Raw genomic sequence first — 72,089 nt, 5'->3', positions numbered from 1 at the left:
AAATATTCTAATATCGCGACTCGTGTGAAGCAAGGCCCTCGTTTTGCTCTGGAAAACTTCACCCTGGACTGCAAGTATTACACTTGTCTCTGACATGTCATAAATTTAACTCCAAAAAGTCGAAAAAAAATCATTTGAAAATTAAGCGCTCGAGAGAAAATGAATATTTTCATGGACGCACCTAATCATAAATGAAATTTTTTTCGACTTTCCGTATAAATTAACGCCCCGTTCTTAATATTACAATGAATTCAGATAGATATATTCACACGAAAGTCATAAATTTAACTCCAAAAAGTCGAAAAAAAATTCATTTGAAAATTAAGCGCACGAGAGAAAATGAATATTTTCATGGACGCACCTAATCATAAATGAAATTTTTTTCGACTTTCCGTATAAATTAACGTCCCGTTCTTAATATTACAATGAATTCAGATAGATATATTCACACGAAAGTCATAAATTTAACTCCAAAAAGTCGAAAAAAAATCATTTGAAAATTAAGTGCTCGAAAGAAAATGAATATTTTCATGGATGCACCTAATCATAAATGAAATTTTTTTCGACTTTCCGTATAAATTAACGTCCCGTTCTTAATATTACAATGAATTCAGATAGATATATTCACACGAAAGTCGAAAAAAAAAATCATTTGAAAATTAAGCGCTCGAGAGAAAATGGATATTTTCATGGACGCACCTAATCATAAATGAAATTTTTTTTCGACTTTCCGTATAAAATAACGTCCCGTTCTTAATATTACAATGAATTCAGATAGATATATTCACACGAAAGTCATAAATTTAACTCCAAAAAGTCGAAAAAAAAAATCATTTGAAAATTAAGCGCACGAGAGAAAATGAATATTTTCATGGACGCACCTAATCATAAATGAAATTTTTTTCGACTTTCCGTATAAATTAACGTCCCGTTCTTAATATTACAATGAATTCAGATAGATATATTCACACGAAAGTCATAAATTTAACTCCAAAAAGTCGAAAAAAAAAATCATTTGAAAATTAAGTGCTCGAAAGAAAATGAATATTTTCATGGATGCACCTAATCATAAATGAAATTTTTTTCGACTTTCCGTATAAATTAACGTCCCGTTCTTAATATTACAATGAATTCAGATAGATATATTCACACGAAAGTCATAAATTTAACTCCAAAAAGTCGAAAAAAAAAATCATTTGAAAATTAAGCGCACGAGAGAAAATGAATATTTTCATGGACGCACCTAATCATAAATGAAATTTTTTTCGACTTTCCGTATAAATTAACGTCCCGTTCTTAATATTACAATGAATTCAGATAGATATATTCACACGAAAGTCATAAATTTAACTCCAAAAAGTCGAAAAAAAAATCATTTGAAAATTAAGTGCTCGAAAGAAAATGAATATTTTCATGGATGCACCTAATCATAAATGAAATTTTTTTCGACTTTCCGTGTAAATTAACGTCCCGTTCTTAATATTACAATGAATTCAGATAGATATATTCACACGAAAGTCATAAATTTAACTCCAAAAAGTCGAAAAAAAAATCATTTGAAAATTAAGCGCTCGAGAGAAAATGAATATTTTCATGGACGCACCTAATCATAAATGAAATTTTGTTCGACTTTCCGTATAAATTAACGTCCCGTTCTTAATATTACAATCAATTCAGATAGATATATTCACACGAAAGTCATAAATTTAACTCCAAAAAGTCGAAAAAAAAATCATTTGAAAATTAAGCGCTCGAGAGAAAATGAATATTTTCATGGACGCACCTAATCATAAATGAAATTTTTTTCGACTTTCCGTATAAATTAACGTCCCGTTCTTAATATTACAATGAATTCAGATAGATATATTCACACGAAAGTCATAAATTTAACTCCAAAAAGTCGAAAAAAATTCATTTGAAAATTAAGCGCTCGAGAGAAAATGAATATTTTCATGGACGCACCTAATCATAAATGAATTTTTTTTCGACTTTCCGTATAAATTAACGTCCCTTTCTTAATATTACAATGAATTCAGATAGATATATTCACACGAAAGTCATAAATTTAACTCAAAAAAGTCGAAAAAAAATTCATTTGAAAATTAAGCGCTCGAGAGAAAACGAATATTTTCATGGACGCACCTAATCATAAATGAAAATTTTTTCGACTTTCCGTATAAATCAACGTTCCATTCTCAATATTACAATGAATTCAGAGAGATATATTCACACGAAAATCATAAATTTGAACACAAAAAGTCGAAAAAAATTCATTTGAAAATTAAGCGGTCGAGAGAAAATGAATATTTTCATGGACGCACCTAATCATAAATGAAATTTTTTTCGACTTTCCGTATAAATTAACGTCCCGTTCTTAATATTACAATGAATTCAGATAGATATATTCACACGAAAGTCATAAATTTAACTCCAAAAAGTCGAAAAAAATTCATTTGAAAATTAAGCGCTCGAGAGAAAACGAATATTTTCATGGACGCACCTAATCATAAATGAAAATTTTTTCGACTTTCCGTATAAATCAACGTTCCATTCTCAATATTACAATGAATTCAGAGAGATATATTCACACGAAAATCATAAATTTGAACACAAAAAGTCGAAAAAAATTCATTTGAAAATTAAGCGGTCGAGAGAAAATGAATATTTTCATGGACGCACCTAATGATAAATGAAATTTTTTTCGACTTTCCGTATAAATTAACGTCCCGTTCTTAATATTACAATGAATTCAGATAGATATATTCACACGAAAGTCATAAATTTAACTCCAAAAAGTCGAAAAAAAATTCATTTGAAAATTAAGCGCTCGAGAGAAAACGAATATTTTCATGGATGCACCTAATCATAAATGAAATTTTTTTCGACTTTTCGTATAAATTAAAGTCCCGTTCTTAATATTACAATGAATTCAGATAGATATATTCACACGAAAGTCATAAATTTAACTCAAAAAAGTCGAAAAAAAAATCATTTGAAAATTAAGCGCTCGAGAGAAAATGAATATTTTCATGGACGCACCTAATCATAAATGAAATTTTTTTCGACTTTTCGTATAAATTAAAGTCCCGTTCTTAATATTACAATGAATTCAGATAGATATATTCACACGAAAGTCATAAATTTAACTCCAAAAAGTCGAAAAAAAATTCATTTGAAAATTAAGCGCTCGAGAGAAAACGAATATTTTCATGGATGCACCTAATCATAAATGAAATTTTTTTCGACTTTTCGTATAAATTAAAGTCCCGTTCTTAATATTACAATGAATTCAGATAGATATATTCACACGAAAGTCATAAATTTAACTCAAAAAAGTCGAAAAAAAAATCATTTGAAAATTAAGCGCTCGAGAGAAAATGAATATTTTCATGGACGCACCTAATCATAAATGAAATTTTTTTCGACTTTTCGTATAAATTAAAGTCCCGTTCTTAATATTACAATGAATTCAGATAGATATATTCACACGAAAGTCATAAATTTAACTCAAAAAAGTCGAAAAAAAAATCATTTGAAAATTAAGCGCTCGAGAGAAAATGAATATTTTCATGGACGCACCTAATCATAAATGAAATTTTGTTCGACTTTCCGTATAAATTAACGTCCCGTTCTTAATATTACAATCAATTCAGATAGATATATTCACACGAAAGTCATAAATTTAACTCCAAAAAGTCGAAAAAAAATTCATTTGAAAATTAAGCGCACGAGAGAAAATGAATATTTTCATGGACGCACCTAATCATAAATGAAATTTTTTTCGACTTTCCGTATAAATTAACGTCCCGTTCTTAATATTACAATCAATTCAGATAGATATATTCACACGAAAGTCATAAATTTAACTCCAAAAAGTCGAAAAAAAATTCATTTGAAAATTAAGCGCACGAGAGAAAATGAATATTTTCATGGACGCACCTAATCATAAATGAAATTTTTTTCGACTTTCCGTATAAATTAACGTCCCGTTCTTAATATTACAATGAATTCAGATAGATATATTCACACGAAAGTCATAAATTTAACTCCAAAAAGTCGAAAAAAAATTCATTTGAAAATTAAGCGCACGAGAGAAAATGAATATTTTCATGGACGCACCTAATCATAAATGAAATTTTTTTCGACTTTCCGTATAAATTAACGTCCCGTTCTTAATATTACAATCAATTCAGATAGATATATTCACACGAAAGTCATAAATTTAACTCCAAAAAGTCGAAAAAAAATTCATTTGAAAATTAAGCGCACGAGAGAAAATGAATATTTTCATGGACGCACCTAATCATAAATGAAATTTTGTTCGACTTTCCGTATAAATTAACGTCCCGTTCTTAATATTACAATCAATTCAGATAGATATATTCACACGAAAGTCATAAATTTAACTCCAAAAAGTCGAAAAAAAATTCATTTGAAAATTAAGCGCACGAGAGAAAATGAATATTTTCATGGACGCACCTAATCATAAATGAAATTTTTTTCGACTTTCCGTATAAATTAACGTCCCGTTCTTAATATTACAATGAATTCAGATAGATATATTCACACGAAAGTCATAAATTTAACTCCAAAAAGTCGAAAAAAGATTCATTTGAAAATTAAGCGCACGAGAGAAAATGAATATTTTCATGGACGCACCTAATCATAAATGAAATTTTTTTCGACTTTCCGTATAAATTAACGTCCCGTTCTTAATATTACAATGAATTCAGATAGATATATTCACACGAAAGTCGAAAAAAAAAATCATTTGAAAATTAAGCGCTCGAGAGAAAATGGATATTTTCATGGACGCACCTAATCATAAATGAAATTTTTTTCGACTTTCCGTATAAATTAACGTCCCGTTCTTAATATTACAATGAATTCAGATAGATATATTCACACGAAAGGACGAAAGTCGTAAATTTGAACACAAAAAGTCGAAAAAAATTCATTTGAAAATTGGGCTTCTATTTAAACAGTTTCTTTGATTTTCATGTGAATATATCTCGTTATGTTCAAGCAAACATTCAGAACGTAGCGGTAATTTATGACGCAGGAAATAATATTTTCGCTTTTGTGTGCGAGCATTCAGTTCTTGCTACCATTTTCGAAGTAGTGTAAACTGATTATTTAATTACGATGAAAGTCGACACATAATACGTCAACAATAAATAATTGGACTGTAGTGAATTTTGATATTTAGTTTGCTTCATGACATATAGAGGCGCTAACAAATATTAGAAAAAAAATTTCTGGGATTTTGGTCAGTTTCTCATATTGAACTGATACTTGGTTGAAGTTTTTTTTTGAGTGCACATTTAATAAAAAAATTGCATTTAGAGTAGTTAAGGGTGGATATATAGTTGGCTCATTTAAAAAAAGACACATTTGACAGATTTTTAAGATTTTCAAAAGTCATCGATGTTCCCAGTCAAATAAGTGTTACCAGTCAATGTTATTTTGGCGTAAAATTTGACTAAGCCTTAGCGAACGAAATATTTGGTGAATCATTAATAAAGTTGAGCAATTCCGATAAAATTGAATTCTATATAATTTCTTTCATTCGAAGTCTGTTTTGCCGTTTGTGCATAGTTGCAGAAATAAACAATCGAGCTTTACGAAAATAAATAAAATACCGGAATCTTGCAAAATATTTCACTTAAGTAGGGTTGCATGTGGTTTAATCTGTTGATATCAAATGTTGTACTTCAATTTTTTTAACATGCATTTTACGTATTTTCCGTATAAAGTACCACATTACCCAGACATTTTCATTATTTTGGTCGTCGTTATCGATAACAAATGAATAGCCGTATGTGACTTGCATTGGAATCATTGGATATACGTTAGATTGGCACATACGAAGAACGAAAATTCGGAAATATATCACACACCCAACGGCGAAAGGGACAACAAGATTTAACATATTTTCAAATATTTGTTTGGCTTTATTCCGCACTTTCTTAAAACATAACCCATCTACCCTATATTATATCGATGATTGAAACAGGGTATGGAAAACCCTGTTTTAAAACAGTTGATAGAGTGAGAGAGAGGTTTTTACATTTAGGTAAAGAAGCGAAGCCAAGTAGCTCTAATTTGTAAAATATGTAATGACAAAACAGAAATCTTCTAGTATCACGTTTTATGTTTTCCAACAATAAACTTAAAAAAAAAAAATCTGCTGACGCTGTAGCAGTGACTAATGCCCTCGATTTACGGGGAATATAGCTCACAGAAACTCTACTTCTTTGTACTGCTCAAATGTGAAAGTTTTTGGTCATTTCCGTTACGTTTCTAGTACAATTCGTCATTAAACTACAAATGTCAGCACACTTTAATTTTATAGACCAACTTAACTGCTATGACATTTCATGGATATTTTACCAGAGTGAAGTTATTTCCCAAGAAAATAGAGCGCAAAGAATGACGTACTGAAAAAAAATTGTGGCACCTCTACAGGTGGACCTATTTCAAAAGTAATCTCGCGAATCTTGCGAATCTTGCGAATCTCTGGCAAACGTCTCTACCACCTTATTGTTAATACATTAGAACGAACATAAGAAAATACAATAGAGGGCTCGAATGACAGTAATGGCTCTTTATAGTGAAAATTCATAATTGAGGTCCATTTTTTTCAGAGAATTTCACAAAATTTCACAATTTTGGTTCGTGCTATTAACCTGTCATATACGGATATTCATCTATTATCGATAACGATGACCAAAATAATTACAAGCTCTGGGTAACATGTCCCTCTGTATAGTAATATGCGTGTAAAAAAATGAAGTACAAGATTTGAAACTATAAAAATACTTTGATCGATGGAACTAATAGACCCGATAATAACTTTGGTCATATGCTTGTCGTTTGTAACAGATTAAGTCTCTATATTTTTCAAAAGGTGTAGAGGATTCCGAACTATTCTGTGATCTGTGTATCCTCTTATTTAGCAAAATATATGCATAAACAAATGAAGTAAAAGATTCGACATCAAACACTAAGCAAGATTTTAATCAAAAGAAGTAGCAGAATGGTCATACAGCGATACGTAATTACTAAAAGTTTTTTAATCTGGTGATGATTCTGTGTAAAATTCCGCAAAATCTTTTACTTCATGTATTTTAACAAACGTTTTTGTACACTTCGTTCTCCGTTCGTATTTACACAGTTAAGAGTTAAGAGTATGGTAACAGTTAAGTTACCAGTTAATAGTGATATCGCCAAAACATCGAACAAAATCAGACATTTTGGGACAAATACTGAATAACAACAGAAAAAACCTCAAAAAAACGAAGAAAAGCGATACAATTTCGTCGATTTGGGGTGGACTTCCGCGAAAGTCGCTACAACCCTTTGCAGTGAAACTAATCCAAGGATGCTTTTCCATAGTATGGTACTACTGAGACTAGGCTATCTTACCATGTATATTATGGCATGGACTTGTGTCACTGCAGGCGGGCAGGGACTCGGGAAAATCACCTATTTTTTCACCTAAAATCATTGATATCACCAACAGGTCAACGTAGACTTGGTGGTGTGTATACTCAAAATGTACGTCTGTTCAATGCCTACAAGGCCAGCTAAGAAAGTTTTTTCTCAAAATTGTTTCACTCGTCTAATCGCAATAAAATGATTTTGGGGCTCTTTTGGCAGACCCTTACTTCATGACCTCGATCGTCGACAACAAAATAAATTTCACCAAACGTAGTACTACGTTTTACTCGCAACAGTTCAACGAATCGAATGAGCTATAACTCAATAATATCCGTGACCCCTTGTCCCAAAGCTGTTCGAAGATTTGGCGATATCACTCTTAAATGCAAATGAAGAGTTAAACGGGACAAGTCACATTGGCGACTTATAGGAAAAATTAAATTTGATTAGTTTTCAATAGACATTTCGTCATAAAATTACTAATGTCATTTTACATTTTATCGATATTCACCAGAGTGAAGTTATTTCACAAGCAAATAGAGAGTAAAGAATCGAGAAATGAAAATTTCGTGGAGTCTCTAAAGGCCAAAGGCAGTTGCCCATAAAAGAATACCAGATAGAGCGCAATGAGTAAAAGATAAAAGCAAAAAATTAGCGAAAATGCTAAAACTTTTCATCAAACTGTTGCAATTCAATAAGGACCGGTTTGACAGAAATGATTTGAATTTATTGCTCAGTCCAAAGTTTATGTATGTGCTGTACTTCACATACGACATTAATTTATGGCCGTAAAAATTTATCACCTGTTGCACGGCTGTATACACGGTCGTACGTATCTTGGAAATAGTCAAGTCGATTTTTTTTCCGAACTCACATTGCCATTTAACAAAATCCGCCCGATATAAGAAGAGTGTATCCTCTTATCACATCACTGTCGAATTGTTTAGCGAAAATTATGTATTCGCACGACTTATTCTTTATCTAAGGTATGTAGACACACCACTTCATGACAGGTAAAATATTTTAATTTTTGTCACGACTGAACTTTGATCAAATGCACTCTGTGTCTTCTCGGTTATAGCATAAATTATTGGAACGGTTTGTGTTTTAGATGAATCATTTAGCATGGGGACGTTAAAATTGTTTAATGTTTCAATTATAGAGCGAAAAACATGGTTCACGACTGCATGAATTATTTTGTGTATCGGCAATCGGCATATAAAAAGGATAAAACCGAGAATATGTGGAAATTTTCACCAGCTATCAATTGTGATAAAGAAACAGTTGTTATACCCATGGTGATTAGAATTATCTTAACAGAGATTAGTCGAACGACAGTTTCTATTCTAAGTACAAAATTGTTGAGCACATCTTTCCTATTTACTCTATATATACCTCACCTTTCTACGCGTTTGTAAGACCAGCTGTATACTTGGGTTCACATTGATCATCATTTTATTAGTTGCACGTGGGCATACCACCGGTGTCGCTGCTAGAGTGTCTGTTCATACTGCTCCGATTCATTAACGAATCATAAAATTTTTAAAGTAACTATTAGTACTCGCGTGCAAATTGCCTAAGGTGCACTAGTGCACTCCGAGTGTAAATAGTCTAAAATCTACTATTTGTACTTGGACTTGGGTGTAAATAGCACAAGATGCAAATAGCCTAAAATACACTAGCTGCCCCCATACAGTAACAGTGTCCATAACACAATCTTCACTAACAATTGGGTTTTTCGTCAGAAGAAAATTGAAGCCTCATTGTACAAACTGGCCTAACAATTGCGAGTTTCGTCAGAAGCAACTTGAAGCCTTGTACGAACTGGCCTAACAATTAAGTGATTCGTTAGAAGCAACTTGAAGCCTCATAGCACAAACTGGCCTAACAATTGGGCGATTCGTTAGAAGTAACTGGTTGCCTCCTTGTAGAAACTGTCCTAACAATTAAGTGATTCGTCAGAAGCAACCGGAAGTCTCCTTGTACAGCTGGCCTAAAAATTGCGAGTTTCGTCAGATGGAACTTGAAGTCTCTTTGTACAAACTGACCTAACAATTGAGTGTTTCGTCAGAAGCAACTTGAAGCCTCCTTGCACAAACTGGCCTAAAAATTGCGAGTTTCGTCAGAAGGAACTTGAAGCCTCCTTGAACAAACTGGCCTAACAATTAAGTGATTCGTCAGTAGCCCTAATAATTGCGAATTTCGTCAAAATCTTTTTCAAACTTTTACAAATGGCAAACATATCACCAAGGATAACTACTGATCGAGTCTATTACTTCAGATGTCAGTTAAAGACGGAGTTGAAAAAACATTCTACTTCAATTGTTTCACCACACACTTTGCTATAAAATGCAATATTACCGGAGGCCCATTGTTCATTTCTGCGGATAACAGACGAGGTAGCCAATTCGTCGAATGGAAAGATGCTGTAAGCAATTTTCAAAGAATAGCATACATTGTAAGAGGACAAGAAAATAAATTCTAAAAAAAAGAGTCAACTGTAATGATGGAACAGACGGAGACATGTTGCTGACGGATGGTAATAACACCGTCCACATTTAAATATCTTTTTGCACAGAGCGAAAAACAATCAAGTCAATTCAGACGAATGCAACATGACATTATTACATTATATGGCATGCAAACGGCTAAGGCAATAATAAATTGGTAATCTCTGAAAGAGCTGGAGAGAAGAACCTCTAATATAATTGAGTTCGTGCAAATAAACCCCTTTTGTGAATGCCACAAAATCGTTTTTTTTTGTTTTTATTATTTTCTGCCAAAAAATATCATCTTACATTATGCACGACATATAATGCTTACTTCCCTTCAAAGTTGAATAAAAAAAAATCAAACAACAGCAACAACGAAACGATCATTAATACCCAATCCGCCCGGGGCGAACTAAATAAATTCTGGTCGTGCATACATAAGATGCTTATGATTCGTTTTGTAGCGTACATAATATTGTAATTAAGGTGTGCTCGGAAGGTTTTCTAACAAAATGTAAAACAAAACGAGAGAGCAGGCAGGCAAGCAAAAAAAAGTGCCTCAAAATTGAAAATAAAAAGAAAATAATTTGTTTTTGAGCAGAAATCTCATTACGAACGAATATATCAAGCACTCTAAGCACCCGAGTGGCACATGTTGCAGTAGCACAAAAATTTTATATCTACACCGCGCCGTTGTTACATCTTTTTATGTATAAAGTATAACAACCCAAACCTTGCAATTACTTTGAACGTGTGTCTGTCAGTCGCTCTACGGTTTCTACATCTTTTTAACATTTTACTCTTTCAAACTCTTAAAACATGCACTCTGTGCAACATAATATTATAATACACATTCGTATCAACTGTAATAGTTCTATACTGGCGTTTATGATGTGCCATAGCCACTGCTGCATCGAAATGCATAGTAAAAATTTCTTTTTTCCAGTAAAAGATATATAAAATACAATTTTACGTTCTAAATTACTTCTTCCATCAAAACCGAACGCTCTGCACGAATGAAAAATTCCTTTTTAAAAATTGTAATTAAATTTAAGACTTGCCAACAACATGCACCACCACCATACACACAGCATAATATGAGTAGATTGTAAAAAAGAATATTTCGCTGATTTTCTGATTTTCTTGCGTTTATTTCTTCATTTTTTTTAAACTTTTTATTTTTTCCTTATTCAGGCATTAGGAACGTAAATTACTCGCTTGATTCGACTTCAAGTAATCATGACTAAACATTTCCGTTTTCTTCGTACGTACAGGTATAATTTGTATGCACAAGGTGTAAGAAATTACATTATAGCTGTGGATGAGAGCGAAAAAAAAAGAATGCGGAGATGTTGTGACTGTAGGTCAGGGTCGACATTAATTGCTCTTTTAAATGCAATTTCAATGAAAATATTGATGAGCAAAGTAAATTAATTAATAAGCCAATTCGATGTGTGGAACTATTGTGACATGAAGAAAAAATTGCTGGCCTGACTTTAGCTAGAGTGTAAGAAAAAACAATGTTGCTTGTCAAAATCTATAATGTGTACACTTGGCTGTTATCAAACAAAGTACGTGTACTAGGTGTGGAAGAAAAAATGAAGTACTAGATCTTCAAGTAGAGTTGAGGTGTTTGTTCATCGAAAAGGCGAGAGTGACAAAGAAACGACAAATCTCTAGGTCTTTAGTCAATCCTTTTTACAGATACACCTCTGGCGAATCATAAACAAAATGCAAGTTACTGCACCGTTTCATCACCAAACAAGGTTACGCATGTGGAACGTGATAAAGCTACAACGAAGCTGGTTTTATCCACGAAGATACAAGTACTAGTTGTGCAAGAACAAATGAAGTACCTTCATATGCTCACTCCTTACACAAGTAAAGTTGAGGTGTTTGGTTCTTGGTTCCAAGAAATCATGACTCTTGTCATGAGAGGCTACCAGGTACTGGAATTTGTTTCTAGATATCTACGGACAAAGCTGGGTAATTCATTGAATCGATATCTAAAAAGCGATGAGTCTTTTTTCCGCTGGTGAAAGGACATCCTATTCTCAAATAGGTGGTAAGTCGTATGAATTTTGAATATTTGATTAATTTCTTGTACAAAATGAAGCAATCCTTGCCTGTGTAAAATTCATAAAATGAGGAGAAATTTTCCTTTTAAGTTGAATCCGATAGTGTAGAGGGCATATTTTTGGGAATTTGAATTTTTGGGAAATTTCCAAATAATTCTGACACAACTCCGAAAAAATTCTGAACTTTTTTCGGAGTATTTCCGAATTTTCAGAACTAAAATTCCCAATAACAAGCGTTCATACTGGTAGACAGAGTGAACATAACAACACTAGTATAATTGATGAATGTACTACTTCGTTTGCTACAAAATCATCTATTACTTCGTTTGTTATAGCGTACATTTTGCTTTATAAATCCCAATTGTTTAGAGCTTATTTCTTATTTTTATCGTCATTGTCGGTAACAGATGACACAGGAATTCAAATAATAATGTCATCACTGCTTGGGACGTGGACATAATATTTGTAAACAGTTTTGTGAAGATTAGTGAAACATTGTGAAATTTGTGAAACTTTGACAAATTTTGTGAAAATTCAACAACTTTTTAAATATTTGACAAATATTAGGCCCTGCTTGGGAGCATTGATAGTATTACAAATCATTTTTCTAGTCAGATCTTACTTACTTACTTTACCGGCACTACAACCCATTATGGGTCTTGGCCTTCTCCAACATGCTTCTCCAACCGGACCTATTCGCGGCTAACGATTCCCAACGAGTGACACCGATTGTTTGAAGATTTGAGAGGACTGCATCGAACCATCTGACCTTTGGTCGACCTGCATTCCTCTTCCCTTCAGGTTTGGTTTTCAATATTTTCTTCGGAATACGATTTTCCTCCATCCGTTCCACATGACCGAGCCACCGAAGTCTATTCAGTTTGATGATCCTGACTATGTCTGGCTCTCCATAAAGCTGTTTTAGCTCAAAGTTGAATCGTCTGCGCCATCTGTTTTGATTCGGATCCAGAATCGGTCCGAATATTGTACGCAGGACTTTCCTTTCAAACGTGAGTAACGTCTGTTCTTCTCTTTGTGTCATGCACCACGACTCCGAGCCGTATGTTACAACCGGTCTTATTACCGATCTGTAGAATGTGCACTTAGAAACTCTGCTAACTGACTTGGACCTGAGGATGTTCAACAGACTATAATAGCTTCTGTTTCCTAAAGTTATTCGCCGTTTGATTTCGTCCATGATGCTGTTGTCGGTATTTAGCTGAGATCCCAGGTACACGAATTCGTTCACCACCTTGAAAGTGTGAGCGTTGATTTGTACATTCTGCTCGCGCGGTCGGTTCGAATGGGTGATGATCATGTATTCCGTTTTTGTGTCATTCACCTTTAACCCGAGGTCGGAACCTTTCCTCTCCAAGGCCACAAAGTTTTCTTTAACAACTTCCATATTTCTGCCGATTATATCCAGGTCATCTGCGAAACCAAGTATTCGACTGGATTTGGTGAAAATGGTGCTGCTGGAGTCTGTCTGGGTGGCCCTCACTGCTGCTTCAAGAATCAGATTGAAAAGCAGCGTTGCGAGAGGATCTCCTTGGCGTAGCCCTTCCTCAATGTCAAACGATTCTGACAGTTTGTTTCGAATCCTTACACGGCTGTTAGCTCCTTCTAACGTCATTTTCGTCAGGGCGACCAGTTTTTCGGGGATGCCAAACTCGGCCATCACTCTACACAGTTTTTTTCTGATCACACTGTCGTATGCTGCTTTGAAGTCAACGAAAAGTTGGTGCAGTTCGACGTTGTATTCCTTGCACTTCTCCAATATTTGTCTGATTACAAACATTTGATCTGTTGTTGAACGACCTTCTCGGAATCCACCTTGGTATTCACCAACTGAACATTCCATGTACGGGAGCATTCGACGGTATAAAATTAACGCGAATATCTTGTAGCCAATGTTCAGTAAGGCTATTCCTCGAAAATTACTGCAATCCAACTTATCACCCTTCTAGTATATCGGACAGAGTATGCTGGTCTTCCATTCATCGGGCAGTTCCTCTTCATTCCAGATACGCACCACGAGGTCGTGAAGTTCCACACATAACGCATTACCTCCGTTTTTAAAAAGTTCGCCAGGGAGATTGTCTATACCCGCGGCTTTGAAGTTCTTCAGCCCTGATATCTCCCTTTCGACTTCCTGAAGCGTTGGTTGTGCAATGAGCGGCTGTGCGGTTTGAAATGGTGGATCGTTATCTTCGGTCTGACCAGGTGGTGAGTCCGGGTTTAGCAGTTCTTTGAAATATTCAGTCCATCTTTTGATGCACCTTTCCTCATCAGCTAAAACCGTCCCACTCTTATCTTTGCACAATAGGGGTTGTTGACTGTAACCTTTCTTAGCTTCGTTCACCTTCCGATAAAAGTTTCGAGTCTCCTTTTGATTTCCAAACCTTTCAATTTCGATGAGAACTTTCCTTTCTTGCTGTCGCTTTTTCCTTCGGAACAGTTTTCGCTCGAAATTTCTCTTTAAACGGTACTCTGTTTCGCCTGCTCGAGTAAATCTAGCCAGATTTTTAAGTCGAGCTGCATTTTTGTCGTTTAGTGCTTCCTGACATTCCTCATCGAACCAGTCATTTCGTTTTCGTACCGTTCGCTTTCCTACAGTCTCTGTTGCAGCAGCCTCTACGTTACGTTTTAATTGATTCCATACATCGTTAATACTTTGCTGTTCGCCTCCCATTCCGTTGATGATTTTTGCTTCCAGATTTTCCACATATCGCTGTTTAATAGCTGCATTCTGTAGTTTTTCGACGTCCCACTTTTCCATTGCCGGTTGCCGATTGTGCAGAATGGACATTTTTGCTCTGACGACTACCTTTACCAGATAGTGATCAGAATCGACATTCGGACCTCTGCAGCTTCTGACATCCAATATGTTCGTACAGTGACGTCCATCAATCAAGACATGGTCAATCTGGTTTTTTGTGCGTCCATCCGGTGAAGCCGTATTCTAGTCAGATCACCAAAACTTAAAAATGAAATAAAAAAATTCTGTTTTCTCATGTGCTCTAGGTGAGATAGTTGTCACAAAACATACCGTTTCGCCACTTCAATGTGTGCGTTGCATGATAAATATATATTTGTACGGAAGAAAAGCGGTAGTTTGAATGGAAATAATTCTTATTCTGAGACAGCTTCCTCTGTTGAGTTTACTATTCAATTTTAACATAACATACACTAGCCATGTTGCATTTTACCATTTTACCTCCAATCTCAAAATGTTCTCCGGTAAAGATAGATTGATATACGGTACGTATTATACATATATTTGTTGTGGTATTGATCGAAGCAGTTTTACACGTACACGTATGGTATTAAAGAAGGAATTAAAAATGTTAATTCGAAAGTCATAAGTCTTTTCGTGCAGAAAGTATTTTTATTAAATCTTTTATATGCCATATGCTACGACAGCCAAACTATTTTATTAAAGGAATCAGATTGTGTGGTAAAGTGGTTATGAAATGATTCTCACACTTTTAGAGTATTAAATTCCAATTCTTTTTTTTTCGTATAGTCGTTTCGACTTTGTAAAGGCTTTAGAGTTGATCTATGTTGCAATAGGATTAATCGACAACAACAACAAAAAATGTTACAGTCGGTGTGTCACTCAAATATCAGCGCACTATGGACACATTTGTGGTAAAAACCATATTGTGACTGTGAGATTAGACTTTGTTCATAAAGCACGCCATGTACTGAGGAGGAGGGAGTTACAGAATTCAGTGATAGTGCAGCACTGAAGGGAGATGGTCGATTATTGTCGAGTTAAAACAAACCGGTACAAATGGAGAAGAAATGGTGACGTTCTGAAGAAACGGTGTCTTCCCGAAGAAAGAGCGACTTCCTGAAGAAACGGCGACTTCCTGAAGAAACGGCGACTTCTTGAAGAAACGGCGACTTCTTGAAGATACGGTGTCTTCCCGAAGAAAGAGCGACTTTTTGAAGACACAGCGACTTCCTGACGACACGCCTCGTTCCTTACGAAACGCCGACCACTCGCAGTTCCTTCAGGAAGTCGCCGATATTCATGTCGTCGAAATTTCAGGATAATATGGAAAAACCCCAGACTATGCACATTAAGTCATACGGCTATTCATCTGTTATCGATAACGACAACAAAAATAATGACAAGCTCAGCGTATTATTGTCATTTATATAGTAAAATTCATGTTAAAAAAATTGAAGTACAAGATTTGAAATCAACAGATGAAGAATACTTTGATCGATGAAAGTAATTGACCAGATAATAATACTGGTCATATGCTTGACGTCTGTAAAAGGTTAAAAGTTGTAACGTGTTGTCGAAAATAACCCAAATCCATCAAAAAAGTTGATGGTAATTAAGAAAAGCCAGAGAAATCCCAAAATCGAGGAACCACCATGGGAGCAGGTTGCTATTTCGGAAATAACCCGAATTCATCAAAAAACTTGAGAAATGCTAGAGAAATCCCCTGGAATCCTAAAATCTAAAAACCACCGTGGGGCCTTTCGCTCATTGCCGAAAATAACCGAAATCCATCAAAAAACCTGATAGAAGTTGAGAAGTGTCAGAGAAATTGAGTGGCGACCAAAAATCTAAGAACCATCATAAGAGGTGCAAGGTTGAAGGTCAAGACCAGGTCGGTTTTCTCATGAAAATTGTCTGACCTGACCTGCAATTTCGGGTCACATTGCCTTTTCCTTTCGAACCTATCGTTGTTCAACATTAAAACTTTAGGATGTGGCATCAGTGTTCAGTGGTACGAAAAACAAACTTAACATTACAGACGTCAAAGTTGCAAAGTTGCAGAGTTCAGGGCAAGATGGCGCTAAAGACATAAAACTGAATCAATTTCTACAATTTTGTGGCCTGCACTTGCCTCTTACACTAACACTACATCTCACAGTACCATGAGTACCATTCACAAAGTAAAACTTACTTCCACGAACAACAAACGTTACCTCTTGTCTCTGAGCAAGGTCTTTCACACGACCGGCTCAAGCGCTATTCACTATGGCCTGACTAATTCACTAAATGTCATAGAAAACGACACAGAAATTATGTCTATATCTCGCTACATCTCTCGACATCTAAGCGGCACTATTTGTTCAGACACAACACAAAGATGCGCACACCTAAATGGCATCGATAACTTATATCCGATTGATCGTACAAATTATTATTTGTTCATGTGATTTATGGCTAGCAGGTATAACATACCGTCCAATGTCAGTGTGTGTACCGTACCGTAGAGAAGTTAATTGTTCAACAACGGCCACAATTTGTCTTTGTATGGCTGCAGCATTAGGTATCTTCGTGTATCTGTTCGGTTGATTAATATTTTTCCATTTATTTTGTGCAAAATGATTCTAATCTTTATGATGCGCGCACAGCTTTATTTATTTTCCTCTCTCCGGTTTGCTTTTTTGTGTACTTTTTGTGTTCGTTACTTTGTTCCCCAGTTTATGTGACTTATATGAACTGAAATCTCTATATAAGATGCATTTTATGGCGTACGGAAATTAATTTGCTACAAGAGACCGGTGATCATGAAAATCACTTAAATACCGCAAATCGTTTTACGAAACGAGTATGGACATATCAAGACACGAAGTCCATTCAATTTGAATTTTATTGAGTCGAAGAATATTCCCGCCATTTGACATGATTTGAATTCGATTTCGGAGAACCGTTTGATTGTGCCTTAAGTAGAACCACAACAACAACAACAATTCGGTACATCTGCCGTTCGCGCTTCCCTTGTTGATTACAAATTTAGAGTGAAAATGCACCAGTCATTCTTACTAACGTACACAAAATTCTCCTACCTGCCTGTAATCCCTTTGATGAAATTCAATTCTAATCATCCTTAAGTGGATGTTTTAGTTGATTTTCAATTTGGTTATTTCTTTCAAATTTTTGTTTAATAAATTGAGGGTGGCTTCAAGTTATTAGATCACATCTTACCAACGTGAGTATGGATTTTGTGTTTCTTTCGTTTTTTATTGTTGGATGAATGCTGAAGCGCTAATTAAATTTATTGATATTTTATTGTGATATTTATGAAGCATGTCTTAATTTATTGGTTTCAAACATCTGTTGCGGTGTATTATGCTATACTCTTCATAAATCCATTAGAAAGAGTTTCGATCAATTGTTATCGTAACGGACATGGACATGAATAAGCCTTTTTTGATGGATTGGATTTTTGTTTTATATTGGAAGCTGCTTGTTGTCAGTTGTGTATAGAGAGTCAATTTACTTATTGAATTGCAGAATTAGCTGGCTGAATCTACTGTCTTGCCAATGGATAGTAATTTTCCCAACTTCTTATTGAATGTTTTGTTTCAAAGCAGAGCATATTTTCGTAGTCTTTTTCTTGAAAGATCTTGAATTTTTTGAAATTTTTTAAAAATTATTGAAAGTTTGCCAAATTTGTCAAAATTTCCGAAATTTATTAAAATTAATGATTTTCAGGTTCGTGAAAATTCACAAAAATTTCAAGATATTTAAGGAGTTCTTGTAAATTGTTAAAAAATTGTAAAAATTCTCAAAAATCCAACAAATTTTAGTCCTGACTTGAAGAACTTTTAAGAATTTTGTCAATTTTTTGATTTTTTGCGCATGTTTATCTTTGCGCAGAAAATGTGCCCACAATGATAATTGAGCGCAAAATGCACTGGCCAAAAAAGTGGCAAATCAATTTATAATTCCTTTCAATTCGGTTTAATTACCTCAATTACCGGAGCAACTCGAATAATTGCCGGAATCGCTCTATTTCCTTTCAATTCCTTTCAATTCTCTTTCAATTTCTATAGATACTTCCTATCAATTTCTTTCAATTTCTTTCAATTCCCATTAATTCCTGTCAATTCCATTTAATTACCTCAATTACCGGATCAATTCATCTAATTGCCGGATTCACTCTACTTCCTTTCAATTCATTTCAATTTCTTTCAATGGGTGACTGAAGTTTTGACAAGTTATTTTTAATCGACGAAATTGTTCAACGGTATGTCTCTAAAATGCACTGATCTTTTTATAAGTTCGTCTAAACTTCTGAACGTACAGTAAAAAAATTACAAATTGGCGGCCCACGGTTGGTTTGAAACAAGATTAAATAGGGACCGCCGACCACCAATAATTTTTTTTTTCATATTTATAATGAGTGATGGACAAGAACTTCACACAGGAAAAAGTTATCCCAAATCACTGAGCCGTTTCTGAGAACCAGTGGATGCGACTACCACAAGCAGTCAGGGACAGCCGGAGCACATATTTTAATTGGGATCGGTAGAGGGTACAATTCTAAGATATACTGTGTAAAAATTATTGCTCTCGGAGCAATAACAGTTGAAAGTCAAAATTTCTCCATTTTCGAAGAGTGATATATCCTTGACAAAGTGACCGAGCCAGCCAATTAAGATTGATTCTGGAGACTATAACCATAATTTAGTGTACTTTAAATGTTAAATTATTTGCCTTCACCACGAAAAATATGTGAGTGTTCCCGAACTTTTTCAAAAATTGTAACACCTTGGAAGCTATGGTTGATATAGATGGTAAATGAACGATTAGAATTGTCTTATATTCCGATAATTATCACTTCATCTTCTTGGCCCACAGTTTCAGAGTCAATTAGTTTCCACTAATATCGTCTAATTTTAATTTCGACATTCTTTTTAATCGACTAAACCTTCACAAGCATCTCAGATGTGAAAAAAGTTGAATTCTCTGCATCTTTTGGTAAAAAATTAGCAAAATAAATCTTTTACTTCATTTGTTTCAACACGCATTTTGCTATATATAAGATTGCATTAACGAGAGTTCATCGCTTATTCTCGTCGTCATTGTTGATAACAGATGACTAACTTTTACGAGTCTCATTTTTTGTGAATTCATATGACTGTAGTCTTTTTCGTTTTGTCATAGAATACGTTAATGGGTATAGACACATATTCGGAGGCTGATGAAACCACAGTAGGATGCATGTTTCCGTTGCACAGATAGATGACTTTGTTTTCGTTATAATAAGTTAAAACACAGAACGAACAATCTTTAGCGGTTGCTCTTGTCACTTAGCCTCCAAATTTGACGCTTGGATTGTGTGGGAAGGTATTTCGAGCCGAAGGCGAGGGCAGAAACAGTGAAATTTTTGACATTTTGAAAAACCTTGGACTTGATCTGTTGCATCTGTCAGAAGAAGAATTTGTGCTTCTTTCAACAAAAATGCATTAGAAAAAGTTTTGATTCCTTCTATAAAATGTCAGAAGGAAGAGTAATGATTCATTGTACAAAATGTCAGGTGAAAGTTACCAACACAAAAATTATTGAGAAGTTCAGACAGTCAAGGGATCTGATCCACCCAAGAGATGAAACCTAGTTTAAAGCAATCAGTTTAATTACAGGCTTAAATTTAGAGTACCACTCATGCTTGGAGTGCGTCGGTGTTGTGCACATTATAGTTCTATCAATAATAGTATACTTACTACTTCAGTCGTCAAATGTATTGACCGAGTGTACAATTACTAGTACATTACGTCCAAGGTTCCAAATTTTTATTTTGCCCTTTAATTAATCAGAACATGTACGTTGTGAGATAATATCTTCAATTGTCTGGTAAATTTTTATTTCGATTGTTGATGGTATCACCATTATTTGATAGACATCAATAACACGTATACTTACGAAAGAAATAAAAAAAAATGAAAAACAAAATTTCTCATAAGAATTAAGTTTCCATTTAAATTTTAGCAGCTTAAATGACAGTAAACTACACACGAAAAATTATTATGAAACATATTTACGAGATCGAAATATTTAATATTTTGGACCGCAGTCAATTACATTTATCCATCAAAATTTGACTCTAATTTTATTGGATTTGTCACTTTAAAGCCATGGACGAATTTAATCCGTCACTAAAAATACGTAAATCCAACCGTTTTTTAACATTTTAACATATTTCATTCATCCACCAAAAACGAAAATGTTTATTCATCGCACGTTATATATCTTAGCCATTATGGGATCGTTAACAAATAAAATTAAATTTTCGATTCAATTGGAAGATTATTTATATATTGTCGGAGCAACGGTACCAGATTATTATTAGTACCAAATAAAATAATAAGTTGATCCTGATACGATCGGTGATATGTCTCGGTTGGTTTTTTTTTCTTCGCTGGATCTATGGTATAGACATTGGATTGTCAATCAACAGCGCGTTTATTTGTCGCATTGAGTAAGATTTACTTATGACGAATGAAGTCTTATTCGAATTAAATAATGGTGATAATAGACAATAATCGCTCGATTGACACCGTCGGAACCGAATTTTATATTTTGGACTGTTGTCTTGCAGTTGCGATATCATTTAGTTGATCTGTCTTGGCACTAAAGAACAATGTAAATGCAAGCCATCTGCTATCGACAACGACAACAAATATGAACGATTAGATTGAAGTATTATTCTCCTATTATAGAAAAATATGTGCTTAAACTAATGAAGTAATAGATTTAGCATTAAAACTTAAAAATTGAGAAGTACTAGATTTAGTTCGAATATTTTAGCGATTAACATTCCGTATGTGAAAAGTTAATATCAAATGATGGAAAAGTGACACCTCACATTAACCATTTATTTATGCGTAACATTGTTGCTTAGCAGAAAGTTCAACCGAACAATTTAATAATGTGAATCAATCTCCCATTAAGCAAAATAATTGCAAAAAACAATAAATTTTCACTTTCTATCTGAATCAATTACATTTTAAAATGCAGCAATTACGCATAATACCCATCGTCTTTTCGTATTACACTTATAATACACACTGAGGTATCTACAATGTTAATTTATTATGAATGTAAATTGTGCCTGCCTGCCTGCGTTGTGTTTAATGAATATACAACAACAATGTCTCAGAGATATGAGGCGAACTTGTAATGCCTCATAAAACAATGCATTGCACACCAATTGAAACGAATTATCAATAATGCCACAAACATTGTTGCTAAAAGAAATTATTTAAAAAAGAAAAAAAAATCAATCGATTCAGTCATTGGTTTTAATAATGTGGCTCGTCTGCCGATAAACGTTCTTGTCTGACGACCAGTAATTATATGCTAACAAAACTTCTTCTTCTTCTTCTTTTTCAGCCTGTTTCTATCCACTGCTGGATGTAGGCCTCTCCAACTTCTTTCCATTTCGTACGATCCATTGCCATTTGCTGCCAGTTTGTACCTGCAATATTCTTAATTCCGTTTGTCCATCTCTCTGGTGGTCTACCTATAGCTCGTCTTTTATATGGTCGCCAGTTCATGATCTTTTTGGTCCAACGTTCGTCTGTCCTTCTTGCAATATGTCCCGCCCAGCTCCATTTCAGAGATGCTATTCTTTCCATGACATCAACGACCCTGGTTTGTTGTCGAATCCATTGATTCGTCATTCTGTCTCTGAGTGTTATTCCAAGCATACTCCGTTCCATGGCTCTTTGTGTCACTCTCAATTTTTCTTCGGATGCTTTCGTTAAAGTTAACGTTTCCGCTCCATAAGTGAGCACTGGAAGGACACAAGTGTCGAAAACTTTGCGTTTCAGACTATTATTAATTTTGCTTTTGAAAATTAGTCTGAGTTTTCCGAACGCTGCCCATGCAAGACCAATCCTACGTCTTATTTCTGCAGTTTGGTTGTCCAGACCTAACTTCAGCTTATGTCCTAGATATACGTAGCTGTCGACTCGTTCAATGACAGTGTCACCAATTTTGATTTCTCTATCGTCCCCGATGTTGGTCATGACTTTTGTTTTCAATAAGTTCATCTTGAGGCCAACTTTGTTTGCCTCTTCATTTAACTGTTGTAGCATAAGCTGAGCCTGACCTAGATTCGCTGCTATCGGTACAATGTCATCAGCGAAGCGGAGATTGCTCAGGTACTCTCCATTTATCTTTATTCCCATTTTACTCCAGTTTAACTTCCTAAAAACACTCTGCAGAATCGCCGTGAATAATTTCGGTGAAATGGTGTCACCCTGCCTTACACCTCGGCCAATTCTGAATTTCTCCGTGCTCTTATGAAGTTTTATACATGAAGTAGCATTTTTGTACACATATCGAATTGTGTTGGAGTACCTTGAGTCTACTCTACATTCGTCTAATGCGTCCAATATCGACCATGTTTCCACTGAATCGAAAGCTTTTTCGAAGTCTATGAATAGCAAGACTATGTCGATGTTGTATTCACGACACTTCTCAATAAGCGTTCTCATCACTTGCAAATGGTCGTTTGTGCTGAAACCAGATCTGAAAGCAGCTTGTTCAACAGGTTGGTAGAAGTCGAACTTGTTAGTGTTCCTCTTCGTAATGATTTTCATAAACAGCTTGTAACAAAACTGTGAGATATTATATACAAACATGCTAGTTACCTGTCCTTGTTGAGGTCATAAAAAGTCATCTGCAGTAACAGCACATTTTGATTCAAAATTACGACGATAAAAAATAACTGGAATGTTTTCGGAAGTTAAAGTGAAATAATTTTTGTAACTTCGTTAACAGTGGAAGGTACGTGTAGTATCGTCAATTTAATTTGAATTTATTTTTCTGTGGATTGATGTGCAGTCCTAGTCAGGGACTAAAATAAGGATTTCTGTGCAGGTGGGAAACTTTTCGAAGGGGCGCCTAAACACAAAATCTTGGGCGCCAAAACAAAAATTTTTATCCAAAAATAATATCATGCGTTCAGGACGTTGACGTAATTATATTTTTGATACCTAGGACCCGATACGTGCGACTTCGTCTTCGCCTTCGGCTCTGTCTCGAAACTTCTCACACGCTAAAAAAGACCTAGGTCCTAGGTACGAAATGTACTATTACGATTTAAAGGGAATTATTCTCCTGACCGTAAGTCTAGGGTCTTTCATCCAAAAAATAATTCAAAATGTCAAAATGTAAAGTCTAGTCAAGTTGCCGATCATACCTGATAATAATCTGCAATTTTCTGGAATTTAATTTTTCGGTCATGTTAGGGATGTATTTTTACATGTAGAAAATGCGTCCACAATATGACCTAAAAATCAAATTCCAGAAAATTGCAGATAATTATCGGTCTACTGGACTAAAAGGTGTTTTTGGTAGAATATCAGCCCTAAAAATCACAATAGTGGTGAGTTTTTGGGTATGATGGTGAGTTTTGTCTATAATTTATATCTCTCGATGGATGTAACTGAAAATTCTGAAAAAATTCTCAAGTAACGTCTGTAACATCTGTGATTTTTGCAGAATTTTTGGACCCCTACTTAGAGGTAAAAATATTTTTTCAAATATTCTTCGTTAAATGAGGATATGTTCCGCCATTTAAAAAACATCTGAGTAAATTACATAATGTAGGCACATTCCATGAAGACAAATCAGGTGACCAAAAACGGTAGTAGCACTTTTGTCTAGCATATGGAAAAAAAATTATTGAATTTTTTCATCGTTAAATAAGGGTCCAAAAAATCTGAAAAAAATCTCGGATGTTTACCCTCCATACAGACATTTTTTGAGAATTTCTACCGTTTTTTCGTTAACACACCAGAGAGAAATAAATGAGAAACAAAATTCACATTTTTGTTAATAACTCCACTTTGGAGTTTCATACGCCACTCCACTGAAAGTAGTTCTAGGCCAAGACCTTTCGAATGATTTAGTTCCTTTAGTGTCACTTTTTACATGCCAACCCTATTTTCTTTCCATTTTTTCTTAGTTTTTAGGAAAGTGAAAGCTAAAAATGTGAAATACTTTGATTCTGTATCTGTATTTCCATCTAAATGATGATAAAAGATTTTAAAAAACTGATATCGGCAATGCCATTGTCATTTTCCAACTAGGTTCAATGCGCCGCAGGCAAAATTTGTATTAAAATTACATTCATTTGACTATTTCAAGTTAGATAATTGTAATTTTTCTTGTGGGCAGATCTGGATTCGCAGGTGGGAATTAGAGGGGCGCAGGTGGGAAAATTCCCACCTGCGATGTTCCTTAGTTTAGTCCCTGGTCCTAGTTTTTGCTTTTATATTGTAATTTACCATTGATATATCAAACTTAGAACGAGATACTGTCGACGAAAACCTGTATAAGGACAGAATAAATTCTGTCAACTTTTGGTGGCTTTTTATCTTGTAGAGATTCAACGGCACGTGAATCTGGAACGAAGCTGAACCACGCGTGGTGAAATCAAGTTTATAACTCTCGAATAAGTGTTCTTGTTCCCTATGTGTTTATGGCCAAAAGAAAATATGTTCCTAGACCATAACACGGGTAGCAAGTAAAAGACGAAATATTCAGATAGAAATGTCCCTGTTACGAAACAATACAGTCAATCCACGCCATTAGTCGTATAAATTTATATGTCAGAGAGAGCTTTTTTCTCCTTTGTTACGATCTGTCTGTTTTTTTATTTCGCGATTTTGTATGGAAATGAGAACTAAAATTGAGATATCTTTGCTGTTTTAAGTGGTTTTTCATATTTTTTTGGACCAAAATGTTTTAAAATGTGTTTGGAATCGATTGGCATTAACCAAATGATAAAATAGAAAAAAATATTTTCACACAATCTGTCAATGCCAATCGATTCCAAACACACTTTAAAACATTTTGGTCCAAAAAATAAAAAAAAACAGACAGATCGCAACAAAGGAGAAAAAAGCTCTCTCTGACGTATAAATTTATACGACTAATGGCGTGGATTCCAACCAAATTTGTGACGTAATTTGCTTGAAAAGCTTTTCAGCTGGTCTACTCAATGAGTATTACTCACACAACATCACTGTCATATACGTGGTTTAATATTTTTTTTACAGTAAAAAGCTTTTATTTACAAATTGTAGGTAAAATAAAATCATCTGTCAACTTTTATCCAAAAGTGCCCAGAATACATTCTGCATTCCCTCTTTGGATCGAGATTGACACGACAGTTTTTGCAGCAAGAAATCCAAAGACCTTTTCTCACCATTTTCCTTCCTAATCATTCTGACCAACTTTGTTAGAAAACATTTCGTGTCTAGACCCATTGAACCAAGCGTTTCAAAGGCCACTGGTGTAAAATAGTAGTGCTTCTTCAATTCAATGTAATGATTGTGTTTGCGTCTCTCTGCTTCTTCAACGACCGCTCCTGTATTTTTTGACAGGTTTAACATTCGATTAGGTGAGTGGAGCGCCAATATATAGTGTATTTGCTTCCATCGTCATGATTGTGACGTAATGGTTTGTGGTGACGATATGGCTTATTACACCCAGAAAAAGAAAATTCAGACAATACTCCGGGTATGTGTAAAATTTCTCGGAGATGTGCAATATACTTCACTGACGTATATGATACATTGGCAATGTTTTCTATAAGTGAGACGTATTGAAAACGTAGTTACGTATTTCGGGTGTCACATTTGAATATTCTTGTGTTACGTATTGTCAGTGCCGGACTGGTCCTATGGGCGTTCGGGCGATTCCCGAAGGGCCTTTTGATTTTTGTATGGATAAATGACGACGAAGGGCCTTTTGAAAAATTTCTCCATACAACGCCCGAAGGGCTTTTTTGAGCCAGTCCGGCACTGCGTATTGTGGTGATGTACGTGGAATGTATGTGAATAACTTACGAGTGGGACGGAAGTTAAAGCCTCACCACGTATGTTAAACGTATACAGTGGATGTTTGTCCTAAACAATGAATTTGCATCATATTGATTGAATAGCCTCAATACAAACAACACACTCTACGGATAATAGCGGCAGAGTCGAAATTTTGCTTGATTTTTGCAAGTGGTTCCAGGTGGTTTGGGTGGTTCCCGAGGTCCAATCGACAAGTGATGTACGGAAGGTAAAGCCTCACCACGTATGTTAAAAGTGTACAGTGGATGTGCCCCTTATTTTTGATAATGAACAAGTCGTCCATGCATCATATTGTCCAAAAACTTCAAATTTAGCCGATATAATTTTGGGTCATTTTGACTCTGCCGCTATTATCCGTAGAGTGTGTGTTGTTCGTATTGAGGCTATTTAGTGTCACCTATTAAATGTCTAAGAGGGAATTCTTAATCGCTTATTGTTTAAAAAAAAACCAGGCAGGATTGTTCTACCGATTGAGTTACCTACATGATAGATTTTCAGCTATAGTTAATATTTTTTGACAAACATTTTCGAGTGTTTTTCTGTAGTTAGGCAAGAAGCTGACATAAGGGAGTTATGTGTTGCGAAAACAAAGACGATTGAAGTAAACAAAACATATTTATAAGCATGACCTATGCCATCTGTTTCCGACGACGACGACTACAAAGCAAGCAATTGATTAATCGGGCTTAAATAACAACACGAACACTAAAACAAGTGAAGTAAAAGATTTTGTTTCGATCCATAGAAATTCTTAAATTAATAGAAGTAGTAGATTCGATAGATACTAGTTATGTGCTTCTCGTCTGGAATCGTTTCAGGACTGACATGAGGTCGACTGAGATCATCTTCGTTTTGTTCATTGCAGTATGCCTTCGTTCAGTTTTTTTTTATATTTGTAAAAGACACTGGTGGCAAATGTTGTGTTTGTGTCCTCAAAGCTAAAAAAATCTAACAAAAGCGAAATTTAAGGCTACATCTGAACAAGTATCACTTCTGGTTTTCCAACTCAGCAAGAGCTACATTTCAGCCGATACAAAAACAACAAAACTAATAATAAAATGCAAATTGATTAGTCTACTGACGATGAAATCGTATCAATTTTATGGTAAGTTTTTATAGAACAAAAAGAACCGAATAAAAAAACAACCAAAAGCTATGCAATCAAAATATTTTCCATGCAACCGACGTCGTAACATAGCGCAGAGGAAACGCATGACAAGATAACATAAAAATCATTAATCTCCGACATTTGATACATGGATATAATTGATTTTCGAAATAATCATAACGAACAAAGAGCACCTGACATAATCTATAACGATCATTTTAAATGTAACAACATTCGCTCTAAGAAAGACCTGCACACACATATAAAAAACTAAACCAAAACAAAACAAAAAACGAAAGAAACTTTCCGATCGCATTAAAAAAGCTCTCGATTTAACCACAGCCGAGTGTGCTTGATCACTCTGCTATATTATTGGTTACGATGGGAAGCATTTGATTGGCTGTCGTATGTTGAATGGTAGGAATAAATGAATACACCCAAATCTACACACACTAACTCACATCATCATCGGTCTGTTCGGTATTTTTTTCTTCTTCTGTGTTTCTTTTTCTGCTTTTTTCCGTTAATTTTTCTGCCCGCTAGCACCTGACGAATTCATGTAAACCTCAATGAACTGTTTCATATTGTAACCTGTCTTTTGCTTGAGGTGCAAGGTGTTTGTGAGTTAGGTTTTATGTTTTATGCTTTTATACCACTCTCATGTGTATATGATATTTATATTCATACACACAACTCATGAGTTGAAGTTCAGGTAGCCACCAGAATATCATAATAGTTTGTAATAAATAAAGGCATAAAAACCTGTTCGATGATTTTTTATGTATTTTAGTTTCAATGATTTTTTTTCGCTGCGTTCAAGATGAAGAGGAAAAAAAGATCGACGATCCTCCGTGTATGCGTATGATCTCTGCTCCGGTAAAAATGGTACACACACATCGTATATATGTACGTGGTGTGTGTATATAAATATACCATTTGCGCACTTTTATTATTTCGGATAACGAGTGGTGGAATCGAAGAATCAATGAGATAGGAAAAAAAAAATTATTAATGCTGCGCAAGAGGCCTCATGTATAGAAAAATATTTTCATTCATAAAAATTACGTATAAAACGTATTGACATGTTTGATATTTATATCTATTTCTCGAGATTTTATACTTTGGCTATTAATCTACCTTTTATATTTCATTATAATATTTTATCAAGTTTTTCCTTTTTATTTTTAGTTGTTCAGTCTCGCGTATTATATGGTATGGCCTGGTGTATATATAGGTTTTATATTAGAGGTTTTGTATATTTATACTTCGGACTTGGATTTTTTTTTATTATTATTTTTTGCAGCACTCAACGTGTACTGTTTTGAATTGATTTTAATATTGAGACAACTGTAGGTTGACAGGTTTGAACTTTTTTTTAGAATTTTATTTAAAATATTTTTTTTTTGTCTTCACTTCTCTCTCGAATGTCATATGATTTTGAATCAAATGAGAAAAAAAAGCTTTTTTGAATAAATAATTGGGTTCGCTGTCTAAATCTTTCGTTCTGTACACACATTTATTATGCGTAAAAATTTATTGATGCAATTCTGTGAAGAAATTGAGCTCTTTCTTGCCTATTAAGTGATATTCGAATGATGAAGATTGTTCATAGTACAAAAAAAACATTTTCGCACTAGTGCGAAAATATGTGTTTTCACAACATGTACTTTTGTGCAATAGATTTAAAAACCTCGAGGTGAAGCCGAGGTTGACAAGACAAGTTTAGGCAAAATTAGGAACAAGACTGTATGTATGGGAGTGGGATCCTCTTTTTATAGAAACGTCACTTTTACGCACTAATGCAAATCCAGTTAAACACTACTTTGACAGCACTAGTGTACATTATAGCTAAGAGACTCCCATATATTCAGACCGAAGTAATATTAACTGTCATATGTGTTAATTTCGTCGCAATGCTTCAACTACAAACCTCTCCCACATAGGCCTCCAGAAAGATGCGGATATGACGACTGGGTCGTTTCGACGGATAGAGGAAATATGTAGAATGACAGCTGGTTTTTTTGAGAGAACATTCAATACATTTTCTCCTAACCAACATTCACTCTATCCGTCCGAACGACCCAGTCGTCATATTAGCATCTTTCTGCTCTCTTCACATCCTGAAAGACTAAAAGACTAAAGCGCCATGCAAGTGCTGCCGATAACAAAAAATCGTTAGCATTTGCCACGTCTCAACAGGCAAAAATACTCATGCTAGCCTTAGCTAAATGCATGTGTATGTTGAGCGAATCACAAGAAAAATGTCACAAAATTGTTACGTAGAAAATGTGCATAGCAATTACAATTACATTTTTCTAATGATTCGCTAAACATGCCCATGCATAACGCTAAGACTAGTATAACGATTTGAGAATGAATTTACGGCTGTCTGGGGAGAAGTGGCAAATGTTAACGGTTTCAGTTCTCGTCAACACTTTCATTGAAGTATGGTTTGTGTCGTATAATGTCGTATTCCGAGTTTGGAATCCGAAAAGTTCATTTCGTCACAATATTTAAATAAAAAAACGTTATATGCAACATGAATCGGATGCTGGTGAACCCGAGGCGAAGCCGATTCTTGTTGCATAAATAACTATTACGGTTACAAAAATCCTAAACATCCCAAAACGATGTGTTAATATCCGAGCTCATATGATTTGTGTTTGTCAGTTTAAAAGTGGCTGTGGCATATAAACGATAAATTCATCGATATCTCATCAATTATTTAAATAAAATGTTTCAAATCTGAATGGGTAATTAGTTTGTATGTACAACAGCAAGCAAAACCTAAAATGGGACGAAGGTAATTAATAAAAAAATAAAATATTTGAAAGTACACACAGAGATCGGTGCGTACGTTAGACATAGTTTTGTATGGACGTAAGTTAATAATTTATGTCGCTGTGTAATTACGAAATATTAAATCGGAAAATTTTATATTTGGTTTTTAATTACAAATTCAATATGTAACACCATGAATTATTCAGTTTTTGCGTTTGAACATGTTGATTATGCTTGATTAATATACCGGGAAAAACTTATTTAAGACAATAAATCCATTTCCTGTTCTTTCTCACAAAAATTACGGTCGCAATCGTTTCTCGACTGGATATTTTAATAATTAATAATATTTTACAGCTCACTTATAGTACAAAGTAATTTTTGTACACTACTATATCGCACACTGAAAACGAGTACCACAATGCATTTTTTTGCAACAGTAATGTAGAGATAGACTAATTGGACACTTTAATATTAGCAAAATGTTTTCTGCCACTGTTTCTATCTGAGAGACAACAGCGCAATGCAATTTCATAATTCCTCAAAAGAATTAAAGATTTATTTTTGCCAACATCTCATCAGGCCATGGCGACAGTGGCGAGAAATCATCTAACCACAAGTGGCTAGTCGTTCCCTGTTGCATATACAAGTCTAGCGAATCATAAGCAAACTGAAAGTAAACCGTCATTCTGCTTCATCACTTACCATGAAGTCACATGCGAGACATGTGGGATATACCACATAGCTGGTAAATACCAATAAAAACACGTTCGAGTGTTGTGCAAGAAAGAACGAAGAACGAAACTTCGAACGAAATACATGTGAGTGTTTGATTCTAATGTTGAAACGCCGAAACGAAATATTTCTACATTGCTGGTTCGGTTTTCCAAAAAGGTCTATAACGACCACAAGACTTTGGAAAACGTAGCGCCTAAGCACCAAATCTCCAACGACAAAACTCGTGCCATAAAGCAGACACCTCACGAAGAAAATTATGATCTGTTATGTAACGCAACTGCAAAAAATACTTTCCGAGTTCTGGTTAATGTGGATATAAGAGCAAAACATATGTTAAAACTAATGAAGTAATAGATTTGACTTAAATCTATTAAAAATACTTACATCATGAAAAGAAAGAGATTCGACAATTGAACTGACACGCTTGCCGCTTTTAAAAAGTCAAACTGTTAACGGATTAGAACATTTAGTTCAAGTCACATATCCATTCTAATGCTTCATTTTGCACAAAACTTTAGCCGTCTTGTGATTTTCATAATTAAATTTTGAACTCTATACTTTGTGATTTCAATCATTCAATTCCCACTTGAAAGATTCTCGGTATCCCGATGATCAAATTATACATTAGGCCTTTGAACCATACCATTTTTTTAAATCAGAATATTCTTTTTATAATGTCAGCTGCACTGTTAGATTGATGGATGTAGGCGCTATTCAACGTTATATCATCTGTTATCGACATGTACGACAAAAATAAGCAATGGGTTCTGCCCAATACAAAGTCTCATATACACAAATTTCGTCTAACGAATGCAAATCTAGATTTTGGATTTTTGTGTTAGAAAAACACAGAACGTAAAAATCTAGATTCACATTTGTTAATTTTTTGTGGAAACAATTGGATCAATTGTCAATAAAAATCATTTTTTTTTAAATTTGAGATAAATAAGAAAATATTTTGTATTTGAGTTTTTAGCGACTTAATAAGAGAATGTATTCTAAAACTTCTAACCAACTGTTATCGAATTAACAACTAAAGTAAGCGATGAGCAGTGTGCAGCGTAATTTTTATAGTCCAACGAATGTTCGAAACGTGTAAAGTAATAGATTTAATATCAATACTTAAAAAAAAATCAACAACAGAAGTACCAGATTTTTATGGTTATACACCATAACACGGTTGCCGTATGCAAAAGTTTAATTGTAGTGGATGACGTCCAAATGATTCTTTACACAGTGAAATTAACGGCACGTCCATTTTACAATAAAGTTGCCATAATTTCTTCATACCGTTTACCGAATCTCATAAACAAAAATCGTATTAAAGCGATTGGATCTTCGAATATGTAACGGATTTCACACTTTACTTAATGCTACGTTAACCTACCACACCCACAAAAAGTACTTTTTTTATGTAGTGTGGATGTTAAATACAAAGAAAAATGATGAATTATTAAGAGATAAGCTCTGTGAACTTTATGAATATCATTAAATGATGAAAAGGAAAATTAATTAACAAAAAAAAAATAATTAAATTATTAACAGCAAGATGAGCAATAAACACGCAATAAATATGCGATAAATACAAGACATATAAACCAGCATTTCTCGGTTCATTTTATTGTCGTTTTATTGTCCGAGACATTGACGCAAAATTTTAATAAAATTCCAATTTGATTATGTAGTTAGCTGATGCCATAAAACGCTCTGTTATGGGATGATCTTTTGTAAGTTCTCATTTATGCACACTATTCTAAAACAACTCCATGCATGAGTATTTATTGAATGTCTTGCTGAAACAAAAAGCACTGGTGCTGGTTGAAATGAAATGTTTTTTTTTTCAAAGTTTGTGTTCCAATGAAATGTTAAAATTCAGGCGATCAATAAACATTTCCTTCATTTTGTGATAAATTTAAAAAATCTTGTTTGATACGCTTAAGATTCTTTCGTTTTTTGCGGATACCTTCCCATTTAGTTACTGGTAACATTTCGTCCTGGTAATATCGATAAATTTTGTAACGTCGGACATCAAAATCAAATCTTAAATAACTCGAGAAATATGCGCGTATGTTCTACCCTTCATTTTGAGGGCAAATTTGGGTTTTTAAGATTTATTTTGATGCAGCACTGAACAAATGTTACGTAATTTATGAATTGTCCCTATTTGACACAGCAAGGTCATGTTTTTGCATTACTAAATTTAATCCTTATAACAAACACGACAAGCATTATTTCAAATCTGGTACTTCATTTGTTCAAATCGACAAAATCTTTAATCTTCAATTCCATAGTCTCTGATAAAATAATTGGTCTTTTCTCTGCACAGCTTCTATTCCTATCCAACCTAGTGCAGACTTTAGATCTTAATCTGTGATCTAAAACAAACAACCATCCATAAATGGACCGTCTTCCTCCTAATTTCGCTAAGGCACTTCGTACAGTTAATTATCTCCACCATATGCAACATTCGACCAACGGCAACCAACAAAGCATATGTACGATGCAGTCTCGTTAGCTTAATGTTATTTCTCAAATTAATAATTTTTTTCCAATTTTTTTTTCTTCATATCCCAACGACAAGGAAGAAGGGGGAAAACGATAGAGTCGGTTGAGATATTGAATTGTGATCTAATCGTCTTATACTTTGGCACCAAACTCTATGTATACGTTTGCTCTGCTGCTGTTACCTTTTTTTTATTATTTCATATTCATTTTAATATCATTGAGTTTACGTTTATTCTTCTTTGATACACTTAATGGTATTACATGAAGGTGCTCTCATATACCATACTGATGTCGAATATTGTTGTACACAAAAGGCGGAGCGCAGTGTATATCAACCGGAGAGGTAAATATCTATATATGTGAAACACAACAACGTGCCGATATACATATACAGACAAGTGGAAAATGCGATCAGGTTGCAAAGAAACAACATAAGATACAAACAAAACAACAGAAGAAATATAAAAAAACACACCAAACCTCACGGCATAGGTAATATTGGAGTGTGTAGATCGGTTATTAAGTGTGCGTTGTTATTCTTTAGAAGGTCATGGTTAGATACTGGCGATCTCAAACGGACAGTATTCATAAAGTCGTTGAGAGATCGGTACATCTTTTCACGTTGTTGAGCGCATTATTATTGTTTGTTCGTTTATTAGAAATTGTGATCGATTGGAATCGAATTTTTTGAGAGCGAAGATTTTTTGTGTGTTGTTGATTCGAAAGGAGCAAAAAGATTTTGTTTCTTTTGGGATTTTTTTTTTAAATTTTGTGACGAATGCCCATACTCAAATTGTCGATTTGTTTTTCGCGATTTTCGTTGGTGTTTTATGAAAATTTAAACAGAAAATTTTCTCGATGAAATTTTCGATATTTTATGTGATTGACTTGTCGTACACTTGATACCATTCCATCCAAGCATACAACCGGGAACAGTGAACTTTTTTCCTTTGACCAATCAGTGAAAAATATGTTTTGCAAATTTTGACAAAACTTTGACCATTTGAAGAAGATAAAAAATCGAAAAAAATGGAAACGTGTGTTCTAATACCTCAAGAATTTTCATTAGTTGTAACATCGTTGGGAGCCCGTAACTCCGGCGACCAGGTGGCATCCGTATGGACGACCAACCGGATAAAACAAGGAGCCTTCTACTATCCGTTCCAAGGAACCGTACGAATCGACAAATTGAACATTTATTCGTATGTGGACGATGAAGATGTAAGTACGAGATCAGTCTGATCAAAAAGATTTATTCAAAATTTTCGCCCAATCAAAAGTTCTCACTAATTCCACCACACTCAATATGGAATATTCACACATCTAACCCATCAATTAATTATCATAATAAAGCTTAAAATGCGTGAAACAGTACTCGGTCATGAATACATTCGATGAATAAATTCTCGAACGCACTCACTTGAACAGGTAACTCTCCCATGACGGTGGGAAAAACTTAAAGAAAATCGTTAAGAAATCGTTATTTTAACGTCTTTTTATTTCGGGTAAATTGTTTAACAACGTCTTGTAAGGCATGGTATAATTATTCATAAAGAACTCTTATAAGGGTGGCTAATGTATGGATGTTCACATGACCGTGAAAACCACATATACGATAATATACCCATTTCCCATACCATGTTTCACTGGTCTTTTATCCTATTTGATGTAGTTTCGATGGAACTTGTTGCATTTTTAATGTTACGTGGAATATAATTAAGGCTTTTGATGAGTAGAAAACAAGGAATTTTATGTTAACAAAAGGGGGCCAATGAAAGTGCGCAATAAAATGCACGTTACAACAGGTAATTCTCTAAGTGGTATAGGGGGTAACAGGTACAATTTAACGGACATGCACTTTGTTTTGATGAGGGTCTCGGATGAACGCTCACTGTGAGAAATTCTTTTTTTTTCGATCGTTTTCTTCGTTCGTACAATTGACACCGAATTATAAGGGTAGTTCAATCATGCGAAAGGACGTTAGTTTATGAAAATGATACGGAATTGATCGATCACTGCATTTGGGGGGTTGTTATATGGCTTATAAAGTTTTATTTACGGAATCAATAATGTTGTGACTGATGAGTCAAAATTTTTTGATTTTTTTTTTCGATGGAAAGAATTTTGATAAAATCTTTGATCGCCTTTTAAACGGTCAGATTATTATCTCATCAGGATTTTTCAAAAACTTTTTTATACGTTGAGATTGATGTTTTTTTATTAGAGTCTGACCAGGACGTTTCTTTTTTAATTTTAATAAAATTGGTTGGAAATTGGAAGCTTTGAATTCTGGCGATGATCTGATAATGTTACGTTGGACTGGATTTTTGGAATTCGTTGACCAACGTGTTATAGCATTCGGTAGTTTCGGTTTGTTAGATCTTTACTTTCCTCTGTCAATTTTATAGAAATTAAATTGTCTTCAGATCTTAAATAACATCAAAAGCCAGCGCTGCACAAGTTAGAATGTAAATGTGAAGCAAAGTTTTCTTTCGAGAAAATATTTTCTTGAAATTTCTCGATTTTGTCGAAAAAACCGAAGGAAATCGAAGAAAATATTTTCTCAAAATTCTCATGAGGTGTTCTATGGCGGTGAATTTAGTCAATTTTTTTTTATTTCAAATGTAATATTTCTTCGGTTAATCCGAACGTTTTGCTTGAGATAATTTTAGTGCATGAAGACATGAGAAACTAAATTGAATTTTGGTCTGAACCAGATCGTAGAACGGTAGAACACGATTCACATGCAAGTGGTCTGGGATGCAAATCTCGTACGGGCGCTTACAACAAAAATTTTATTTACAAATTTCAATTTAGTTTCTCATTTCTATCAGTCTTCGTGCACTAAAAACTCTTCAATTTTGTTACAATTCTATCTCATAGAACTCAGATGTGTCGAGTTTTTTTCCGCTACTACAACAAATTATAAATCAAAAATACGAATAGCACCTACGTTCCGTTGAACATTAGAAATGGTGGTCATCTGTTATCGATATTAACTACACAAATAAGCGACGAGAGCTCTGTGTGGTGTCTTATATAGCAAAGCATTATGTTAGAACTAATGCGGTAATAGATTTTCCATGCGAACCTTAAACAATAGAAGTACCAGATTTTCCTGATTACAAAGGTCAATTGAAATGTTGCTCAGTGCTTCATCTGCTTCAATTGCATTGTCTTAAAACCATTTTTTTTTTCCAATCGATTCAATGATTATTGCACAAAATGTTCTCCAAAACCAAAACAAAAATCGGAATCGCTGAAACAGCAAAAGGTTTTCTATTGATGCACCAGCAAAAATGCATCATCAATCACTTCCATTCAACATGAAAAGATCGTTAAATTGAAAGCTTAAACCCGATAATCGTACATCATTTTATGCACACAAAATACAATTTAAAATTGCGCAAAAAAAACATCATTTTTGCACGTAAACCGACGAAAGATCATTTTGGTTGGTTCGTTTATTATTAAATATATGAAATTTACTGATGCACAAAAGACTATCTGGAATATATGAAAATAAAATGAGAAAAAGAAAGAAAAAAAAATCATTTTCTGTGTTTAACAAAACGAAGAAAAATTTCATTTCATTTAATATTTTCCACATTATGAATTGTAACGGCAATGGGCAAAGAGAGGCACGCGCCACAAAGAAGTTAACTCCGTACACAAAAGCATATAAAAGCATTGTTAAGTCACGACCTAATCAAGTGGAAAGAAAATATATTTATTATTAGGTGCAAAATTTGCCTTTTTTCCTTCAATACTTTTTTATGTGTGTTCGTTCGTTGTTGTTATTGTTGCCTGTGTTCTCTGCTCGGTTTCATCTCTCTTTACAGAACAGCCACAACTTTGTATTTATATTCGTTTTTAATAAAACATAAAATCAATGAAATAGATTTTCGTTTCGATTCGATGGCGATTTCCATTTCTCGAAATGTATCTCTAGATAATCGAAATAGGAAAAAAAAATAATAAAATCTCAAAATTATCGACCTCATATATGCATTTGTTGTTAGGTGGATTGTTCACTTCGGTCATAACTTTATTCTCGTTGCTTCGATGATATTTTTCTTATTCATTTCATTCATGATTTTCAGACTATTTTCGTTTCATTCTGTTTCAATGCCCGAATAGTATAAATAATGAAAATCCATTTAAAAACGATTCGTGCTCCGACAATATCGCGATATACTTTTTACAAACAAAAATCCGAAATGAAAAAAATATTTATTAAAATGTAGAGTAACGGACAGTACGGTTGGTTTGCTTTCCTTCGGTTTTGTATTATTTAGATCGTTATTTCCTCTATATCGATTCAAATTAGAAATTTACTTTTCGTTTAGGTTGATGTGCATAGAATCGGCGTATCATTTCTGTGGAATCGCATTTCATGATTATGTTTGTTGCATTTAGCAGTAGATAGAGTTGTAATTAGGTGACGACAAAATGAGATGTGAGATGGTAATGTTAGGTCATTAATTACAGACTCAGATACGTTATTTGCTAGACATTGAATAAATTCATGTTATTTGTAATTGCATTGAAAGCTTGAACTTGTTTTAATCTTTCTTATTCTTCCAACAATTTTTTCTTCTAACGAAGTAATTGGATGAAATCGCTGAAGAACGAGCAAACTGATCTACACTTCGGTCACAAATCTTTCGTATGTTTTTGAACTTTAAATCTAATAAAAGTCGATTTAATCTTTCCAACAGCAAACATAGCACAATCGTATATTTAACGAGTTTGGTACTTCAGTTGCTCTAAGTATTTCCAAATTTTTTGATTCAAAATCTTTTACTTCATTTGTTTTGTCGAACATTTTATCATAAGAGGCCACATTATCAAGTTTTTTTTGTCATCGTTGTCGATAACATACACAGTCATATACATACATAGTAATTGGGTGGAGCAAAACTGTTTGTAAAAAAGAAAATTTTGAATTCGACGCATCATAATTTGAAAACATTTTCATGGCATATGATCCCACAACATTTAGAGTCTGTCACTACATTACGTAAAACTTTTGTTCTACAACTCTCTATTTTGAGGCCTAGTAGAGGCCTAACGAAAGTAGTGTGTATCTAGGCTGTGATACATCGTACAAAATCCAAAGTTGGTGACAGAATCAAGATATTGGTGCCGAAGGAAGAATTGAGAAATAAAAACAAAATTTGGCATCTCGCATGCTTAACAAGTCTAAAATTTAAAAAAATTACCTGTCAGGCACGCCAGGCCTTTCGTGAAAATTTTTATTTTTAAATGCTTCGTTTGGCCTTAATACTTTCATTTTGCCACTAATTTTTCATTTTCGACGATTTGTGACAAGATATGCACTAGAACCACCTCAGTAAGGGTCATACTTGAGGGGTTGACTTCTACTATATAAAGGGGACCATTCAGGATGATGACAAATATGGATGGAAATAAGAGTTTAGGGTGAAGGCGATTCCCTTGAACTTTAAGCTATCGTTGCATAAAAAACATCGTCAGCGACACCAAAACATTTCCAAAGTTCAAAAGTTGATGTTATCGTTGACCCGTAAGCAATTGAATACTGAACACGAACTCATTCATCATACAATCATACGTAATAACAGACCTCGTCAAATTACATACAAAGTAAAGAAAAAAGCAAATAAAATAAATGAACTGCACTGAACTCTAATATTACGCGAAAATCCACATTCCTAAATATATACCGAAAAGCTACAATTAATATGCACCTTCTCAACGCATTGATAAAAACATAATGCATGTGCAGCATGAATAACAACTGAAAACTCCATACGACGAGATAATGATAAAAAAAAAGATTTTTTTTTCGTCCAAAACGAGTATTATCGCAATTTTTCATAATAGGATGTTGGCAGTGAAAGTTTTAAATTACTTTTTCTATTATAAATGGCAGTAGCATAACATTGTTTACCATATAATGAATGAAGTTCATTCACACGCGCATAACAGCAATTAGACATTTATAATGCACCTTGCCAGTTATCTTCTTTTTTTCTACTTCTTTTCTTCCATCCAACTAAAAAAAACCCGATACGAAATTATATCAAAGTGTATCATCGAAATGGAAGTTAATGACACCCATAAGGTTAATCGTTTGTTTCAGTTTTATGATTCAATAATTTATCCAAAGATGAAAATGCGAGAGTTTTTCATTGCGTGCGATTCTGTTGTTGTAAATGAAAAGTCTCGGATTGAAAATAATAAAAAAAACATTTTCGATTTGATTCGTTATGGTCGTTAGTGTGTGCATATTATATTCCTTGCGTTCCCATTAGCATAAATTGCAATTTGTATGCAATTGACTCGGCAATAGATTACCATGGTCATAATTCAATTTGAACTTCTTTTTTTTATTGCTCGCAAACAACATGGACTTGAAGAATTAATAAAAAATAATTAGGTAGCTCAGTGGTAGTCATAATCAATAAACGTTTTATTGAGTTGCTGAACGAACTTCTGTTGTTAAACAAATGCATCAATACGGGATGGAACCGTTTGCTCATGTGGCTAATTTCATACTGCTATGGAACGTATCAAAAGTAGGAATCTAGACATTCACAAACGGAAAAGTGATATATAATCACTAAATCCTAAACTACGAAATCTTGTACTTCATTTGTTTCAACATACATTTTCTTAAATAACGGACATACCAGCCAGACTGGTCATTTTGTCGTTTTCGTCGGTAACAGATGATCATAGGCAACCAAAGTTTCGCTGTTAACTGTAAGGATGGTTGAGTTTGATGATTTGGTGACATGTGAAATCATCTTAAGTAAACAGATCTAGGAATGCTGTGTAGAATCTTATATCAACTCGTCAAACGGCAAAAAGCTCTATAGAACCTTATCAAAATGCTTCATGATTACTAATAGAAGATACTTTGGTTTGTATCAATGGCGCACAAGACGATTTTTTTCCAATCTTTCTATTCATACTTGGTGTCGTGTTTAGAAATCTAAAATTTCCGAGAAATAAAGAGACCGTAATCTCGTTCAATTTTAGTCATTTATGCAACAGGAATCAACCACAACTACAACAAACATCGTTAACATTAACCACGTCTCAACAGGCAGTGCCAAAAACTATCTTAATATAAGCACACTAGTCTAAGCTATTTATGCATTGCATGGACATGTTAAGCGAATCATAAGAGAAATGTATTTTCTATTCAAAAATTTATTACATTTTTCTTATGATTCACTAATTATGCACATGGATGAAGCTAAGACTAGGATCAGTACATTGAGTGTTTTTTCTACTGCCAGTTGTGACGTGGCAAATGCTATTTCGGAAAAGTTTTTTTTGCATTACAAACCTGCGTGTAATAATAGTCCTCATTACGATATTTTAATGAAGGAAATTCAATTAATTTTCTGATGAACGTGAGGTTGCAACAACCTTGTGTAACGAGCTTTTTTATGGACATCGTCTTGACAAAATTGGCGTGTTAAATTCTCAAATTGTCGAGATTTTTCCTAGCAATTCAATTGTTCATTGCTCCTCAATATCTTCTCTACTTTGTTTCTGACGAAAATTATTTACGACCATTCAAGTTCAAGGAATCATTACACTTAACACACTGTCGTCGTTGTCCAGTTAAATGATCTATTTCGGTAATAAAATCCGTCTGCGTATGAAACTACAGTTTTGAGAAATTCAAACAGTAAATCTCGCTCAATAAACCATCGTCGCATCTATAATATTCAAACAACATATTACACCGCGTGTGTAGGAAACTGACAATGTTCTAAATAAAACCGAACTTGAAACATAATATCAGACCTCATTACTTCGCACTCGTGTATGATGTCTTTGGAAAATATAATTAACGTTAACAAGTAGCTTGAAATGGAGAAAAAAAATAGGAGAAAAAAATTACAGCCGAGAGAACTCTGAAAATATTATAGTAAAACCATCCCAATGTCCATATTCAATATAAAACGATAAATTGGCGCCGAACAAATTTCATATTTTTCTGTACACAAAACTTTGAGTATATGTTGTTCTTAGATTGCATGTTTGCCAATAATAAACTATAATCAACAAGACTTGTTGCACTCTGTGGCAGCGTAAAGTATCAATATACAGTAGGTGACTGGAGATATGGACGGAACATTACGAATTGTATATGAAAATAAAAAAAAACTTTTCGCTTGCACGTATCCCAATACAGAATATCCTCACACATAAAATGTATATCACTGTTGATACGAGAGATATTGGTTGGTCTGGTGCAGTGGATAGAGAGAGCGAAACACTGGTAAAACAATTTATAATCCACACTTCGTTTCGTACGTTCATTTTTTTCTTTGTTTTGTTTTGCATAAATGTATCCATTATATGGGCTCTAAATTATATTTGAGTTTGAAAAATTTTCATTTTATTGAAGTTTATTGGAAACATAAATTCCCAAAGAACAAACAAAGAGGAAATCGAAGCAATAATTTCAATTTTATAATTATTGTCAGTGTTGGTAAAATGATATTTATTTGTGGCATTGTGGGCTGCGAATAAAGATTTGTTTCTGATTTATTCCCTAATGGCTTTTGCGTAACGATACGATGTGAAATTGGCCACAAAGTGTAGTGCATTGGCGCACACAATGAGATTGTAACAGTTTGATTGGATGAAATCGATTTTTCGAAAGCATTTTATGGCTTTGATGGTCGAATATAATATGTTTTACTTACTCACTCACCATCCGGAGCTAATTTAGTGAGACAAGAAACTTTTATTGCAACTAATTGTGGATTGTTTTATGATGTGAAGGGACAGCTTATATAATACGGCTCGAAGAAAATACTTCGGATCATGCACCGTGAGTGACAAATTAATAAACAGCAGAGATCATTTTTGAAAAAACAATTCTTTCAATTTCTCTAAAATTTACTAACTTTACAAAATCCTTGGAATTTCTCAACATATTCCTCGAGGCATTACGTCTAGTACATCTTTTGTCAAAAGCACTGCAGAATTTTTGATACCAAATCTAGTACTTCATTAATTTGAGTAAATTATTGTTATGACGACAACATTACTGAGAGCTCATTGTACATTTGTGTCGTCGCTGCCCATAAGATAATAGATCTACTCAAATAATTCTATGAAGATTGTTTAACTAGTTCATCCAATGCTTCAGCACTACTTACATAAATCGTCTAATTTTGTCTTAGTCAAGATATTTACCGTCTCCACGAAATCGTGATATTTTCCACAAAATTATCGCTTTCAGTTTAGAAACTGCAATTTCAATCGTAAAATTAACCTCACCTCACCACGCCGAAACGAAAAAAGTGTAACACAAAACCATTAAAGAATTATTACATCCACTACACCCAATGTTTTCTCGATCCACACGTGAGATATAGACCGCCCGTTGTTTAAATCGATTACTACCACATATGTGTGGAAGGTTAATCGCAAAAAGTTTTTTTTAAATTTTATTTTCCATTTTAAGTACTTAGAATTACACAGCCGAATCTATTTATGGGAGATATACAAAAATCAAAACTAAATGAAAAATATTTAAAAAAAAAAACAATTAACCCGATCTCAAACTGCGAAATCATTCGACAGCGATTTTCGGGCTGACATGTAATGTACAGTAAAAACCGAAAAACCTATCGAAACGAGAGCTTTTTTTTAAATGTTTTGGAATGTGGAACAATACAATGTAATGACGGTTTAATTTGTAGTAATACCGAGCATATTAAGTCGTGTTATACACCGAAACGCATATTTAAACGATATTGTAGTTTTGATGAACCGTATGTGTACCATCGCTCAATTGAATATGAATTGTTAATGTAACCATAGACTACTGTGTACCATGTACCAGGGCCTATTTTTGGGAAATTGATTCTCTTGATAATTCTTGAAATTCATGAAAATAATTCTTGAAATAGGAATTACGAGGATTTTCAAGAATTTGGAAAATTTTGAGAATTTTGGACAATTTGGAGAAATTTAAAATTTTTTAAGATTTTGAACTTGTTAAGAATTTTTAAGAATCTTTAAGGATTTTGAGAAATTTCAAAAAATTTCAAGAATTTGGAGAATTTGCAAAAATTTGGAGAGCTTTTAGAGCTCAGAAAATTCTTGAATTTCATCAAACTCTTAAAAATTCTCCAAATTTTTGAAAATTCTCTAAATTTTTTAAAATTCTCCAAATTTTTGAAAATTCTCCAAATTTTTAAAAATTCTCCAAATTTGTGAAAACTTTTTAAATTTTTGAAAATTCTGCAATTTCTTGAAAATTCTGCAATTTCTTGAAAATTCTCCAAATTCTTTAAATTTTTGACAGAAAAAATCCTGAAAATAAGCCCTGCCATATACACTTCATCAATCTCTCAACTATCCTCTTAGTGTGGCATAAAAATCAATTAAATCCTATCTGGAACAAAAAGACCTGAACCGAACAGAAAGAACACTCCACACATAAAAACTGATAAAAAACATCATCATCATCATCATTTCTCTCTCGTCTGATTAAATGTGAGTTAAATTTATCTGATGGACCAAATCCAATTAGTGATAAACATCTCATGAACCATAAATTTCAAAGCGGCTCAGAGACTAATCAAGTGAAAACATTATTTTCAAAGTAATTATTTAACAATTAAGAAAGAGACTTTTCCTTCGACGAAACGACTGAGAAGAAAAAAAAATTATGGTTCGACGGCTGAATTTCGATCGTCTTCCGTTCAATTTATATTTCGTTACGATTTTAAGTTTTTCGATTGATTTAATTGATTCACTGCATTTAGAATCTATATGGAGAGTATTATAAATCGTTTATTCATATAATGTTTGACGGGAGAGGAGAGGATGGACACACAAAAAATAACAATAAAAAATTGACGGTTGATTGTTGAAAATATTAGTGGAACACTAATGACTCCCGGAAATATGAAAAGTTGAAATATAATTTTTGGCGCCTATTAAACACAATGAACAAAAAAAATTCTGTATAGGACCAACACAATTTTATTTAATATAGGACTCCACCTGCCATAACAACCTATCGAATGTTTTTTTTTGTAGAAATAAAAAGTCCTTTTCGTTCGAGAGTATATGCCGTATTACGACCTTACAGACTTTTTTTATTGAACGTTTTTTTCCCTCCGTTCTCTTTATTTTTTTTGGCTGTGTGAGCCATCAATTAGGATTGATATTTTTATATTGTTACAATATGGGGAATTCGTTTTTTTTTCTCTGTCGATATTTTTATATGTTTTATCATATCGTCTTGCACCTGACCAAAATTATTTATTATGAAAACCAAGAATTTCTACCTGTTTTTATGGGAAAGGCAATAAATTACCGAAACACTGGCAATGCCATATACTAAATCCATTCCATATACACACACACACCGTTTTGTCTATAAAGAATGAAAATTGTTAATTTGATTTTAAGCTTCTACATCACGATATAAACCCAACAACTCTATATAAAAGAATCTATGGATTTCGTTCTCTTTTATCATAATCCACTTGGACCGTTTTTTTCTTCTCTGCTGTGATTATCTCAGATGTTAAAATGGTTTTTTTTTTCGTGTATCTTTAAATGACGGTGCAAGATATAACGTAATCATTTGTACATATCTTCCTGTAGGTATTAACTGAAACATCATTCGATTTTCGCGAACGTTTTTATCGGAATCATTCCTTTGGATACTCAAGATGAAAGAAAAAAAGGAAAAAATAATTTAATCGACCCACAGTGTACACATTTATCGGTTTCGTTAGTGGTTTGTTCATTAGTTACATACTATCGCGCTTTTACACCTGACACTGAATTATTGTTCCGTTTAGTAGGAATGCATTAATATTGTGTATGGAAATGTGAATTGTAGAATGTAGGGTGGATCATCTTGTTTGTTGGACTAACATGAGACAAATTCGGGATCCCTAAATTCGGTCGTTTAGATTTATAAGTTAATCTAATTCAATCAAGACACCGAAAAATAATATCGGCTGGACCGTGTGAATACTTTTGAGAAATTCTTCAAGCAATCCTTAAGAACTTTGTGAAATATTTTTTTGAAAAATTCGAACAAATTTTTGGAAATATTTGAAAAACATATTTCCCAAAATAGTCCCTGGTATGCAGTGAACAGTAGCCACTTTTTTATTTCCGAGTAAATTCTTTGCAAGCATGAATATGACTCAGAAGATTACCTTTTTGGCATATTATAAGAGTCGGTCAATATTTTTGCTAGTATATCTGACTCATGTAACTCTACAGACAAGGTTACTGGTGTGATTTTCGCGATGTTTGACAATCATTTAACAGCTGTCTGTAGTCAGGGCCTAATTTCCTGAAATTGTTTCCGGAAAATTCAGATTCTTGAAATTCAAGAAAATTCTTTAAATTGTCGAAGTTCTTGACAATTCTTTAAATGCTCAAAATTCTAAATTCAAGATCATTTTTCAAGAATTTAAATTTCTGAAATTTCTTGAAAAACAATTTCGTAACGTCCAAAACGCCTCATATCTGTAATCTCTTCAACTGACAAGCTTTTCCACCATTAAATCTGTTACTTCATTTGTTTAAAGTATTGCTCTGAATTCGATTCCAAATCTTTTACTTCATTTGTTTTAACATAAATTTTACTATTTATAATGCAATACCAGCTCATCACTCATTTTGGTCATTGTTTTCGATGACAAATGAATCGTTTCTGAAAAATCAAAATAAAGTTGATTGCGGTGTCCTCGATGCAGTCCACCCTATTACCGATTTCATTATATGGTAACTTGACTGAATCTTATTAATCTTGTGTCTCATTCAATCGTATGTTTATCTGCCAGTCAATTAAAATAATCGCACAAATTGGCTTCCATAAAAGTTAACAAAATAAACACAAAATGACTGAGTGAATGAATGAATAATAACATACAGCACATGTACACTCGTATAATATCTCTATGCAGATTAGATACTAGTCCAAGATACCATGTAATCATTTTCTCGTATTGTTCATTAAAATTAATTTTTTTTTGTGCCATAGATATCAATTAATGTGCTGCACTGATTCAATTCAGAAATAAATCCAAATCTTTTTTATGATTCCCACAACGATATATATTCATGTGTACGTATATTCGACCACATTACAATTCCGATGTTAAATATAATACAGAAATCCCAACATTTAAAACGTATTCTCAGCCTTCCATGCCAGCCTACACGAGTGTATACGATTTTAAATATTACAAAGTCAACTCAAATTCCCCCATAAATCTTGCAAGCGATCCAATTAATGATAGATTCAATAAGTTGGCAATTTTTCTCATTAATTGATTACATGCATTCAGTTTCACCGTCGAGCACAAACGAATGTTTTTTTTTCTGTTGCTTTCGTTCTTACCATTAAAATTTCAGATAATTTTTTTTTACTTCATTCAACCTTTCCTTCTGCAATTTGATTGCATTTAATGTTGAGTTGAATTTTATTATATTTTATGCTGCACTTAAAATGCAATGCTCATAATGTATACGATGTGAATGTATATATAGAAGCACAACATACAATGTCCATCCAAATCAAATTTATGTCAACTTAAATCAACTAAGCGATTTATTAAAAACCCAATGGAACAAGAAATTCTCAGCAGGTGATATATTGTCACTACAATTTTATATCAATTTAGCGATAAATTGCATTAATGAAATTCAGTTCTTACATTACGGCTGGACCCAACTCTTTGCAATGATCAGTGATGCAAGTTATTTACAACGAAAACGAACGAAGAAAATTCTGTGCTTTAATTTGGCATTCAGTTTGAACGTTGTGGTGAACATTAACCAAATAATTTAATTAACTTGAGCGCGGTGTACATTATCTCAGTGAAATGAGTACAATCGAAAATTTTGTTTCTCTCTAAAAAAAACGTTGATCTTAGCGTTCGTTGGTCGGTATTTTATTCCCAGGGAACATCTGTAACACGACACGTCAATATATTTATTGAGCGAAAAAAAAACCAACGTACAACCGAGACTATATATTCATAACGCATTATAAGTCTGCTTTGGATGCACTTTGAATATATGTGATATGTGTGAGTCTTCTTGTTTTTTTGTGTCTTTATTTTTAGTATCCATAAGATAAGTGATCATATTTCTCATGTTCGATTATATGGGTAAGGTGAATTCTTAAAGCTCATGTTCTTGTTGGTAATACTGGTTCAACAGGTACCATGCACCATCTATACTTTGAATGGCTTCAAAAAGTGTGTTGCAATATTGTTTTTCAATAATATCAATATCGGGTTGAGGCATCTTTGGCTGTTTTTTTTCTTCTTAGCAGAGTTTATTGTGTGTGGACCTATGGTTGCACTTCGATTCATTTATAAATTTTGTTCCCTTCACATTTGTCGAGCAGAACAAATTCTCGCTGCCCACACTAAATGTGTTTCGCATGTTAGGTGAGGTGAGAAAATACAATTTATTTCTCGCAATAGCAGACTGTGAAGAGTGGATCATCCACTAATTTTTTTGGTTTATGTAAAGTTTATCCCTGAAGAAAGAACTTTCCAAAAACGAACAATTCGTCATCCATATTGTGTCTCTCTTGAGTTAGTTTCGTCGATTGGAGGATTCCACGTAATTTTGGGACAATTTCTCTCATCATCATCATCTAGTACTAACTCGATCCTTTGACTTTTTCTGATTTACCTTTATCGACTGCAGTCCTCTTCCACGTAATTTTGGACACAGTCTATCAAACTTATAAACAAGTATAATATTCCTTTCAGTAGCTGCTTATCATCTGCTATCGGCAGCAACGGCAAAAATAAGCGATAACCTTCGGTCAATGTTGTCTTTTTTATATTAACATGAATGTTGAAACAAATGAAGTACAAGATTTTGTATCAAACACTAGAACATTCTTCGAACAAAGGAAGTAACAGATACAATGATGTGACTACTGCATAGTGACTACTTGCTGTTTCTCTAGTTAAATTAACTCTCTGAGCTACGAATTAAGTTATCTAAAATATCTTCTGTCGTAATCTTAATCAATTTTACAAACATTCAATGAACTCGGCATCTTTGTGACCATAACTCCGCAACAATATCAGCTCTTGAGATACCATTTTTCCATTGTGGCAATTAAAAACGAATTACGTAAATACGGAAGTATACAAACTACAAAACAATAATAAACCTGATTATACACTGCACCAGGTCGGTACTACACATAAGAAAAGTCGATCGATTATTGGTTATAATCGTTCAATATCAGTGTACGATCGCTGAAACCGAATAAGAAAAAGATCAGCGTAATGGATTCATTGTCTCGATGCAATTAATAAAAATGCGAGTGCATATCGGGCATAATTATCCTGGGATGGAATATACGTGTACAACATGGTGTGCTGTATGATACAAAGACAGAATCAATTGGCAGAGGAGATGTATAAGTTGTAACCAGAAGCAAAAACGCATAAAAACATAAACGGAGACGCATGAAAACGCATTGGAAGTAAAAATAACATTTTACATTTACAAAATGAGACGGGTACAAAAAACACCGAAGGAAGGGAAGTCTTTTAAAGTCGAGCAAATAATTTTCAATAGAAAATCAATGATTTTTCTGAATTGGCAAAAAATAACGCAGAATAATAATCTTTTGAACGTTTTCTATATACGAGCGATGATAATCGACGATGTTGTCTGTATTTATCGTAATGTTTTTTTAGCTTCTCCACACATAAAATGTCTTTTACAAGTTCGTATTGTTTGTACGTACAAGCAGTTGAAAATTGGAATTAGTTTCATTATTTTACGACCTGCAAGTTTTTGTTGCAACGTCTCTGCTCTTTTTTATCTCAAGTAGTTAGTGGATAGCAGGTGAGGAATTTGTTGGTTCAAATTGGAATAGAGACCAGGGACAAGATGTGGGGACTGACGAACAGAGATGTCCAAGCTTAGAGGTAGATTATCGAATTGGAAGGAAATTGAACAGAGAGACAAGTGGCTTCGGAAAAAGACAACCGTTTATCTGCGTCTATTAGTCTATCGTTTCCTTTCCTCTTTGTTTCTTCTGTTTGTCAAAGGAACTTCCCTTACTCTGATTTCTTCTGTTTTCTAAAGGAAACCACTCTTTGACTTCACATAAAATCTCCAGTGTGGAGCAACATATTTTCGGTAGACTTTTTCCGCAAGTTTCAAACATTTAAATTCTTGAAATTCCATCTGTTATCAACAGGTACTGCAAAAGTAAGGAATGAACTTTCGTTAAAACCACTATTTATAAGCGAAATACACATTAAACTAACGAAGTAAAAGATTTTGTGTGAATTGGTTGAAAACATTTAAATCAAAAGAAGAAATAGATTCGATGTTTACACGGGCAATATGCTTATATCGTGTTGAAATGTTCAAATTTATTTAATTTGAAATGACTGGTTTCGATCAAATTGAGTAAAGTTGCACGTTACATGAACTCTTATTGAATTTTACTGACAATAGAATCCGTTTTTTGCCTGCGAAGAATAATCCCCGTAACTGTTCATTAAATCATTGGTCTATAAGTACATAACGACAACTGGTAAGCATATCGCATTATGTCAATTTTTTTTGCCCCCCTCAATTGTGAACAACTAATCGAAATGTAATCTTCAAATCACAAAAGAATTTGTTTTTTTTTATGTGTGTTCCTTGGGTCTGATCACCAGAGTATAATTCATTAATGAGTTAACTGAACCATAACCATCAAGAATAATATTTACCAAAAAAAGTGAATTAAATTGTGAATGAAAAAGCGTTGAGCATGCTTTTAAGTAATGGTACGGATCATTTACAAAAGAAATTCATGGAAATTTCGATTCGGTCGAAGACGATTTTTTTTACTGTTGTGCGTGGTATATCTATATCGCTCTCTTCTCGGGTCTAAGACATTGTTCCAAGATGTGATCGTAGAGTATGTGTATTCATTTAAAAAAAGGCACCACATTCATTACGAGTAGTTAGTTCTTCATGCTACGTGTATAAGATCATGTGTAATTACACGAATGTATAGAGACGAACGAGAAAAAAAAACGTGTAATTGTAGCACACATAAATTCTCTGTGGCTGTTTTTTTCGGACTCATTTGGTTCAATCTCACTTTGAGGAACTATTTAATTTTGCAATGGATTTTTAAAATTTTATGGCATCGCGACATGAGATCGTTTTGAAAGCAGAACTAATTTTTTCATTAGTCATACTGTTCTGATGCCGGTCAAGCCGTTTTTTTATTTTAAATTTTATTTTTGTATATTAGTGGCATTAACGATTTTTGAAATGGATTTTTTTTTCGCTTTGAAAAGTCTTATGAATCGCGGGGACCCGGAGAGTGAGAGAGAGAGCGAGAGAATTCAGATCATTGATCGATAAAAGAAATAATAACCGAAATGTTGTATGATATGATCTCGAAAATATTTACAATAATGCAATGCTATGCCGAGTACAAAATATTTATTAAAAATTGATGACTTTTGTTAGGTGCCCAAAACATGTCAATCATTCGCCATTGTTTAACCGAAATTTTAGTTTTTAATTAAAATCTATTTCATAGCTCTCTCGGCTCTGTATATATGCTACGTTCGAACCGAGTCGTATTTATAATTGCATTCATTAAAAAACTTTTAATTTAGCATGAAAAACACAATTTAAAATCGATTTGTTATGAATATTTAAATTTTTTTATTTTAACAAGATCGATCGATAAAAATTCTTTTGTCAATACGTTTTCGAACTACTTAAGCATATACGCACTTTACAATCTATATACGAAATTGTAATAGTGGCCCAATCTGATTACAATTTATTCAGAATGCTTTGGAATTGGTCTCGAGACCCGTTACCATAAATTGAAAAAAATTAATTTTCATTTTGGCTATATGGAATGGTTGTAACCAATCAAAGCCCCTGACAATAATGCTAATCATTTCGAGAGTTTAATTTGTACTTTCAAGTTTAAGTTTACATTTTAATGTTACCTTTTTTCATGCGGCAAAAATATAGTTTCCTATTTCAAACAAGTTTTCCATTTCACTACCTACTGATACGAAAGTAAACTACCTCGATAGAACTATGATTGGCATACGAACGGAGCATTTTAAGCTGTATTCTAATTAGGTCGGTTAAGTGTGAAAAAGCTTTTTCTCTTTATAATATGGTTTCAGTATTTGTCCCATTGTACTAACGTAATCGTCATTTACATGCTATATCCGTCAAAAACCGTACTTTTCAGATTTCAAGTACTTCTTTCGACGCCATTACAAATCCATTACAAAACTCGGGATAAAAATAAGAAGTTTCGTTTTCGAATGTTTACTGACCTCGGCTCCGCCTTGGATCAACAAATTTCACACGAAGACTATACTTTTCATGTTTTTAAATGACTATTACTACTACAGGTTTCGTGTGATTATCATTGATCCGAGGCGCGGGCTCGAGGTTTTTGTGTGTTTGTTTATTGACCTCGGCTTCGCCTCTGGTTAACAAAATTCAGACGAAAGTTTAAATTTTTTATTCCTTGTTATGCAAATGACCATTACACTACACCTTTCCTTTGGGACTATCATTTTATGTTCTTAACATTATGAATTGGCTAAGATCTTACGGAAATTGAAAATTTATTTCCCAAGTATGGGGTCAGCCTGAACACTTTCATCGTAATTTTAGTTTATATGCTGGTTGACTTGACCTATTACTATTTTCCATCTTCAACCTGATTTGAAACAACCCGAGACCTCGACAATATCAGGATGATCTGTTCAACAAAATACAGGTCAACTGTTTCGGGTACAGAAGAAGTGAGTCTTCTTTTATGCAAACCACATTGTTCTATGCACGTTCAAGCAATGATTTATTTGTGAATTTTTAAATATAAAGAAATATGAATAATATTATCATAGTCCTGCGAGCGGGTGCCTTTCTAGATATAAATCAAAGTTTTCTTAAATCTACTACTTCTGTTGTTTGATACAAAATTTTGTACTTTGTCTTGATTTAACCTATATTTTGCTAGATATGAACACCAACCAGGAATCGTTGCTTATTTTTGTCATCGTTGTCGATAACAGTTAACACTCGTTCAAGTTCATCGTCAACTTAGTATTTACTAAGTCAAATTCGCAATCTCCCTATCAAAGACATTCCATTTCACCATTAAATCAATTACTCACAAAATGAGAACTTAAAATCTATTCCGAACATGACTACGATTTATAATTTATATACCGGCAACCAAGACACACTCTGTATGGTGTTAGCCTCAACGCCTTTAATCTCGTTTAACTCAATTTTAACGTATTAATGGGCAAATAACAGGAATGGAATCGAAACAATTTACGAATAAAATATTAGAACAATTATTATGAGAAATTGCGTCGATTAGGCAAAGCAAATAATTACCGCACATTAACGTTTACCTTATTCAAATGGCTAGAGTTTAAAAACGATTTTTTTCCATTTCATTTATTCGTGAGCAACGATAAAATACAGTCGGATAGACGTACACACAGATCCAACCAATATAATAAATGAAACGCTTCTGGTTTGAATACTTCGGATCGGAATTATTATTATTTTAAATGTTTATGTGTACCAACCGACTGCAATAAAGATCTGTTTTTAATGATCCAAATTGAGTGAAACATTTTCAATTTAATTATTCATCCGCTGATGATACACTCTCATGTTGAGCTGGATGGGATAAACGTATAAATAATCATTTTATCTACTATATGGATCGACAAACACAAATCTCGCTGGCTTGAACCTAAACCGACAACATTTAATTAATTATTTTATTACTTTGCTTAATTGATCCGGAATATTATTGATCTTTCTTCGTTTACAAACACCGAAAGCGAATTGACCGAGAGCCTGTGCGCATATTTGTCTCTCAAAAGGCCAAGGCTTGAAACATCGAGTCATATTATTGCGCTAGCGCTAGTGTAGCGCAATGTAGGCTTATTTTTGTGAAATTAATTCTTTGAAGTTATCGAAATTCTTGTAAATTCTCAAAATTGTTCGAAATTCGAAATATTAAGAACTTTCTAGAATTAAATTCTTGGAATTCGTGAAATTCTTGGAATTCTAGAAATTCTTGAAATTCCTGAAGTTTTTTTGAAATTAGTGAAATTCTTGGAATTTCAGTCGGGAATTCTGACATTCTTGGAATTACTAAAATTCTATTCGAATTCCTAAAATTTTCTTCGAAATTCTGAAATTCTCAAAACGAACAAAAAAACCGAGAAAATCACCAAAACTTCAAGAAAATATTTTCGCGAAAAGAGGCTGTCGCATACTCTCGTTACAGTCATCCTAACACTCACAAACATCAGTCGCAAACCCATTTGTTTTTCGTATTGGGTAATAATGTGACATGTCGGATTTACAATGGAAATGACAGCATAATTGTCAATCTCAGCAACTCCAAAGTGCTCGTGCGTTTTTAGCTTAATCACTTATGTTCGCACAAAGTACCAAATCGATCAGAACGCTGAAAGATAAGCAACAACAAAAATTCACCCAGGCTCTCGGTCTAGAACACTTAGCCGAAGGTTTTTCTTTCTTAATCTTCAATTTTGCTGCTGATTTCATCCAGCAGTTAATTATTACAAATGAGAGACAAAAAAGACAATAAACTGTCCGACATAATTGTCTTGGAAGCTGTTATAATAAACTTGCACATAACAATTCAAAAATAAGTTTTTTTTCTTTTACTTTTTAACGATTTCATTCATTTGACATCTTAATTTTTCATCCAAATCCCATACCCGATCCCTTTTGGCTTATAGAAATGTTTATGGGAAAATATATAAAAACCGAAAAGTCATTACATTAGATCCCATAAAATATTTATATTATAATGCTGGTTGGGATGTCGGTATACATCGAATAGACGGTGTAACTACTAAAAATATATTTTCGATTTGATGAGAAAAGGATTTTTTTCCTCTCAGTTTTAATACAAAATAAAAAATCCGATGACAAAAAAACCGACGACTCGTTGCTGTGCTTCTCGCATCTCGCATAATATCTGAACTTATCCTCCATGAACGTTATATGAAATTGAAACGAAGCCATATATGTCTGTCCATTAGCATAAATAAGTATTAATACGTTTTGATGTAAATATGGTGAAAAGACATGGAACATTTAAGCGAAGTAGAAGATGAAGTGAACACACAACAGCAACAAAAAAATTGGTTATCGACAAAACAAAACACTTGATAATTTTATGCGAACGCTCTGCCGCTTCAAATTCTCATAAAGAAATATCAATGTCAATTTTATTGTCTAGAAGTTTATTAAGCTGTTTATATGCACCAGCGTACCTATCTAGACATTCTGGTATCAAATATTGCACTTTCGGTTAAAAAGTTTTTTTTTTTCTTCTTCTTTCCTCTTTCAATTTTTGCTGAGTGTATATTACCGAAGTAATTACGTAAATTGCAAAATATTCTACTTGTTTGCGATTGGTAGGTCGTTGTACCGTCACCGATAAAATGTTCGGCGGATCTTCAATTATGTAAATTCAAATGGGAAACCGAAATCCATTTGCTAGATGAACTTCACCCCAATAAAGTTTTTAACTTTACTCAAATTTCAAATGGAGAGAGATGCATCTGTTATCGAAAACGGCGTCAAAGATTTGCGATAAGCTTTGGTTCATGTGTTCTTATATTGCATAAATGAATGTAAAACCGAATGAAGTAACAAATTTTGGGTCGAACGCTAGGCGATACTTTAAATATGCGAAGTAGTAGATTTTGATGAGATTTTTAATCGTCCACACTTTCCCACTGTTATTTCACTCAAATCACAGACGGAGGGGCAGATAAGCATTAAAAATCATTTTTCAAAGGAATATCTTTCAGTTTTAAGGAAATCGTTGAAAATCAAACAAAGTTCTTAAAAACTATAGGAAATCCTTGAAGTATATGGAAAATTGGGTAAAAATGCTTGAAATCTTCAGAAAATGTCTAGAAATTCCTCTTACGCTCAATATATACGATTACCTGCCTCTCGTCCAGTCCGTCGAATTTAGGCGCAAAATTTCAATTTCCTTGAATGAATTTCGCTTAGATAGATTGTGGGGCTGGTGTGTCGCTTCAGAGACTATGGAAGGTAAACTCTTAAGAATTCATTCTGGAAAATACCATCATCTCACCATAGAATGGTGCTAGTGAAAGTTGGTATTCAAATCAAATATTTCAAGGTGACCAGACGGCCTAATGGTTAATTCTCACATACGACCTTGAACGAGTCCATTTGGCAAGTGAATTTTCTTTTCAATTCAACAAACAGATGTAGTAATACCAATGAAACCGCATTTAGACTTGTTTAAAACATGCTGATATTGTTGTAACAACAAACAAACCAACGAAACAATTGAAAAATTTCCTTTTCTTTTTCGAAAGAGAAAATTTCGCAACAAAACCACATTACGTACGGTGCACACATTACACTCATGAAAACAAAACTAAGAGAAGAAAAAAATAATCCGCACGCATCTTCCATTAAAAGCAAAAATATTAAATAAATTGTAACATCTTACTGGTACATACGATTAGTTTTTAACCTTGTTGCTATTACAGTTTTAGACTCCATTTCGAAAAACTGGATGCATTTATATGGTGCAGAGATTAAACCGATGCTATTAGCCTCTGTGAATTTAATTTATCTCGCACAGTGCAATGTTATGATCTTATAAATAATAATGAAGAAAGAAAAAAAAATCGGATCGGTTGGTTCACATTGCATTAAATGTTTTTCGTATCAAATTGTAACGCGAAAATATTTATTTTTTTTACTAGAAAAGAGAGTGTTTTCACTTGTAATCCGTGGAAAAATGATGTTAAATAAATTGGCTATGAAAGCGATAACATAATATTCTCGTTCGCCTTTTTCGAAGAAAAAAAAAGACCTTTACACGATGGGAAGCCACACAATATGGCTGTATACCAACGTATAAGTGTATTATAATATTATATGAATATTGATATGGAAATTATGGGTGCACGATCTTCATACTGAATTTAGAATAAATTTTCCAATCAAAATAAATTTTTTGCGATGAGAAAATTGATTATTATTGCAATGAAAGTAGGAAATGAGACTAAAAAGAAGTCATAAACTGTACGCTCTTTGCAACAGCTAAACAGCAGAAGCCCAGTGATTTCGAAGCGATTATTCCGCATTAAGCCTAATGAGTTCGATATATATTTTGCTTGATTATCTTCCACATAAAGTTAAATATTCCAGTAGAGTAAAGGTACCAGTATTCGGTCATGTAGCTAGGATAGGATAAGATGGGCAAGAAAGACTCAAATGTTGAGCATATCCATATTTTAGAGAGAATTGTAAATCGTTGGATCCGAGGGTCCGATATTTGTAAATTTCGTTAAGGATTCAAAAAGACAATCTTCTGATGATTTTCAATTATTTTCTATCGTTTTTCAAGAAGGTTTTAAAGAATTTTCTGAAGGTTTTCTTTTGCCTGACAAAGGATTTTCTGTGAATATGTGCCCCTCGGATTGATCGATTAGAACATAGGTGTCGCTAGTAGTTGAAATTTTAAGAATCAAGATTATGCCTTATTTATGTGAAGTGCGAGAACTGTGATTTCTCGATTTTTCTTAGACACCTAGTTCGATTGAGCTGACTAGTGTTAGCTAACAGCAGAGACTAATCCTTTAGGATTAGGAAAAGCTGTATGGACTATGTCTTACACGGGAGTCGAACCCATGACGTGTAGAGTGTGTGTTCAGCGCTCTATCCATTGAGCCGTACAAAAGGGTAAAAGCACCAGTATCCGACAGTGCATTTAAATCCATCCATTCTTTTGTGTTCTATTGTTTAAACAATTGATGGTCGGATTCCAATGCATGGCAGAACACTGGTGCTTTTACCCTAATGTGCTTGCGCGCTTTCAATCAAAATTAAATTAAGGATCGTACGATGCGGCCATTATAAACATAATTTATCTGAAGGTGAATGAGTTTTCGAAGCAAGAAATAGACAATGAATAATGTGAGCAAAAACATTGGAATTTCTTTCGATTGAAATTAAAATAGAGAAAAGAAAAAAAATGAAACATTAGTCCCCCGAACAGAAGAACACACTCGAACCGAAAAAAAAACAATCCACCGACCACATTGTAATTATTCCTATCATCACAAATAAATCAAAAAGTTTTATTGGAACTAACAATAAATCTAACGATTTTTTTTGTATGGCTTCTCTATCTATCTATATCTTATATACATCGTTCCTTCCTTGTGTTCTTCTGTATAATCATAGACTAAAATGGATAATTATAATTATAGTCAGCACAAGCTCTTATTCCAATTAGCCAAAGTTCGAGAATAAAAACATTATTGTTGTTGAATTGTAAAGTAGTTTCGGTCTTTTTTTACTGTGTGTACATTTATCCAGTGTGGCTTTTCAGTTACATTTACTTTTGTATATACACACGGTGCGCACACGGTATAACCGATAGATGGTCATTAAAGTTTTCAAGATGGAAAAACAAGTTGTTTCGTTACAACTAAATAATATTCATCAACCGAGCGCTCACATGTTGATTGTGTTTATTCATAAAGTATGATTAACCGAGACATGGAGTTTTATACCATTGATTGAGCCTTGATATAAGATATAAGGTAAGGAGGTCTGAGTGAAGATTCGTTAAAATTCTAACAAGATCTCGTTTGGCATTTGTAGACCAAGTAACCGGATAATCCTTTGACTTCTTAATGTTTTCTCAATTTTTTGAAATCTATGGCCCTCGTAAATGTTTAATAAAAGAAAACTTTAGACCTAAGTCTGTCTTCAATCTGTTACGTTTTTGTTTAAAGTTTCATTGAATCTATTACTTCATTTTTGACATTATTTTTGCTATAAGACAACGCTGAAGCTGAATTTTAGCTTGTTTTTTTGTCGTTTTAGTCGATAACAGATGAACATTTAGTTACCTATATAACTTACGAACAGATTCCACTTCGTGTAAAGTACACTGGAAAGTACATTTTGATGTCGCGAAGTGAGTGTAACGTTTAAAAAAATTACAAGAACAATAGGAAGTTGTTCAAACAAACGAAGTAACAGATCTGAAAACTATTCTAATGCCTACTGAGGGGAAGATTTTATCTCTAGCCGACGACAAGGCATACAATCATTCGAGGGGATTACCTCACAAAAAAGTATTTTACTAAACAACACAACGAAACAAAATTTGACAGAATGATACACCGTATACGCACACCGCGTTAAATAAATGAATCTGCCTTCAACTCACAAAGGGTTTTGGGCAGTAGCATAATGACTGGACTTATGATGACTTAATTAATCAAACATTCAACAAACTCATTTTTATCGGAAAGTCATTACGTCCGGCGCTTCATTTTTTTTCTCTGAACGGCCCAACAAGGCACATTTTTACGCCTCAATCAAAACACATCATAATTATGGTCAACTGATCCATCAAATTTCCATAAGCGTGTCTGAATCAACGGAGTCACAAAAAGTCTGTAAGTCACCGAGTTCCGTACCGCCTTTGCTAAATTGACCATTACGAACAAAACAAAAAAGCGCTGTCGACTTGTCGACTCAGTACACCTCCGTAATGTTATGTATACATAAACGGCTGGGCTTCTAAGCAAACCATTACGTTTTAACTACTAATGATACGGTAGAGCAAACTCCCCTTTTAGTTGTGATATATGATCCGAGCATTCGTTAAGCGAATATGTGTGTAAAGTTGGATAGTTGGTGGTGCAGTCAGTTGATATGCCTGGCTGACCATAAAAAAGCGAGGTGTTAAACGTTAATTCGATTACGCACCCGTGTAAACATTAAAAACATTTTAAAATAAACAATGAAACGCGTCGTCGTCTTTCGAACGAAGCAACAACAACAACAAAAAAATCGTGGAATTGAATAGGAGAGGAGAAAAGAAAGATTTATTTTTATGGAATGAGTTTCTTTCGTTTATTTACAGATTCGATACAGATTTGGTCTTTACGATGAAGTTACCGTAATTAATGGATGTCGTGTACGACACTGTAATTGGATTAGATTTTTACGGGTATCAGAGACATATGGACCACAGGTAAATATTTTGTTTTTCTGGTGTAAAATTGATTATAATGACGAGGGGCAAAAACATATGAAGAAACCGGGCAATAAACCAATTTTGCATGGTGGTTGCATTTGGCAGATCGTTTTCGTTCTTTAAGATGTTTTGGCTTGGTGTTTTTTGTTAATCGATTTTTTATCGTTATTTAGGTGAATATCGTTTGTACCAAAGTCAAAGGAGAACCGTTGTACGAAATCGTTAAGCCATTAGCTGCCCACCAAGAATTAGTTGTATATTATTTACCTGAACGACCGGAGCGACCTGAAGAATTGTTTTTCGTTCGAATGAGAAGCACACTGTATCGACGCACAATGGATTCGATACTGGAAGGTAATTATTCATCACGTTATTAACATCATGGTAACTGAACTGGAGGGATAGAGACTTCCGGGCTTTTTTTAGGGAGTTTTAACTAGTAACATTCCTAAAAGAAATCAGAAATTTTCGGCCTTTTTTGTCAGAATTAAAATTCTCTGCAAACAGCCCTAAAGGATGAAGAGATCAGATTCTATTTTCTAGTTCGGTTTTTTATGATTCACTACATGATAATACCTGAAGCTTTCACAAACAGCAAACGAAACACTCGTATCCTGATTAAATCTACTACTTCGTTTGTTTAAATTATTGCCCAATGAATGAGCATCTACTACATCATTAGTTTAAGAGTCATAACGCGAAATATTCGAACAATCGGCGCCATGCCATTCGGATTTTTGAAGAGTATTGTACCCATCGAATCCTTACTTCATTACGAGTTGGAAATATCGGTGGTTTTCAGGTGGACGTTTTTTCACCCTGCTTATCTCGGGTAATAAGCGGTCGACTTCGTTCAAATTTTAGGGGATTGTAGTGCTAGACTAGGCCGATCACACAAGACATCAAATACGTCGAACCGTTGGCTGTACTGGCTTCAGTGACTGTTTGACAAAAATGTGCGATGGATGCCATACTCTTCAAAAATCCGGATGCGTTGGATTTATCCCCCATACAAATTGTTCGAAGAATTCGCGATATGACTCTTAAACATTCACCTTACAGTTTCTTACTTAGTTAGAACGAAAGATTCCCTTATCAGGGGATGAAATTTTATGCTTCACAAACGGAAATCGTGTCATCCGTACAATCTACTACTTTCTTGGATTAAAGTATTGTCAAGTCATTGAGAATCTGCTATATCATTTGTTTCAACATGAACTTAGCTATTTAAGTGAACTCTATGCATTGCTCGCTGGTTATTTTTTCGTAGTTATCAATAACAGATGATTATTCAGTAGTCTACCGTCTTACAATTTTTGCCTTGGAAAATGTTCATTCCTGGCTCATTCAGCTGAAACTTTCAAATGTTTTTCAGTAAAAATTCAAATAAAATGTTCAGATCAAAAGAAGTAGTAGATTCAATAATAACATATTGATAATACGCTTTATATTTGCGACCGTTAAATTAATGAAGGTCCTTGGGGCGTGTCAAAATTCCACAAACGATCTATTGTTCTTTCCCATAAAGCAGCAATTTCTTCTTCCTCCAAACATAAAAAAAAATCGAAATTTAAGAGGCGATTTACTGTCTACAATCGTATCTCTTCCCATCGACATTTTTTTTGAAGAGTTAAAAGTTCTTATTGTTCCTTTGTTGTTCTCGCCTCATCACAAAACTCGAAAATGTTTTCGTCTATATAATTACGCCGAACCAGCCGAATGAACTACACAACAACAAGAGAAACACACAAAAAACAAAAATTGGAAAAAAAAATCTTCTAGCTCTTCGCCAATTCAAACATCTAAATAAATATTATTCGTCCGAAATGCATTTTATTACCCATAGAGTCTAACTTTTAAATACCTTCACAGTTTGATGCATTCCTATCGTCATATTAAATCTTCTGAGAAAATCTTACCGCCACATTGGCTCATAATAATGTGTCCAACAGTAGTCAATCACTGTGTATATACACCCGGGTATATATATTTATAGGTACTGAATAATGTACACAAGACAGATGAAGGAACAAAAAAAAATTAAATTCATTTCGAATGACACAGCACATTTAAGAATGCGTGAAAAATATTCGATTGGAATTTCATAAAATTTTCTGGTGGTTCAACGTATAATACATACACGTTGCGCTCGAAACTGGAGTGCTAAAAAGAAATCCATCACCAACATCTTAACGTATTATCGAAAATGTTTCTTGATTGTTTCTCCCAAAAAAAATAAGAACAAAACCAAAAAATCGCTCAAACAAAAAACCAATTCTTTGTGTCCAAAAAACAGAATCGCCATTGGATTTATCGATGTCATTACTATCAAGAGTGTTATTGCCCATATCACCACCATCCGGCGGTGAAGACGAACATAAATCCGTTTCGGGCGAATCGTTAACATCATCGTCATCATCAGCTGCAAGCAGTACCGGTGATTTGTTGGACTCGACCATAACGATACCAAGGTCATCGCCGAAGGCAAGACCTACCCGCGGTGAACGGGCACTGTTGCCGTGCGAGGTGTGCGGGAAGGCATTCGATCGGCCGAGTTTGCTCAAGCGACATATGCGCACGCATACAGGTAAGTCATTATGACCAGTGTTGTAAATGGATACAATTGAAATGAAACAAACGTACGAATTAAGCTTCAAATACTTTAATAATGAAAATGGCAAATTATGAACCATAATGACACCCAACCAATTACACTGCTCTTAAATTGTCTGTCTTTATGGATAAACATCAAGTTTAATTATGCATTCTGTGGCATGATATTTTTCATGGATTGTGAGGCAGAATAAATGTTAGGTTTGATTATGTCAGAAAATGCGATATGTCTGACGCTTATGGACTCGATTACAATTATTTTGTCCATGTCCACCGAACATTGACCAGTCTAATGCGTTCAAGGCTGTATATATTCATACGCTTGGAAAACTTAAATTCTGGTGTTGCTTAATGTGCGATTATAATTTCAATGTTTCAATTGTGTGAACGTTTTTTAGGGGAAGTTGGGGAAGGTCGTCAGTCCTCGGAATATTATTTGCATGAAAACGGCTTCACATCTGCTACTGACAATGATGACAAAAGTAAGCGAAGTGCGTCAGCTAGGGATACCTTTTATGGCAAGATTTATGTTAAAACAAAAGAAGTACAAGATTTTGTTTCAGAAAATCCGAAAATTTGTTTAAACAACTGAAGCAGCAGATTATAATATTTCACTAACCGCATTAGACTGGCATCCACGTAAGCAACAGTCATCATCATGGTAGTTTCTGTGTTAGCCCTGTTCCTAAACACCATTGAAAAGGGTTGAAAATTGCTTATTTAAGACATACAGATTCTCGCACAGAAACCAATCCAAACTGAATGAAAAACACAAATAAATTTGAAGAGTTGACGACACACCATCTCGTCGACTACGGTCTAGCAAAAAATCTCTTTGATCTATTAACATCACCACCACCGAATGCCACAGCATATTAACCAGAAAATATTTAAATTTCTAATATATTTAAACGATCAAACGATAAATAAATTGGCAGAATGATAATTCTAATTTTTTTTTTACTGAAACATTTTTTTACTCAAACCTTGTCGGGTTCACTTGGTAGCGATGTAAACTTCGAGCATTTTAATAATATTGTTTAAATACGGACGCACCCATCTGAGTAAACAAAGATCAAACACAAATAAATGCAAGATCATTATTACTCCATTAAAACAAGAACTTACATTTTTATCGAACAATTCATATAGGAGAGAAAAATCATCGGTATATGTTCAGTTCATCAAACGTGTGCTTCATGTAGGTAAAAGGAATTACAAAGACGAGGCACACAATTAAAAAATCATCCGAGACTTTTTTGTATTGAGTTTGTTATTGAAAACACAACTTTTTTGTTGTTGTTGTTGTTGGTTCGTTGGTTGTGTGTTATCGCTGAAAGAATATTCCATCAATTTCATTTATAATTGATATTTTGATCTATGATTATTTTTCGATTTTCGAGCATGACCAATAGAGTGAACTGACATACTTTTTTATAGAAAATCATATTGTGAGGTTTGCCTCTTCAATAAATTTCGTTTTTTTTCATCATCTTTGTCTTCATTCTAATGAAATATGAATTTTTCTGGGATCTAATCTCATTTTACTTTTATAAAATAATTCATTTTTTTTTTCACTCATAACATTTAGCCCTCAATGTGGCAAAGAATTGCTCTTTGTTTAACAGGTGAATAAACCACACATTTGATCGGAATATATCGTTCAATTATTCGCTCGTTTACAATCAATGCATGACTTAGACTCAGTACCTATTTTAAGGAATTTTTTGCTCGAGAATTTCGAGAAGCTCTTAATCTTAAGAATTTCTACGATTTTCACAAATTTACTAGAATTTCGAGAATTTTGGAGGAATTGAATACTTGAAAGTTCTTGAAAATCTTGATTTTACGAATTTCGTGAATTTCAAGAATTTTCGAGTATTTCGAGAACTATCAATTTAAGACATTTTCTATGAACGGAGCCTCAGCCAGAGCCTATTTTCTCAAAATTTGTTTTAAGAATTTCGAGAATCTTCAAGATCTTTGAGAATTTGAGGAACTTTCAATAATTTTCAAGGATCCATTTCACTAAAATCGGTCCTGACTTAGGCTTGATCTTATAGCATGTCTTGATAATTCTCGAAATTCGTTACATTCCTGAAATACTTGAAAATTCCTGAAATTGTCAAAGTTCTTGAAAATTCTAGAAACTCTATAAAGAACTTAGAGAATTATTAAGACATGCTTTATGAACGAGCCTAAATCAGAGACAATTTTCGTAAAGTTCATCTTTGAAAATTCTCGATATGCTTGAACATTCTTCAAATCCTTAAAAATTCTTTAATTCTGAGAATTTCATAAATTTAGAGTTTCATTTAGACTCCCGTTTATATAAAACATGTCGCACACTTTCACATGGATCTGTGACAGAGCGGGTCAGAAGAGCTAGGACTTAGATTTGATTTATCGAAACAACTAAAATCAATTACTACCCCGGTCGTAAAGCTTGAGTTAACATTTCGTAATTTGAGTTAAATTTTTGTAGATTTCGTTGCCATTTGTCAATCAGCAGTTGATCACCAAAGTGTCAAGGTTGCTCTTCGTATAGTTTATTCAATTTTTGTCATGAAAAATCAATGGACTTCATGAACTGAACCCTAAGTTCAATAGTACTTTCGTTCTCCTTTCATTGACATTTGTTGCTCTGTATTTTCATCTCTAACGATTGCAATAACCAATATTTTTATAAAAATTTTCTAACTTCAACAGGTGAAAAACCACACGTGTGCTTGGTTTGCGGTAAAGGTTTCAGTACCAGCAGCAGCTTGAACACTCATCGACGCATACACAGTGGCGAGAAGCCCCATCAGTGTCAAGTACGAGTTTTACGTTCGCACAATTTTGTATGTACACTTTTCTAACGAAAGATGTTTCTTCATTCCAGGTATGTGGGAAACGATTTACGGCCAGCTCCAATTTATATTACCATCGAATGACACATATTAAGGTACGTTCCGAAATAATTATCCATTTTTACTCGTCGTTTCGACTTTTATTCCTCCATTTCCACTCCGTAATTATTACCATAAAAATCTGATTGTATTACCACAAATACGATATTTCAACCACAATGTCTGGTGTAGAGAGATATGCTAATTAGTATGCATGCACCTTGATAGAGCGTAATATCTTTATAGCTATACGCGTACACACAATAAAATACTAAAATGTTCGGTGGTATAATAAGGAAAAATGTTTTCCCCCCCGATGAATTCTCATGTATTTATCGTATACGTAAAGACGTTCCGTGAGGATGGTATTGTGTTCAACCGAGTATGTCCAACCTTTAAACTGATGATGACTCGGGTGTATAAGTCGCATAAACATATTAATAAATTGAAATTCATTAGACACAAATGGAACTAGCGTGGGAATTTCTTGTAATATTTAGATTGACTTTAAGGAAGAATGCATTCATGTGATGTTCGTGTTCGTATATTGTGGTGGTCATACGAGTTGAATTAGTTCGAATTTTTGGCTTTGCTTTGTGGCATTTTGTTGTGAAAATGTGCATTAGATTTTCTCGTGTGGAAAATTTGGAATTTTAGTTAAACTTTTAGAATATCGGCACCCAAGGCACAACGATTCTGCTGCATCTTTTGTTCAAAACATTTTGAACGAAAATCTTCTACTTCATTTGTTAAAAGGTTCGATTTGTTGTCGAAAACAGAAGACTAACGGTATTCAGAGACGTTTACGTCTACCCAGCGCAATTTCACATTTCGAATTTGAATATTGATTCGAAACTAGTTTTACGGCCAATTAAACTTCTATTGAAGACTTACGAAGTAATTCCGCACGATTTATTGATGATAACCACTTTTGATTATGAGTCTCACTTCTTCCAAGGGTTGTGGAAACTATCTTATTTACTACTTAGCAAACGTAAAAAATTCCACGTTTGCTTCTGAACTGTCACTGCTGTTCCTCTCCATTTCTCTAACTTCTAGCGCTATTCCAAATGGTTTGTAAGAGAAATCAGAAAAACCAAGAAAAACAGCTTACTGTGGATTTACATAGTAATAGACAGATGCAACTTTTTTGACGTTTGATTATAATAGTTTGACAATAGAAAAACTTCACTTTTACATTGCTATGTGAATCAAGCCTTAGATGGTGGAAATAGTATGTTACGTCACTGTTTGTAAATATTTGTTTAGACAAGGGTGAGGTTTGCGGAACGAGCCGAAGGCGAGTGGAGTAATCACACGTGCCTAAACAAGCATTTACAAGCAGTGACGTAACACCATGATTGAAAATAGTGACCATGGGGATATTTTTGGAAAAACATTTTCCCTAATTTTCCTAATCTTCTTACATTTTACCATATTTTCACAAATAGTCATTTGTTTACAGAGAAGAGAAAATAGAAAATGCCAACATGTCGGAGCGAAGGCCATAATTTTGCTCGAGTTGGAATTTCCTATTTCTCCCAGAGGTGAACACAATGTTTTTCGTGCATGCTGTGTTCTGATTTTACATAAACATAAACAAAGTCACAGTTTGAATGAGAAAAGTTCCATTTTCTCCCCACGGGAGAAAGCTGCATTTTTCTCAATAGAAATGTCATTCAACCAGTCGTCAAGAAAATGCTATTTTCTCATGGCATATTGAGGGGAGAAAACTCGGCAAAGCAACGATGAAAAATAATAATTTTTGGAAAGATTTAGGAAAATTTGGTAAAAGGTCGGGGATTTTCAAGGATTTTCCTATCGTTTTCCAAAGATTTACTTAGGTCTTTTTACTGATTCTGGATGAATTTTCAAAGGATTTTGTTTTCAATTTTCTATGATTTAGCGGATTTTCTTAAGGATGAATTTGAGAATTTTCTTTTGGCTGACAAAGGATTTTCTATGAATTTAAAAGGGCCCCTCGCAGCCCCTGATATATATGTATTTGCTTACACTTGTGACTTGTTCGGTTTCAATTGATATATGTAAAACATCGAAGGATGATTTAACATGTCGAAATATTGGCAGAAACCATTCGCTACAAAGAACTATGTTTGAAGGCGTTTCTTTGTACTGTTCTATCTTTTGTTGGCTTAATCAACAACACCAGTGATGAGATTGGATATGAGATAACACTTTTTTCATATTCATTTTGAATTTTTGATTAGTAACGGTATGAGACTGAGTAATTATACATTTAACAAAACATACACGAAAATTGTAATTTTTTGTTGGTTTCCTACAAATTGAATATCACTCTCAAAATATTTAGCATTTTCGGTTTCATCCGAAAAAATCATAAATAACAAACAAGTCATTCCGAATGGAATGGAAATTATCATACAAACCGAAAACAAACAAAACCAGAATAGTATTAAATGTTATGTTCTCGAAACAATTGTTTTTTGTCTGAAAATTCATCCATTTGTTTCCTTCAACAACCGAAACAGACCAAGAAATAATAATAATAAAAAAAAATCGGAATTTTCCCATGACGATTACATCACAATAAATGGATGGAAAAGAATTACATAATTCTCTTGGTCACCAAAAAATCAGTAACCCCCTTCATAACAAAAGTATATTCAACATTGACATTGTTGCAAAGAACTCGAAGCTTTATACACACCAACGTCTTCACCGGTTCTTAAAGCAAACATTAAATTTTATTCCAAACGAAAACGGTGGGAATCTATGCATCGCTGGTTCTGAAAAGGTCAATTTTTAAAATATGAGACACATACACACACAGAACAGTCTTTAAGAAGGTGTATTACCTGTTCGCATTTAGTTCTGCTAAATAAAAAATAAATTTCATAAAATTACACCAACCTTAAAGAACCCATAAATTATTCTGAGCGCATCCTGTAAGAGTCTACTTCTCACAAAAACCTCTCTGTTGTTTCGGTTACACACTCAACCCGATTGAGTAGGTGAACATAAAAGCTTCTTGATAATAATGCTATTACTGTCAAGAACACAATAAAATGATGGATAATATTGTGGTGTAGTAAGCTGATATCGTTGCTCTCGTATTGTTTTAAATCATTCGATAAAATGTGGGTGGAAGGTTTCGCTTTTTATTTATGAATTTCGGCCACAGTCATTTGCATAATCAACCATTGCTGGTTCTGTAATTTTACCATATGGACAGCATTATGAGAGACATTAATCTTGACTAAATAATGATCAACAACCGAACGTTCAATATAACAATAAAATAATTTAATTTCCAACTCTAATCCATATAATTTGGCTCGTAAACTTGTCTTTGCCATTACAATTGGAGTCGTAATTGTTAGACTGCATTTTACATTCGCTAGTTAAACGGTTCGGATAATTATTTTCAATTCAAGAATAAGGAAAAAAACATTTTTGAGTGAAAGAATCGTTAAATCATTCAAACAATTAAAATATGAAAATGGAATGGCTGGATGCTGGTATACACGAATGAGAATGTTTACACCAAAAAAAAATATATTTATGATTTTACACTCGACCTTCGTTCATTCTTGAAATAAATTTATGATTCGTACGAACACAGGCAATAAAGTTGGGCTTTGGAAGGAAGAGGAAATTATCGAAATTATATGGTTGGGGTCTTGGGTGTTAAATCTGAACAAAAAATTTGCTTGCATCACAAATTATAATGTGAGACAATTGTGTTGCAAGACAAAGGAATAATAACTCGACAAACGACCGAACCAATTTAAGATCGTTTTTTATGGTTTGTGTACGATTAGCAAGACAAGTAGCAGGCATATCATTAAAATTGTAGTTTTCGAATCTGCTACTTCATTTGATCTAAGTATTTTTGAAAATATCTCGATACAAAATCTATTACTTCATTTGTTTTAACATAAGTTTTTCTACATATACGTCGACGTTAGCTAGAGCTCAGTATTTATTTTTAACATCGTTGTCGAGAACAGATGGGTTTTGGGAAGGTACAATCCTTGAATTGGAAACAACTGGGTGGAGTTAAGGATGGGAGAGGTAAAGAATCAATACGTAACAAAGTCCGAATGTCTGTTAGATTTTTTCAATTTATATGAAATTTATATCGAAATCAAAAAATTCGAGAAAACACAATTCAAATTTTCTGAAGAAAATTAAGAAAGTCGACGAGAAGCCTTTTTAATTTTACCAAATTTTCTCGATTGTCTTAAATTTAGAGAATTTTTCTTTTCTCTTAAAAAAATTCTCAAAGTGCTGCAACAACACTCTCATACTTACATGACGTAACCACAAGACATTCCATCTAAAAAAAAACCATTTCTCTAATTTCTTACAGGAAAAGCCTCACAAATGTGGGCTTTGTTCGAAATCATTCCCAACACCCGGCGATCTCAAGTCACACATGTACGTGCACAGTGGCTCTTGGCCGTTCAAGTGTCATATATGTTCGAGAGGATTCTCGAAACATACAAACCTCAAGAATCATCTATTTCTACACACCGGTAAGTTGTTTGATGGCATTTTGATTGAAATGTTTTTTCGAATTGGTTTTTTGTTTTGGATTTTCGTTGAGTACATGTGTGACGTGTGATTGAAATTATGATTTTTATTATGAACAGCAACAAGTCGATTCCGATCTGTCTATGATGATCAAAAGAAACTCATTATTTTGCGTACACTTAACAGTATGATGAAGAACAGAAATGAATTTGTCGGCACTTTTAAAATGATTTACTGTTCAAGTGGACGGGTATTATACTATATTCGAAGTATACTTTTCTCCAGCCTCTTTCAACGGTTCAATTTTTATGTTCATTGTCGCTCATAATTTACGTTCATAAATTGATCCCCGCAGTCATTCGTTTAACAGTGAGATTTTAGCACCTGCAAACGGCTTTAACGTTATTTATTGGCACATTCATCGTTTAACGTTATCTCTCGTGGACGAATTGTTCAATTAGTCAAATTGATTTCCGTGGCAAGGTTGATCGTAGCCAACCGCATTCAAACTAACTAACTAACGATTCGGTGTGTACCTGCAATTCACCGAAGCGTTATGTGTTTTGTCAATACAAAGTGATAGATTCAGGGTCTCTCTGCTCCAAAGCCGTGTTGCATTGCGACGTTCACATGATAAATGATCGTCAAATTAACCTTACGAAAGAGATCGATGGCGTTTCACGTTAATGAATGGGGGCTCGATACACTATTTTCTATGTTATGCGAGCAAATTGAATAATCTGAATCGAATCTCAAGTGTGTTTCAAACCTTCACAAATTTGACCTGCAATTAATGTAATTATAACGTTAAAAAAAAAACCTGACGCAATGGATAAATGAGACTCATACAGACGGTGTGTTTCTAATTGACAAAATAAAAAACGAAAATTAATAAAAAATCTCACAGAGCAAGACAGATTTAGGAGGAGAAAAAAACGACTATTGAACGATCATCGATAGACACCTTTGTGTAGTTCATTCAATAAAACCTTTTTTTTTATTTATTTCACAGGTGACAAGCCCCACTCTTGTAATCTATGCAACAAAAAGTTTGCGCTTGCCTGTAATTTAAGAGCCCACATGAAAACCCATGAAGGTAATTCATTGAAAAATCGAGTTTCCATCCCCGAACCGATTCAAGAACTTTTTTTTCTTGTTCTCCCTCTCTCTCTCAGGTGAACCCACCGAAGAATGTATGCGATGCGGCAAAATGTACATTTTAACAGCGGATGTGAACAAAGGTATGTGCGGACGGTGTCTCGGCATACCGTGCGACCAAATGTCCAATTCACAATTCCGATCATCGGGTGAATCCGGCACGGAAGAAGAGGAATCATCGAATGGTGGCACTGAGTTCAGTGACAGTCGGTAGTGAGACCGGAGGAGGAGAAAAAAAAGGTTTGGCGTATTATGAGAGAATTGTTGTACAAATTAGGATCGATGTTTAGTGGAGACTCTACCAAATTCACCGAATAGAAAGTGCCCAAAATGAAAAACTTTTTTGTTGTAAATATTACAAGACTGTAAATAATGAGACTTCAGATGCTATTTACGTATAGTTTTTATGGTTCTCCTACATCGTTTTATTAAGTTTATTTATACATTTTATGGAAAAACTTTAATTTTATTAAAAATTTTTAATTGGTTGGAACTGTTAACAAAAAAACCTCACCGTCAGACATGCAAGTGATTTTTTGTCTTGCTCATTCTGACGCTGACAAACGTTCATAATTTTTATATTTACGAAATTGATCGGCCACAGAGAGAGGGCATTGATTTTTGGATAAATCAGAGTGAAGAAAAAGAATTGCTTTTTCGCCTCGTAAATGTTTGAATATATTTTGTCGTGATTCATAGTGCTTGTGACATGTAAGAAATGCAAAATGCAAAATACAGCTCATGGTAGACCCAGAGCCTGGGTGCATAACAGATCCTCATAATACGATCGCGGTGTGAAAGCTATGTCATTACTATTAAACTATCCGATAAAAAAAAAAAACTTTTGTTTTACAACTTCTGTCTTTGAGCTCAAGGACGGTCCTAACGAGGGCACTACGAAACCACTGGATGAAAAATAAAACTTTTTTTTAACATATACTCTGAGTGAATTACGCCATTTCCCGCAACTCCCCTGTA

At 33.9% G+C, this 72,089-nt stretch overlaps 1 protein-coding gene across 1 annotated transcript; it reads left to right on the top strand.

Moving 5' to 3' along the window:
- Positions 1 to 34,338: 34,338 nt before the first annotated feature.
- Positions 34,339 to 71,719, top strand: LOC119079072 (zinc finger and SCAN domain-containing protein 31-like). The gene is made up of 9 exons (XM_037186881.1): positions 34,339 to 35,000; positions 59,818 to 59,928; positions 60,105 to 60,285; positions 62,228 to 62,518; positions 65,254 to 65,360; positions 65,429 to 65,491; positions 69,790 to 69,955; positions 70,966 to 71,049; positions 71,129 to 71,719. The coding sequence occupies exons 1-9, from the start codon at positions 34,809 to 34,811 to the stop codon at positions 71,323 to 71,325; spliced, it is 1,392 nt and encodes a 463-aa protein (XP_037042776.1). The 5' UTR covers positions 34,339 to 34,808; the 3' UTR covers positions 71,326 to 71,719.
- Positions 71,720 to 72,089: the final 370 nt, after the last annotated feature.

This window comes from Bradysia coprophila, unplaced genomic scaffold (assembly GCF_014529535.1).
Source record: "Bradysia coprophila strain Holo2 unplaced genomic scaffold, BU_Bcop_v1 contig_297, whole genome shotgun sequence".
NCBI classification, from domain to species: domain Eukaryota; kingdom Metazoa; phylum Arthropoda; class Insecta; order Diptera; family Sciaridae; genus Bradysia; species Bradysia coprophila.
The sequence above is the reverse complement of the archived record's forward strand: the minus strand, read 5'-3'. Positions and strand labels throughout refer to the sequence as shown.

Bases quoted from the DNA above. Each gene is read 5' to 3' on its own strand.
- LOC119079072 (XM_037186881.1), top strand. From the start codon at position 34,809: ATGGAAACGTGTGTTCTAATACCTCAAGAATTTTCATTAGTTGTAACA. The intron at 65,361-65,428 runs GTACGAGTTTTA...TCTTCATTCCAG, and splicing joins AGAAGCCCCATCAGTGTCAA to GTATGTGGGAAACGATTTAC. The intron at 71,050-71,128 runs GTAATTCATTGA...TCTCTCTCTCAG, and splicing joins CCACATGAAAACCCATGAAG to GTGAACCCACCGAAGAATGT.